Source organism: Corticium candelabrum, chromosome 3 (genome assembly GCF_963422355.1).
Source record: "Corticium candelabrum chromosome 3, ooCorCand1.1, whole genome shotgun sequence".
Classification (NCBI taxonomy): Eukaryota; Metazoa; Porifera; class Homoscleromorpha; order Homosclerophorida; family Plakinidae; genus Corticium; species Corticium candelabrum.
Window position 1 is genome coordinate 4,594,275 of NC_085087.1, and position 69,138 is coordinate 4,663,412.

At 41.4% G+C, this 69,138-nt stretch overlaps 11 protein-coding genes across 12 annotated transcripts; 6 read left to right on the forward strand and 5 right to left on the reverse strand.

Moving 5' to 3' along the window:
• Positions 1–1,570: 1,570 nt before the first annotated feature.
• On the reverse strand, positions 1,571–3,043 carry LOC134177641 (uncharacterized protein K02A2.6-like). Its single transcript, XM_062644417.1, has one exon. The coding sequence runs from the start codon at positions 3,041–3,043 to the stop codon at positions 1,571–1,573; it is 1,473 nt and encodes a 490-aa protein (XP_062500401.1).
• A 5,324-nt stretch (positions 3,044–8,367) lies between these two features.
• On the forward strand, positions 8,368–9,457 carry LOC134177642 (uncharacterized). Its single transcript, XM_062644418.1, has one exon. The coding sequence runs from the start codon at positions 8,368–8,370 to the stop codon at positions 9,391–9,393; it is 1,026 nt and encodes a 341-aa protein (XP_062500402.1). The 3' UTR covers positions 9,394–9,457.
• A 1,454-nt stretch (positions 9,458–10,911) lies between these two features.
• Positions 10,912–12,012, forward strand: LOC134176868 (uncharacterized). The gene has a single exon (XM_062643544.1). It carries the CDS (start codon positions 11,002–11,004, stop codon positions 11,959–11,961), a length of 960 nt encoding a protein of 319 aa, XP_062499528.1. The 5' UTR covers positions 10,912–11,001; the 3' UTR covers positions 11,962–12,012.
• A 1,807-nt stretch (positions 12,013–13,819) lies between these two features.
• Positions 13,820–14,935, forward strand: LOC134176867 (uncharacterized). The gene has a single exon (XM_062643543.1). The coding sequence runs from the start codon at positions 13,916–13,918 to the stop codon at positions 14,882–14,884; it is 969 nt and encodes a 322-aa protein (XP_062499527.1). The 5' UTR covers positions 13,820–13,915; the 3' UTR covers positions 14,885–14,935.
• Positions 14,936–16,783: 1,848 nt separating this feature from the next.
• LOC134177227 (uncharacterized) lies at positions 16,784–17,910 on the forward strand. The gene has a single exon (XM_062643997.1). It carries the CDS (start codon positions 16,861–16,863, stop codon positions 17,827–17,829), a length of 969 nt encoding a protein of 322 aa, XP_062499981.1. The 5' UTR covers positions 16,784–16,860; the 3' UTR covers positions 17,830–17,910.
• Positions 17,911–24,343: 6,433 nt separating this feature from the next.
• LOC134177241 (uncharacterized) lies at positions 24,344–25,181 on the forward strand. Its single transcript, XM_062644018.1, has 2 exons — positions 24,344–24,422; positions 24,486–25,181. Exon 2 carries the CDS (start codon positions 24,629–24,631, stop codon positions 24,998–25,000), a length of 372 nt encoding a protein of 123 aa, XP_062500002.1. The 5' UTR covers positions 24,344–24,422; positions 24,486–24,628; the 3' UTR covers positions 25,001–25,181.
• Positions 25,182–26,680: 1,499 nt separating this feature from the next.
• LOC134177405 (actin-like) lies at positions 26,681–31,169 on the forward strand. The gene is made up of 3 exons (XM_062644181.1): positions 26,681–27,076; positions 28,601–29,101; positions 30,646–31,169. Exons 1-3 carry the CDS (start codon positions 26,741–26,743, stop codon positions 31,051–31,053), a joined length of 1,245 nt encoding a protein of 414 aa, XP_062500165.1. The 5' UTR covers positions 26,681–26,740; the 3' UTR covers positions 31,054–31,169.
• Positions 31,170–33,578: 2,409 nt separating this feature from the next.
• LOC134177643 (uncharacterized) lies at positions 33,579–41,677 on the reverse strand. The gene is made up of 9 exons (XM_062644419.1): positions 41,537–41,677; positions 40,282–40,380; positions 40,029–40,127; positions 39,872–39,970; positions 38,979–39,077; positions 38,823–38,921; positions 38,673–38,765; positions 38,524–38,611; positions 33,579–36,270 (listed from the first exon to the last, which is right to left on the reverse strand). Exons 1-9 carry the CDS (start codon positions 41,675–41,677, stop codon positions 33,701–33,703), a joined length of 3,387 nt encoding a protein of 1,128 aa, XP_062500403.1. The 3' UTR covers positions 33,579–33,700.
• Positions 41,678–42,459: 782 nt separating this feature from the next.
• Positions 42,460–46,763, reverse strand: LOC134176794 (receptor-type tyrosine-protein phosphatase F-like). Its single transcript, XM_062643456.1, has 11 exons — positions 46,644–46,763; positions 46,281–46,586; positions 45,933–46,217; positions 45,573–45,863; positions 45,439–45,509; positions 45,156–45,378; positions 44,795–45,094; positions 44,185–44,742; positions 44,057–44,129; positions 42,883–43,993; positions 42,460–42,828 (listed from the first exon to the last, which is right to left on the reverse strand). Exons 1-11 carry the CDS (start codon positions 46,756–46,758, stop codon positions 42,676–42,678), a joined length of 3,486 nt encoding a protein of 1,161 aa, XP_062499440.1. The 5' UTR covers positions 46,759–46,763; the 3' UTR covers positions 42,460–42,675.
• A 9,888-nt stretch (positions 46,764–56,651) lies between these two features.
• LOC134177063 (ankyrin repeat and sterile alpha motif domain-containing protein 1B-like) lies at positions 56,652–60,931 on the reverse strand. 2 transcript variants are annotated; one of them, XM_062643767.1, is made up of 9 exons: positions 60,907–60,931; positions 60,636–60,733; positions 60,481–60,573; positions 58,455–58,955; positions 58,312–58,394; positions 57,927–57,961; positions 57,718–57,864; positions 57,337–57,403; positions 56,652–57,071 (listed from the first exon to the last, which is right to left on the reverse strand). In XM_062643767.1, exons 4-9 carry the CDS (start codon positions 58,616–58,618, stop codon positions 56,722–56,724), a joined length of 846 nt encoding a protein of 281 aa, XP_062499751.1. In that variant the 5' UTR covers positions 58,619–58,955; positions 60,481–60,573; positions 60,636–60,733; positions 60,907–60,931; the 3' UTR covers positions 56,652–56,721. The 2 variants fall into 2 exon arrangements, with proteins under 2 accessions (XP_062499751.1, XP_062499750.1); XM_062643766.1 differs by having other exon boundaries at positions 60,884–60,925.
• Positions 59,991–67,898, reverse strand: LOC134177644 (putative actin-24). The gene is made up of 8 exons (XM_062644420.1): positions 67,650–67,898; positions 66,308–66,796; positions 64,093–64,434; positions 63,768–63,793; positions 63,119–63,186; positions 60,636–60,733; positions 60,481–60,573; positions 59,991–60,035 (listed from the first exon to the last, which is right to left on the reverse strand). The coding sequence occupies exons 1-8, from the start codon at positions 67,866–67,868 to the stop codon at positions 59,991–59,993; spliced, it is 1,380 nt and encodes a 459-aa protein (XP_062500404.1). The 5' UTR covers positions 67,869–67,898.
• Positions 67,899–69,138: the final 1,240 nt, after the last annotated feature.

Below are 69,138 nucleotides of genomic sequence, written 5' to 3' on the forward strand. Positions count from 1 at the left end.
CTCCAGTTATATTCAACGTCAAGCACAGATTCTGTTGAAAGCTTATGCTGTGAGGTATAACGTACAGAGAAACGTCTCTGGTTCTAAAGGCAACTACTTTCATGCAACCAGCGGTTTCAAAGCTCTCATATTCAGCCTGATGATATGCAGACAAGTTGATCTGTTTGGATTTGGAATGCAGGGAGCAAAGACGTGGCATTATTATCCTCCTTATAGAAACTCTACACCTCCTCATCACGAGAGGTCACTCGGAATGAAAATAATACAAGACATTGCAAAGACAACTTATAACAGTAGTATCGCTAATTTCCTAGATGAAGGATCTAGCAAACTAACTGTTCATCATTAAATTTGAAGGTAACTTGTAATAGTAAAATATATAGAACCGTGTGATTGCAAATTGCAGAGCAGTGGGAACACTTGCAGTTGACGGTAGGAGATAACGAATTTCCTACTAGCTTGTCTGCCTGCCTGTCATATATATATTTTCATAAGTCATTACTATAACTCACACCAATGTTAGTCTGTCTGTCGTTCTGTCTGGCTGTCTGTAGATCAAACTTGACACAAATCTCTGCTGCTGCTTTTGTGGGTTCGTGGTGCTATTCAATGAGCACGATTCCTCAAAGATTTCCATCTAGAATAGATCTATGTGACAGCCTCAACCGTGCGAGTCCACCTCCTTTCTATCAGCATCTTTGCAAGGCAATAGCAAGCCTTCCTTCCACCTTAGGATCAGATGGAGAGACACTCATACCTCCGTCTTTGTCTGGGCTTATGGCAAATCCAGTAAAACTCCAAAATCGCCTGAGCTTGGATATTGCTGAAGGGAATGCAGCAACATGTATTATGCAAGCATCCTCTGTCACACATGCTGCAAGGATAAGGTCGTGTCAGGGACGTGGAGCAGGATCATGGCTTCAAGTTATTCCTTCAGCACCAAAATTTGTTCTAAAGTCCTCAGAATTTCGTGTGCCCGCATTTTTAAGACTTAGTATTCCTTTACTATATTCCCAGATTGTTACCAAGTGTGATTGTGGTAGAAGCCTTGATGAACATGGTTATCATCTATTGACCTGCAAGTTTGGTGGTGGCCCAGTATGGCAACACAATACAATCGTGTCAACTTGGGCTAAATGTTTAGACGACTTAAATATTCCTCATCAAGTTGAGCCAAGAAATAGGTATACTGTCTCTGAGGACAGGCCGGATATAACAACATATGATTCTACTGGACACTTGACAAAAGACCTGGACATTTCACTTGCTCATCCACATTCTTGTGACACCGTACAATCAGCTGCCAAAATATCAGGTTATGCAGCTGAGTTGAGAAAAAAACGCAAAATGACAAAATATGGTCAACAGCAGTCTATAGCAGGATCTGATACAACATGTATTTGTTGCGTCGTTACCGACTATATATTGTTCTATTGCAGCTCGCTTACAGTGTGTACGCAATCAATACCAGACTACCCAAGTACTATATAGTGTCATAGTCTATATAGATATATGTTAATGACTACTAGGGGTAGTCCCAGAGTCCCTTACTCTACTACACTCCCTTCCACTAAATCTCTCGATATCTCATGGGGGGTCTTCTATTGTTCCTTGTGGGATATCGTCGATTTTCTCTCTCTGTTGACTTCTCAATTGGTTTCTTTGTTGGCATGTTATCAGTCTGTTCCGACTGTGTCTCTGTTAACTCAGGGTGGCTAGGAGTAGTTGGTACTGAGTCTTCCCCGGTAGAGTCCGTTGATGAGATTGTCTTCTCAGCATTCACTTCGGAATAATTTCCAGCTTGTGGTGGAATCATAGTCGCTGTACTATCATGAGTATTGGAAGTTTGCTCCTGATGTACATCCTGTGGAAAACTTCTGATATCACGATGTAATATATGGTCTACATGAACATACCTAGCCTGACCATTCACATTTACAAGATAGTTGCTCGGTCCCAGTTTCTGGACTACTGTTCCGGAGAGCCACCGTCCCCGACTATCTTGTCTTGGGTTCCATACTGCCACTGATTCTCCAGGTAACATCTCACGATGTCTGGATGCAGCTTCTGTTTGGCTCTCCTGTCTGTCTTGAATCTCTCCTCCAACTGTAGGTTGAACAAGACTTAGTCTTGTTCGTAAGACTCTCTTCATTAGCAATTCGGATGGCGTTTTTCCTGTTGAGGTATTTGGAGTCGACCTATACTGCAGCAGTAATATAGATATTTGATGTCGAATAGTGCGTCCTCTAGGTCGTGCCTCCATAGATCTCTTGAAGATTTGAACTGCTCGTTCTGCTTGTCCATTGCTCGATGGGTGATACGGAGGGGTGAGTTGGTGTTTGACACCATTTCCTTTCATGAACTCCTGAAATTCTACTGACCTGAATTGTGGACCATTATCTGTCACCAATCGTCCTGGAATGCCATGAAAACTAAAAACTCGCCTCATCACCTCTATTGTCCTACTAGCCGTTGTACTAGTGCCCATTTCATGCACTTCCAACCATTTCGAAAAAGCGTCAATCATAATAAGATAATGTTGACCTTCAAACTCTGCGAAATCCGCGTGAACTCTCTCCCAAGGTGCTGTGGGATACATCCATGGATGAGGAATACCAGCAGGCGGTTTATTCCTCTGACTTTGGCAAATTTCACATTTCTTGCACAATTCTTCCAACGTCATGTCCAAACTCGGCCACCAGATATATGATCTAGCTAATGCTTTCATTCGATTTGAACCCAGGTGATTTTCATGAAGATCTGCTAGAACTCTTGACTGTAATTTTTGCGGTATTATCACACGTGTTCCCCAAAGTAAACAGTTCTCTTCAACGCTAAGTTCATCTGACCGTCGTGAGTAGGGTTGTAACCTTGGATCCATGTGACTTTTCCAGTTCCATCCAGACAATGTATACTGGTATGCCCGTCTCAAAATTGGATCTGCTTTAGTCTCTTGTGCTACTTCTGCTGCTGTTACAGGTAGATTTTCACAGCAATCCACATGGTACAATTCCTGGTTAGGGTCTATGACATTCACTTCCATTGGAAAAGTGAGACAGCATATCTGCTTCCTTATTCTCCTCTCCAGCCATATACTCCAGGTTGTACTCATATGGACTTAAAATTAGTGCCCACCTCTGCAGCCTTGCTGCTGCTAACGTTGGGATGCCCCGTTTAGGTCCCAGAATTTTGACCAAGGCTTGTGATCTGTCACTAGTGTAAATCTTCGACCAATGAGGAACTTGTGGAAATGACGAACGCCGAAAATGATTGCCAGTGCTTCCCGCTCTATTTGGGCGTAGCTCTTTTCTGCTGATGACAGTGTCCGTGAAGCAAATGCCACTGGTCTCTCCGATCCATCCTCAAACTCGTGACTCAAACAGGCTCCTATTCCATATGGGGATGCGTCACATTTGAGCTTGACTGGTCGAGACAAATCATAGTGCGTAAGAAAACCAGACTGTAAAAACTTGTTCTTTGCTACATTGAATGCGGCCCTGTGTTTCCTTGTCCATCTCCACTGTTTTCCTTTTTGAAGTAACTCATACAATGCTTGTAGAGTATTCGACAAATTCGGTAAGAAATGGCTGTAATAGTTCAACAGCCCCAGAAATGCCTTCAACTCAGTTAAATTTCTTGACTCAGGTGCTTCACTGATAGCCTTGACCTTGTCTTCCGTAGGCTTCAGACCTTCGTGATCTACCCTGTGACCTAAGTATGTCACCTCAGATTGACCAAATTCACATTTGTCCTTCTTTAGCCGGACTCCTCTTTGCTTTAGACGTTGTAATACTTGCCTCACTCTTGCATCGTGCTCAGCATCAGTTGAACCGACAATCAGTATGTCATCGAAAAAACAACAAACTCCTGGTATTCCAGACAATATCATATCCATCGTTTTCTGGAAAATACTCGGTGCTGTTCGTATACCAAAAGGCATTCTGGTATAAGTAAACAAACCCTTCCTAGTATTTATGGTTAAATACTCTTGGCTCCCGGTATCCACTTCCATTTGTTGGTAAGCTTGCTTTAGATCAAGCCTGGTAAATCGTCGACCACTCGCTAAAGTAGCAAATAAATCCTGAGCATTTGGTGTGGGATACTCAATATTTCCCAATTATTCATTGATGGTTACTTTGTAGTCACCACACAATCTGATACTGCCGTCAGATTTCCTCACCACTATTATCGGTGAAGCCCACTCGCTCTGATCTACAGGTGTCAGTACTCCTTCTCTGACTAAGCGATCGATTTCAGTATCCACTTTAGCTTGTAACGCAAATGGTACTGGTCTTACCTTATGAAAGACTGGCCTTGCATTGGCACTCAAAGTAATTTTCGCTTGCACTCCTTGCAGCTTTCCCATTCCTTCCTTGAATAACTCAGGAAACTCGTGTACGGGATCCAGGGCATTCAAGCTAAATAAAGATGCCCAGTCCAACTTCAGTTGTGACAACCAATTCCTGCCAAGCACTGCTGGCTTATTTGCAGCATTGACGACAACTACTCTACCTCGTATTTTTTTCTTGATCTCCGTAGCGTACTGGTACTACCGCTTCTCTGCGTACAGACAATGTCTGTCCACAATATGACTGTAATTTCACGTTGCTGCTCTGGAGTTTGACATGAGATAGTTGTTTCTCATAGGTCTCACTGGGAATCACGGTAATAGTTGCACCCGTGTCAACAATCAGCTCTAATTCTCGTCCAGCTACAGTCATATTGACTTTGATGGCATCCTGACTTCCCAGACCATAAAGTGAACATACTTCCTCTTCTTCCACTTGTAACGTGGCTTGTTTCTGGTACTTTGTATTCTTGGTACCCGTTGCTCCGCTCCTGCTCTTAAAATCGCCTTGCTTCTTACTCCGGCAGGCTTTTGCGATATGTCCCTTCTTGTGACATAAATAGCACTCTCTTGATTTCATCTGACACTTATCAGGAACGTGCCCCTTGCCATTGCATCTGTAGCATACTTTCACATCAGACTGTGTTGTCTTTGACCTCCCACTGCTACTACTTTGCATGCTAAATGCCGTCTCGTGGTCTGTTGTTGATCCGTGTCTGCGCGTGTCTCCTCGCAAAGCTATCGTTTCTTGTCTTGCCGATTCAAAAGCTTGCGCTATTCGTACCGCTTTCTCGAGTGTTAAGTCAGTTTCCGCTAGAATTTTCTGCTGTAGGGCTTCTACTCGTAATCCACACACGAATTGGTCCCTCAACGCAACTGACAACTTGTCTCCGAACTCAGTGTTTAGCTAGACGACGCAATTCTGACAAGAACACCGTAAAAGTCTCACCTTCTTTCTGTTGTCTCTTGTAATAACGGAATCGCTCGGCTATGACAATCTTCTTTGGCTCGTAGCGATTTCTCAGTTGCTAAATGATATCATCAAGCTCCAAATCTTGCGGCGAGGTCGTACCAAGGTCCGCAACAAACTGTAGGTCGATGCACCCACAGACGTTAGAAAGATTGCCTTCCTACGAGCTACGTGCTCGTCTCCTATCGGTACTGCGTTTGCCAGGCAGTAAAGCTCGAACCTTTCCTTGTATTCGTCGATGCTTTCTACTCCTGCTCGGAATTCGCCCAACAACCTGTGTTTCAAATTCGCGGCTGCACTCGCCATCCTCGTCGCCACTGTTGCGTCGTTACCGACTATATATTGTTCTATTGTAGCTCGCTTACAGTGTGTACGCAATCAATACCAGACTACCCAAGTACTATATAGTGTCATAGTCTATATAGATATATGTTAATGACTACTAGGGGTAGTCCCATAGTCCCTTACTCTACTACAGTATTCCACTGGTTTTTGAACACTTTGGCTTTTGGGGCCCTATGGCTGAAGACTATCTCGATGAGATCTCCAAAATTTCAAAAGATGCAAATGGAAAGCAGCGAAACAGACTTTAGAGATAGATGGAGAAAGCAACTGTCTGTAGTTGTAGTCTTGCAACTCTCGTGTGATTTTTAAAAAGTTGTCGAAGTTGTCTAAGTGCAATTTTGATGACTTTCTATATGATAAAGACATTCAGCATTTTGTTCATTGACTATTGTTGTTATGCATACGTAAAGTTAGCGATTGTTATTAGTAGAGTAAGAGTTCAAATATAATAATCTGTCTGTCTGTCTGTCTGTGTGTGAGTGTCAAATGTGTTTCACTATTGATAAAGAACTTTAACTTTACATAAAAGTGAAGCTAAATCAACTATGCTAGTATCCCACATGGGACAGTCTGATACAAAAGTATATTGTAGGAAAGAACAACAACTAATGAATAGAGTTCTGAATGTCTAGTTCAGTGTCATCCCAGTCTGTGTGTCTGTCTGTCTTTCTGTCTGTCAATACATATATTTGCATCTTGCACTGCTAGTACAGGCTAAATAATGTCCAGCGACCTAAGTCTGTCTGTCTGTCTGTCTGTCTATCTGTTTGTCTGTCTGTCTGTCTGTCTGCCGGTCAGTCTGCTGGTTCGTCAATATTTGAACATTATTTAGAAAGATAGCGCTTTCGGTTAGTACACTCATGTCTAGTTCATAGTGGCATGGACTAGCTGCTTTGCATTAATTCTTGATAGAATACTGTTCTGATGAACTGCGAGAGAAGTTTGATCTGAATCCTCGAGATATAGGTGGCTATTATACTAAACTCTACCGCAGCACCGATGATGGAAGGCGGGGCGTGAGGGTGGTCTCTGGGCGGAGCGACTATGAGCCCCGACTGGGAACGAGGAGATGACGCCTAACAAGACCGAGTTGCTGGCCACGTTTCCTAGAGCGATAGAACTTATCGTTAGCCTCACATTTAATAGTGATACCGAGTGATAATTGTTATATTACTCGAATGCCGTTGAACAAAGATTTAGTTGCACGTCCTGATGGGCAACAGTCTGCTAGAAAGTTTATATGATTACAGTTTTGTCTGATGTTGCAGAATTTTCGTATACTTGCACTCGTGTCTGTATGTTTATACCTACAAAATATTTGATCGTTGTTCTAAAATCAGGGACGTATGTCATGAAGTCTGTCGTTTTCATATTTGCATCAAGACGCCACACAGAGACTGCCGGCGATAGGCTGTTTGTCTAGCTGTGAAAATGTTTCTTCTTGGCTATTGCATGTGCATGTTCTCATTTCCTTACGTATATCCTTGGCTTCCATAACTGTGGCTTCTTCTGTAGTGCCGTCTAACTGCGCATGCTCCTACGGTAAGGCAAACACTTGCATACACCTTTCCTTTCCTTTCACGCTTATTTCAGTCGGACTCTAGACTAGCAAGTGTATGCCAGTGTTCTAGTATGCGTCGTTAGATAGTTCTGAACGTCACACTTGCTTTTGTGCATTTTACCTAGAATTGAAAAAAAACTAGAATCTCTGGTAGCTAACGTTGGTGGCTCCAATGTCATTTTGACGCATACATTATAGGTATAAAGACAGCTTTCATGTAAGTTTTCTGCTTTGAACTGGTGAGCAAAAGTCAGCTACAGATTTCCACTTCTCCCATACATGTCACCATACTATACTCATATCTAAATATTTACTGTCGCGTAGCCTCGTTCAGTGGCTGCTTGGACTTGGACGGTCCGTGCCCAATTTGTCCATCTCATTTTAAATTCCGAGCAACAATTAAATATTAAATTCGAAAATGAAAATTGCCTAAAGTTGCTTGCAATTTCAACCCTCCATTCTATTAAAATGACAAATTGACTGATGTATGTAGATTATAATTTGCAAGTTAAATGAAACCAATCTTTAACCTATTTTCATTTTCAATGTAATGGAATATTCAAATTGCAAGCAACGTTAGTTCAATTTTCAATGTTAAATTCAATACTAAATTTGATTTACGTTTTTGTCTCCTCATTGCGCTATACTGTTCAACTCGCTCCACAAGATGGACTAAAGCGAATCTCTGATACGGGTGTCCGTTCACAAGCCGCATGCAAATATGAACGTAATCAAGACAGGCGACACGAGCGGAATGCGATCAAGTGCATGATGCCTCAGTAGGCTTCAGACCTCCTTCTATCTTTTACCTAAGAAGGTCTTTAGCTTTTACGAATCTTGGGGAGTGCAGAACCAGAATTATCTACTGCTAGTCCGCATTTCACCAGACCCTAGGCCCTTCTCGCCGAAAGTCTAGAGGCAGGAAGGGGTACCGGTCTGTCTACATTGTGAAAATATAGCACACAAAGAGCAACATGCAGCTACAGAACTCAAAAAAGGATTGTTTCACCGTATACTATTGGCTATATAGAGGACTCCACGTACTGTATGTACACTACTGTATGTACACTGTACTGTATACATAAGCATTAATTAAGTTAATATCAATCTATTTGAAACGTTTCTCAGTAACGACTCGTAATCATGCTGCTCTTAAAACGCTCCCGAAATGACGTAGAAATCGAGATTGAGACGTCGCGTTGGATGAAAGGCAGTCCTCATCACAGGAAGGCCTTGTTCCTGTTCTGTGTTTTCACTGTTCTGGCGACTACTTGCTATCTCATCAAATACATTGGCATATCAAAGAGCTCTCTAGCAGAATTGGCTGTAAAACACTCACAAGGCGAGGAAAAGAGGGCGTTTCCACTAGCACGTGACCAAGGACGCTGTACAACTCTATGGAAACGCTCTGGTTGTGGTTCCAGACGTCCGATACTTCGCTGCAAGCCATATCCAAGCACAGAAGAGGATCGTCACTATGATGCGGTTGTGAAGACGTTTGATTCTCTGTTGTATCTCAATGGTTGTCGACATGAGACTTGTTCACTCGTTGGCTCTTCGGGAAATTTGAAAAATCGTGCTCGTGGAAAAATGATCGACAGAAGCAAAATCGTTATTCGACTCAATAATCAACCAATCACGGGATACGAGAAATATGTTGGGACACGTCCGGCTGATATTATGATATTCAATTACCAGACAGATTGCTTCACTAACACCAGCCATCCTACTCTGTATATCCGTTCTGCAGACAAGCCATTGAGAGAGGATGCAGTCATTATTAAAAAATGTCAAGCAAATCGGTTTGCGCCTTTGTACTCTCTGTCCACTTATGTTCAACATCAAGCACAGATTCTGTTGAAGACTTATGCTGTGAGGTATAACGTACAGAGAGAAGTCTATAGTTCTAAAGGCAACTACTTTCATGCAACCAGCGGTTTCAAAGCTCTCATTTTTAGTATGATGATATGCAGGCAAGTTCATCTGTTTGGATTTGGAATGCAAGAAGCGAAGACGTGGCATTATTATCCTCCTTATAGAAAGTACACACCTCCTCACCACGAGATGTTTCTAGAAATGAAAATAATACAAGACATTGCAAAGCGAACTCTTAACAGTAGTATTGCTAATTTTCTAGATAAAGAATTTAGCAATCTAATTGTTTATTAATAAATTTATAGGTAACTTGTATAATAGTAGAATACAAAATTGTGTTAATGCAAATGTCATCTCAGTTGACGGTAGAATAAATCTATATACTATTTCCTACTACATGCAGCTTGTGTTGTCTGTCTGTCTGTCTGTCTGTCAATACATATATTTTTCATCAATGAACTAGAGCACCATAGCAATGGCCTAGCTACGTATCCACTAGTAGTTACACATACCACAGACATGAAAACTGGTAAAACTAGAATTCACGCACTAAATACACGCATGCTCATTATGCACTAGACCTATGGTCCCAGTCTCTAGCCTCTGTATATCTAAAAGTTACAAGTTAGTCCTACATGATTTGGTGTGACATTTAATGCTACTGCGGCCGGCTAACGGAATTGCTTTGTCAATACGCATGTTATGTATACTAAAAACTAATTAGCTGTCGCAGTCTAAAGAAAACTTTTCTCTAACATCAAAGGCTACACAGAAAATGACCTCTGGGCCATGACGTGTGCCTTCTAGCCAAATCGGTAAGTAATGCCTAGAAAATAGTGGACGTGTGCTTCTAGCTAGTGTTCTACACAGTCTACATACTGTTCCGCACAGTCTCTAGTAGCGTGTGGTTCCTAGGTAGCATGTAGTCTCGACACTACTCTCTGTTCGCGTTGACTTTGCGCTTTGAAAATCTGTAATAACTTCTAGTCTCGCGCAGCCAGCCCCTCCCCCAACGGAAGTCAAAAAGGGGGAGGGGCTGGCTGCGTGAGACTAAATAACTTCTGCGCAATAGGGGAGACAGTGACGATCTCGGTATCGTTCGAAATCACAAGTTCCGGATTTTCTATTGTTAGGGTAACGACGACGTATGTATTACACAGCCGGTTTGATAAGACTTTTGCATATCAAGAGTCGATAGGGTTCGTAACCTAGAAGAAGGTTTGGTCTTACACCAAGAATGCTGCTAATAGAGGAAGTAGCCAATTAACAAGGTCACTAGACGGCCCGCTGCCTTGACATCAACTCATGGTTGCTCTTGTTTCGCAAGTAGTTGCTTGACTCCTCTTCTCGTTCTGCTTTGTCCTAACATCTTCGTATTGTAATATGACCTCTAGAATGTACAGTTAATGAATGGAATATCACTTCACAACAGATTCTGAGTGTGGTAAACAAATACAGCTGCATCATTAACTAGTGACCGCAAAGTCAACGCGAACAGAGAGTAGCCTTCTAGGTAGTCCTTCCGCGCGAGGATTACAACGGAGCGGTGTCAAGTGATATATGCGAGGGTGGAATAGACCCCATAGGCGGAATCGTAACTACTAGTATGCATGTAGGTCGAAACTTTGCATTACGGATGGCATGCACGATGACGGTCCATCCGCAACTCGCTCGCCCGCTCGCCGCTCATTCTCCGCGAATCCGAAATAGGTTTTCGACATGAGCGCTTTTATGCCACTCTCTAGATATAACCAACCAACTTCACTAGTGTACAAGGTTAATATCAAGTACCCATTATGGAACTCTCCAACAAATCGCGATCGTGCTGTTTTTTATGCTAAGGGACAGCGAACTGCTCCACAATCGACCTCTAGAAACCGAGATTGAAACGTCACATCGCGGATGGAAGGCAGCCATCGTCAAACGAAGGTCCTGTTCCTGTTCACAGTTGGAGTGACTATTTGCTTTCTGATTGCATACCTTGGCGTATCAAAGAGTTCCTACAGAATCAAATCTGCTAGAAAGTACTCAGAACGCAACAAGGGGGCCTTGTCAGTGGAGTGTGATCAACGACGTTGTGTGACTCTGGGGGAACGCTTTGGTTGTGGTTCACAGTTTCCGATACTTCGCTGCAAGCCATTTCCAAGCAAAGAAAAGGATCGTCACTATGACGCTGTTGTGAAGACGTTTAATTCTCTGGTGCATCTCAATGGTTGTCGACATGAGACTTGTTCGTTGGTTGGATCGTCAGGAATTTTGAAAAATCATGCTCGTGGAAAAGTGATTGACAAAAGTAAAATCGTCATTCGTGTCAACAATCAACCAATCACGGGATTCGAGAAATATGTTGGGACACGTCCGGCTGATATTATGATATTCAATTACCAGACAGATTGCTTCACTAACACCAGCCATCCTACTCTGTATATCCGTTCTACAAACAAGCCATTGAGAGAGGATGCAGTCATTATTAAAAAATGTCAAGCAAATCGGTTTGCGCTTTTGTATTCTCTGTCCACTTATGTTCAACATCAAGCACAGATTCTGTTGGAGACTTATGCTGTGAGGTATAAGGTACAGAGAAACGTCTCTGGTTCTAAAGGCAACTACTTTCATGCAACCAGCGGTTTCAAAGCTCTCATATTCAGCCTGATGATATGCAGACAAGTTCATCTGTTTGGATTTGGAATGGAGGGAGCAAAGACGTGGCATTATTATCCTCCTTATAGAAACTATACACCTGCTCATCACGAGATGTCACTCGAAATGAAAATAATACAAGACATTGCAAAGACAACTTATAACAGTAGTATCGCTAATTTCCTAGATGGAGGATCTAGCAAACTAACTGTTCATCATTAAATTTGAAGGTAACTTGTAATAGTAAAATGTATAGAACCGTGTGATTGCAAATTGCAGAGCAGTGGGAACACTTGCAGTTGACGGTAGAAGATAACGAATTTCCTACTAGCTTGTCTGCCTGCCTGTCATTACTACAACTCACACTAATGTTAGTCTGTCTGTTGTTCTGTCTGTCTGTCTGTCTGTCTGTCTGTCTGTCTGTCTGTCAGACGTGTTTCACTATTGATAAAGAAGTTTAACTTTACATAAAGTGAAGCTAAAACAACTATGCTAGTTAGTATCCCACATGGGACAGTCTGATACAAAAGCATATTGTAGGAAACAACAACTAATGAATAGAGTTCTGAATGTCTAGTTCAGTGTCATCCCAGTCTGTGTGTGTGTCTGTCTGTCTGTCTGTCTTTCTGTCTGTCAATACATATATTTTGCACATTGCACTGCTAGTACAGGCTAAATATTGTCCAGTGACCTATGTCTATCTGTCTGTGTGTGTGTGTGTGTGTGTGTCTGTGTGTCTGTCTGTCTCTCTGTCAGTCAGTCTGTTGGTCCGTCAATATTTGAACATCATTTACGATGACTGTAAATTCCGCTAAAACTACTGTCTCTTCAGTTTGAAACTATTTACGACCACTAGGGCTGTCTCTACAGTGCTAACTTATCTAGTATACAACTGACTTCTGTATAAATCGCCTAATGAGTCTGTCGATCGTGTTATCCTGTCTAATTTCTTTTGATAATACTGGCATTGCATCTCTGCAATGTCACTGCCATTGGTTGCTGCCAGTAAGTTTGAAATCTATGCCATTGATTTTTCCATTGTTTTCTCTTGGTCTTTGGGATATCTGATGCAGGACTGCTGTCCATACCATATTTCCCCAATGTCTAAAGTAATCAAACACAAGGAGAGAGAGCCATGCACATGGATGGATGGGTCAAGCAGAATACGTGAAAGTCTTACTATATCTTGTATGTATACTGTTGGTGACTGCTCTAATTAATTTGCAGGTAGGAAGTGTGAACATCAGTCGCTGTCAGAATCGTAATAAGTAAGGTTTATTACCAGTTGGAGACGTCTGACTTTAGTTACCGTTACGTTTTGACTGCCTTGTTAGTTAGAAGACAAATACGCATGTGGGCGTTCCTTTAACGCACGCTAGCTTTCTACATCCCAGAGGTGTGGGCGTTACTCACAGAAAATGGCAGGATAACGTAGGATAACTTACAATACAGCATTCTATAGCGACTCTTCTTGTCTCACACAGACAATGAAGAATAAAGGTCCTACAACGACGGAAAGACGGAACACTGTAAACTACTGACAGTGTAACCATGTGAAGTCCACATGTAAACATAAATTCACAAAAGAAGCTCTTATAAGTCATCATTTAGAGTACATCCAGACATACAGCAGCATAGAAACAAAGCAAACAACGTCTAAAGAAGGCAAACTTCGCCAATAGGCGTGCCTTTAACGCACGCTAGCTTTCTACATTCTCTGGTCTCTAGGTATACAGCATGTGAATTTTGCGTTGTTTGTTTTGTGTTACCGTAATTACGCACAAATAATTGTCGGAAATTCATACCTACGGTGTAAAGTAATATGCGGAGGTGGAACAGACCCCTAGGTAAAAACAAATAAAAATAATTTATGCATGTAGAGTCGACGGAACTCTGCATGCATGGATGTATGATGGTTTATCCGCAACGCGCTCGCCCGCGTATTTGCCGCAAATGCGAAACAGATTTTCGACATGGGCGCGGGTGTGGTTTTTAGGCCACTCCCTAAAACAAAACCAAATTCACTAATTTGGAGCAGATGTATGTGTGTACTTGGTTAATATCAAGTACCCATAGAACTCCCCCATGGCCAACAAATCGCGATCGTGCTGTTTTTAAGGAAGGTGAACAGCTCCGCAATCAACATAGTAATCGAGATCGAAACGTCACATCGCGGATGAAAGGCAGCCATTGTCAAACGAAGGTGCTGTTCACGTCGCTTATTTTCACAGTCGGAGTGACTACTTGTTGCCTTATTGCATACCTTGGCGTATCAAAGAGTTCCTACAGAATCGAATCTGCTAGAAAGTACTCAGAACGCAACAAGGGGGCGTTCTCAGTGGGGACTGATCAACGACGTTGTACAACTCTGTGGGAACGCTTTGGTTGTGGTTCACAGTATCCGATACTTCGCTGCAAGCCATTTCCAAGCACAGAAAAGGATCGTCACTATGACGCTGTTGTGAAGACGTTTAATTCTCTGGTGCATCTCAATGGTTGTCGACATGAGACTTGTTCGTTGGTTGGATCGTCAGGAATTTTGAAAAATCATGCTCGTGGAAAAGTGATTGACAAAAGTAAAATCGTCATTCGTGTCAACAATCAACCAATCACGGGATTCGAGAAATATGTTGGGACACGTCCGGCTGATATTATGATATTCAATTACCAGACAGATTGCTTCACTAACACCAGCCATCCTACTCTGTATATCCGTTCTACAAACAAGCCATTGAGAGAGGATGCAGTCATTATTAAAAAATGTCAAGCAAATCGGTTTGCGCTTTTGTATTCTCTGTCCACTTATGTTCAACATCAAGCACAGATTCTGTTGGAGACTTATGCTGTGAGGTATAAGGTACAGAGAAACGTCTCTGGTTCTAAAGGCAACTACTTTCATGCAACCAGCGGTTTCAAAGCTCTCATATTCAGCCTGATGATATGCAGACAAGTTCATCTGTTTGGATTTGGAATGGAGGGAGCAAAGACGTGGCATTATTATCCTCCTTATAGAAACTATACACCTGCTCATCACGAGATGTCACTCGAAATGAAAATAATACAAGACATTGCAAAGACAACTTATAACAGTAGTATCGCTAATTTCCTAGATGGAGGATCTAGCAAACTAACTGTTCATCATTAAATTTGAAGGTAACTTGTAATAGTAAAATGTATAGAACCGTGTGATTGCAAATTGCAGAGCAGTGGGAACACTTGCAGTTGACGGTAGAAGATAACGAATTTCCTACTAGCTTGTCTGCCTGCCTGTCATTACTACAACTCACACTAATGTTAGTCTGTCTGTTGTTCTGTCTGTCTGTCTGTCTGTCTGTCTGTCTGTCTGTCTGTCAGACGTGTTTCACTATTGATAAAGAAGTTTAACTTTACATAAAGTGAAGCTAAAACAACTATGCTAGTTAGTATCCCACATGGGACAGTCTGATACAAAAGCATATTGTAGGAAACAACAACTAATGAATAGAGTTCTGAATGTCTAGTTCAGTGTCATCCCAGTCTGTGTGTGTGTCTGTCTGTCTGTCTGTCTTTCTGTCTGTCAATACATATATTTTGCACATTGCACTGCTAGTACAGGCTAAATATTGTCCAGTGACCTATGTCTATCTGTCTGTGTGTGTGTGTGTGTGTGTCTGTGTGTCTGTCTGTCTCTCTGTCAGTCAGTCTGTTGGTCCGTCAATATTTGAACATCATTTACGATGACTGTAAATTCCGCTAAAACTACTGTCTCTTCAGTTTGAAACTATTTACGACCACTAGGGCTGTCTCTACAGTGCTAACTTATCTAGTATACAACTGACTTCTGTATAAATCGCCTAATGAGTCTGTCGATCGTGTTATCCTGTCTAATTTCTTTTGATAATACTGGCATTGCATCTCTGCAATGTCACTGCCATTGGTTGCTGCCAGTAAGTTTGAAATCTATGCCATTGATTTTTCCATTGTTTTCTCTTGGTCTTTGGGATATCTGATGCAGGACTGCTGTCCATACCATATTTCCCCAATGTCTAAAGTAATCAAACACAAGGAGAGAGAGCCATGCACATGGATGGATGGGTCAAGCAGAATACGTGAAAGTCTTACTATATCTTGTATGTATACTGTTGGTGACTGCTCTAATTAATTTGCAGGTAGGAAGTGTGAACATCAGTCGCTGTCAGAATCGTAATAAGTAAGGTTTATTACCAGTTGGAGACGTCTGACTTTAGTTACCGTTACGTTTTGACTGCCTTGTTAGTTAGAAGACAAATACGCATGTGGGCGTTCCTTTAACGCACGCTAGCTTTCTACATCCCAGAGGTGTGGGCGTTACTCACAGAAAATGGCAGGATAACGTAGGATAACTTACAATACAGCATTCTATAGCGACTCTTCTTGTCTCACACAGACAATGAAGAATAAAGGTCCTACAACGACGGAAAGACGGAACACTGTAAACTACTGACAGTGTAACCATGTGAAGTCCACATGTAAACATAAATTCACAAAAGAAGCTCTTATAAGTCATCATTTAGAGTACATCCAGACATACAGCAGCATAGAAACAAAGCAAACAACGTCTAAAGAAGGCAAACTTCGCCAATAGGCGTGCCTTTAACGCACGCTAGCTTTCTACATTCTCTGGTCTCTAGGTATACAGCATGTGAATTTTGCGTTGTTTGTTTTGTGTTACCGTAATTACGCACAAATAATTGTCGGAAATTCATACCTACGGTGTAAAGTAATATGCGGAGGTGGAACAGACCCCTAGTTAAAACGAAATAAAAATAATTTATGCATGTAGAGTCGACGGAACTCTGCATGCATGGATGTATGATGGTTTATTCGCAACGCGCTCGCCCGCTCGCCCGCTCGCCCGCTCGTCCGCGTATTTGCCGCAAATCCAAAACAGATTTTCGACATGGGCGCGGGTGTGGTTTTTAGGCCACTCCCTAAAACAAAACCAAATTCACTAATTTGGAGCAGATGTATGTGTGTACTTGGTTAATATCAAGTACCCATAGAACTCCCCCATGGCCAACAAATCGCGATCGTGCTGTTTTTAAGGAAGGTGAACAGCTCCGCAATCAACATAGTAATCGAGACTGAAACGTCACATCGCGGATGAAAGGCAGCCATCGTCAAAGGAAGGTGCTGTTCACGTCGCTTATTTTCACAGTCGGAGTGACTACTTGTTGCCTTATTGCATACCTTGGCGTATCAAAGAGTTCCTACAGAATCGAATCTGCTAGAAAGTACTCAGAACGCAACAAGGGGGCGTTGTCAGTGGGGAGTGATCAACGACGTTGTACAACTCTGGGGGAACGCTTTGGTTGTGGTTCACAGTATCCGATACTTCGCTGCAAGCCATTTCCAAGCACAGAAAAGGATCGTCACTATGACGCTGTTGTGAAGACGTTTAATTCTCTGGTGCATCTCAATGGTTGTCAACATGAGACTTGTTCGTTGGTTGGATCGTCAGGAATTTTGAAAAATCATGCTCGTGGAAAAGTGATTGACAAAAGTAAAATCGTCATTCGTGTCAACAATCAACCAATCACGGGATTCGAGAAATATGTTGGGACACGTCCGGCTGATATTATGATATTAAATGATCATATAGATTGTTTCACTAACACCAGTCATCCTACTCTGTATATCCGTGCTACAGACAGTCCTTTGAGGGAAGATGCAGTCATTATTAAAAGATGTCAAGCTAACCGGATTGTGCCTTTGTATTCCCTCTCCCGTTATATTCAATATCAAGCACAGATTCTGTTGAAAGCTTATGCTGTGAGGTATAAGGTACAGAGAAACGTCTCTGGTTCTAAAGGCAACTACTTTCGTGCAACCAGCGGTTTCAAAGCTTTCATATTCAGCCTGATGATATGCAGACAAGTTCATCTGTTTGGATTTGGAATGCAAGGAGCAAAGACGTGGCATTATTATCCTCCTCATAGAAACTATGCACCTGCTCATCACGAGATGTCACTGGAAACGAGAATAATACAAGACATTGCAAAGACAACTTATAACAGTAGTATCGCTAATTTCCTAGATGGAGGATCTAGCAAACTAACTGTTCATCACTAAACGTGAAGGTAACTTGTCTTAGAATACATAGAACCATGTCATAGCAAATTGCAGCGCAGTTGATGAAAGGAGATAAAACGAATTTCCTACTAGCTTGTCTGCCTGCCTGTCTGTCTGTCAATATATATGTATATATATTTTTATAAATCATTATTGCAACTCACACCAACTCTAGTCTGTCTGTCTGTCTGTCTGCCTGTCTCTCTGTCAAACGTGTTTCACTATTGATAAAGAACTTTAACTCTACATAAAAGTGAAGCTAAAACAACTATGCTAGTATCCCACATGGGACAATCTGATACAAAAGCATATAGTAGGAAGAACAACAATTAATGAATAGAGTTCTGAATGTCTAGTTCAGTGTCATCCCAGTCTGTCTGTTTGTCTGTCTGCCTGCCTGTCTGTCTGTCTGTGGGTCAAGAACGTATATTTGAAACATCAATGCTATTACAATGTAAATTCCGCTAAAACCACTGTCTCTTCAGTTTGAAACTGTTTATGACCACTGGGCCGTTTCTATCATGCTAACTTGTCTAGTGTACAATTAACTTCTGTATCAATCGCCTAGTGAGTCTGTCAAGCATGTTATCCTGTCTAATTTCTTTTTGATAATACTGGCATTGCATCACTGCAATGTCACTGCCAGTTGCCATCGCCAGTTAGTTCTGAAATTTATGCGGTTGATTTTTCCATTGTCGTCTCTTGATCTTTGATATATCTGATGCAGACTGCTGTCCATCTTTCACCCTGTGATATAGTATACTAATTAGATTAGCTGCGTGTATGTTATGAGACGGTACAGCCTGTGTTCCGCGTTCAGTTATAATAGTTCAGTGTGCCTATAGCAATAGCGCGTCAGTCTTCCGTGGTTTATAATCAGTATGTGCGTATAAGTACAAGAATACCACAATTGGAGACGAGGATATGGCAACGTGTCGACACGGGAAGATTAGCGATTTCCGCCCAGGAATCGACAGTGTTGAAGACTACAAAGAGAGGTTTCTACTCTACTGTGTAGCAAGTGACATTTCGACGGACCGAGACAAGGGCAAGGCGGTTTTTCTTACACGTATCGGAGCTACAACGTACAATTTGTTGAAGAATCAAGTCCGTCCGCAAAAGCCGCAAGACCTGAGTCTGGACGAGTTGCTCGAAGCACTACAGAACCACTATCAACCACGCATAGTCGTGATCGCAGAGCGCTATCGGTTTTACAAGCGACAACAAAGGGAAGAGAGTCGATTGCAGTGTACCAGTCAGAATTGCGCAGGTTAGCAAAGGATTGTCAGTTTGGTGATTCTTTGAGTACAGCTCTCCGCGATCAGCTCGTCTGCGGTCTGTAGAGATGGCTCAAGCCTTAGAGACAGCGACTCAGGAGACGCGTTTGTTACGTAGCGGTCCTGCTGTTCAGCCCCCAAGGAGGCCAATTATGCAGCAATCAGAGACCACACCTGCCGTGAGAAAGGAAGCGACAGATGGTTCTCTTCAGAGGAAGTGGTCATCATCCAGCGAACTGCAGGTTCAAAACTCAATCCTGCCATCATTGCAAAGGAGTAGGTCACATTGCCAGAATGTGCCGCAAGAAAAGGAGAGACGAGAGCACAAAGGCAGCAGCCGCGCCTTCAGCCACGCCTTCTAAGCAGAAGGGAAAACCCCGCAGTACTCATCAGCTCGATCAAGAGGAAGTGGGTGTATTGTTTTCGCTCACAAGCAAAGGCGGAGTGAACGTAACAATGAACGTAGCGGGAAGTGACGTTGATGTGGAGGTGGAAACGGGAGCGACGGTAACAGTGATTCCAACAGGAGTCTTCCAGAGCGCACTAAGTCATGTGCAGTTATCAGGGAGTGCTGTGCGTCTGCAAACGTACAGTGGCGAGCTGTTAGAAGTACCAGGAGAAGCAGATGTTCCAGTGAGGTATGGCAATCGATTCGCTGTGCCAAAAATAGTTGTTGTTGATGTTAGCAACAAGCCTGCAATTCTTGGAAGGAGCTGGTTGCAGGTGATTCACATGGATTGGAGCTCCTTGTTTCAAGTCCAGGGAGAGAATAAGGAAGCTGATTTGCTATCCAGATTACCCATTCCAGTAGAAGTCATTGACCCAAATGAGCAGATGTTTAATAATGTGGATTAATGTGCATTACCAGTCACTGCAGCAGAGATTGCAAAAGAAACACAGAGAGATCGAATTCTGAGGAGAGTTTATCAATATATGTGGTTGGGGACCAAATGGTGAACCAGTCATAGAACAATACAGGAGACGAGCGAGTGAGCTTTTTTTGATTGAGAACGGTTGGTTACTATGGGCGAACCGTGTCATCATTTCAAGCAAGTTGAGATCATTGATTCTGTCGAAGTTACACAAAGGACACTTGGGAATGAGTCGAATGAAATCATTGGCCCACAGCTATGTATGGTGGCCAAGCCTTGACAAAGAGATCAAGGAAGTAGTGAAACAGCGTGAAGCTTGTCAAGTCTGCGAAACAAACCGGCTCGGGTTGATCCTCCACACCCTTAGATTTATCTTCAGAAGCCATGGGAGAGAGTACACGCCGACTTTTGTGAAGTCGCAGGGAAACAGTACCTGCTTATGGTGGATTCATTCAGTAAATGGCCTGAAGTACATGAGCTAGGTACTCATGCAACCACAGCACAAGCGATGGATGCCATGACACGTACTTTTAGTTACAATGGACTACCCATAAGAGTGGTGATGGACAATGGTCCACAATTTACTTCATACGAATTCAAGAACTTTATGTCAGCGAATGGAATAAAGTACCAATTAACTCCTCCAGATCACCCAGCCTCAAACAGACAGGTTGAGAGAATGGTGCAAGAGTTTAAGAAGTCTCTAAAAACAAAGCCAACTGGTGGGTCCGTGAGTCACCAGGTATTAATCTTTTTATTGCACTACAGGACACCATCAAACAGCACAACTGGCAAGACACCAGCCTAATTGATGTTAAAAGAAGTCTCTAAAAACAAAGCCAACTGGTGGGTCCGTGAGTCACCAGGTATCAATCTTTTTATTACACTACAGGACAACACCAAACAGCACAACTGGCAAGACACCAACCGAATTGATGTTGAAGCGAAGTCCGAGAACAAGACTATCATTATTACGTCCTGAAGCTGACAGTGAGTCGAGAGAGGCTCAGAGTCAACAATATGACACTGCATCTGGCCGGGTTCTACAGCTAGAGCCGGGGATGACAGTCAGTGTTGCAAATCCAAGACAAAATAGCAGAGGGAAATGGCTATGTGGGGTCGTTATCCAACGTTTAGGTCCTGCAACCTATCTTGTAAGTGTTGAAGGAGGGACAAGGTATGTCCATATTGACCAATTGAGAGAGCGTGATGGAAGAAGTTTTCCAGAGTACACATGGGAACCTACCAGGGAGATCTCTCTACCCACAGGGAACAAAGACAATGACAACAACAAGCAAAAAGGACAAGATCAATCGACAAGTGCACGAGAAAACATCACTGAGACACCAATGGCTCAGCAGTCACACCAGACACCACTGTCGACAACAGTACCAGAAGAGAGAGATACCTCTCCCGGGGGGGGGGGGGGAGAGGAAACCACCCAAACGGTATAGACAGTTCTAAAGGGGGAGGAGTGTGATATAGTATACTAATTAGATTAGCTGCGTGTATGTTAGGAGACAGTACATCTTAGTGAGTCTGTTCCTCGTTCAGTTATAGTGCAGTGTGTCTATAGCAATAGAGGGTCAGTCTTTCGTGGTGTATAATCAGTGTGTGCGTATAAGTACAAGAATACCACGCACCCCATGTCTACAGTAATCAAACACAAGGAGAGAAAGCCATGCACATGGATGGGTGTCTGTCTGTTTGTCTGTCTCTTTGTATGTCTGTCCCTTCTCCGTCCGTCTGTCTATGTAGTTATAATTATACAAGTAATGCTAAGTGAAAAGTGAAAAGCCAGAGTGCGATGAATATCACAATTACAACTACATTTTCAGACAAACAAACATTAGCATATAGAGTTTTCTATAAATCTATCAATTCACCAAACTATAATTTTTACAACGTTTAGCTCTAGACTGGTTCATAATTAGGATACTTAGTGCATGCTTGCAATTACAACAGTTACTTACTGATACACACAGAATTAGGCACCGATTGATGGCCACATTGAGACGGCCGGGACCCCATCAATGTCCGTAGTTCGCTGTTGGCTCCTCAATTCAGGAAACTGACGTGACAAGTTGAGGGGTCGAAGTTCGGGTCCAAGGCGGTCCAAGACCCTCCCGCTAGCACGGAAGTGACAGCAATTTGGTGCATGCGCAGCTCCGCCCCACCCTTGTCAATCAGTTACGTATACTAATTAGACCAGACCAGACCAGACCTTCGTGAAAGCAGGTTTGAACAGTTTGCAGCTTCGGATGGAGGTAAGCATAGACCAGCTGAATAAAGTTTTGGCGAAGGTATGGAGTCAACAGTATTGTTAGCCTCGCATACCAAACTGTCTTGCGCGACAACCACGACAAAGTTTCCACACAACAAAATTTGTAATTTTCGACATTTCATATTCTATTTTGCTCCTTCTAGGAACAGAGAGAAGAGGTAAAGGTATAGGCGTAAAGATGTCACTAAATAGTCTTACTGCTGTTGATTAGTATTACAAGAATCAATTCCATGGTAGGAATATAACAGCCTCGTACATACCAGACCCTCTCGCGCCATCGTGCCTGTCCATGTCCCGCAACTATCCGGGGGAGGGGGGGGGGGGAAGTAGCACTAAAAGGCTTGGCACATACGAAAGCAACCCTTGGATGATAATCTAGGCATGGTTGTGAAGCCTTCTCTATCCAAATATTTGTGTGTTGTACTTTTCTAGCATCTAGCTCTCTAGAGAGGTCATGCAATTTGTCATTCGACTATTCCGTGAATGACACAAGAGATCTAAAAGTGCAATGAACACGAACATGCAACGTATCAGTTACTGGCATTTAATTAATTAATTAACCAATAAAATTTTAGTCGTCCAGGGCAGGCGGGCAAGTGTCAATTTCTAGAGCCCTGCGATAACATAATTACTTTCAACAGAAACTGCATGTATTTGACTTAGGAATGAAGTGAACCTTTACGCACCGAGCGGAAGGCACCCAGCCTCCCCAGCATACGGGTCTGTAATTGATATACAGTGCTTCACCCCACAATCATACGTATTACACACAAGACGTACTTCGCATATTTGCATAATTGGAAACAATGGCTAGCAAACGAGTTGTTCTGTTTCTGCTTCTTGCAAGCTGTCTCTTGTTGGAAGAGACCCTTTCGAAGCCAGGTAGAGTTTCATAGCCATTACAATAAATAAGGAGCGTGCTTGTAGTCTGCGCGGTCACATGCAGACGAGAGATGAGGTTTGAAAATTAGATATCTACTCTTGGAATTAAATTTCCCACGTTTCTCAGAGTCTCATCATTGCAACTTGCCTTTGTCCAAAACGTTTAGGGTTAAGAGCACTAGAGGCATGGTTTACGTCAGTGCATTTCCACTCAAATCTACCTTGCTTGTTCTAATAGACTTTTGCTCTCTACACAGTCGTCTGCACAGAGGCACAGTTCGATTTACCATGTTCTTAGCTAATCAATCACTATTCTCTTACTTCACCGTTTGTCATATTTTCTTGTCTTGTATTTAGGAAAGAAGAAAAAACCGCATAAGGATGACAGAAAGTAAGATTGGCGATATGTATGAAAAGTAAATGTTATTTCGTAATAAGGAGGATGTCCCATAAAATGTATACACACTTTGAATGATTATGTCTGGATCGGTGTCTGCATGGATCAGAACTGTCATCAGTTCGAACACCTGCTTGCGATCACTCAAAAAGCTCTACACTTCTTCTCTATGTTAGTTTGGATTGCAAAATCTAAAATATAAATCTTAATAAACATTGCATTTATAATCATACAAAATGTGTATATAAACATTTTGGGAAAAACCCTAGATTGCATTTTCAAAGGTTTCAATATTTTGCAGCAATTGGCTTTCAGTTGCAGTTGCTGCATTACAACGTACTGCTATGCATAAATTCCTCTTGTGTACTGTAGCAGTTATAGCTAGATTCGACCCTCGCTCAGCCCTCGTCATTTTTGGATTCTCTGATTAGGAATGATGAATGACATTGGCGGAGCGTGACTGCATGTGCAGAGTTTGTCACAGCTACTAGAGTAATTAATTGCCTAGCACATAGTTTACCTGTGCTCATGCAAGCAATAATGAGCATGCTGTGTGGACTACACAGAAACATGTACCCTGCTGGGCTCATTGCCGGGTTGGCGGTCACCCAGATGGGGGGTAAAGACCCCACTTGCCCATCATGGAGGGGCATAGTGACACATACTCAAGGGCGTTTATAGCTATCACTACTGTCCAGTAGTAACGACTATAGAACCGGATATTTAAAAAGGCAGGCTTATAAATCTAGGCAACTCGCTAACTGATTGATAACCAAAGTCACATTTAACTAATTAATTTAAAGTAATATAAAACTCGTTTTTACGCATATTTTACAGATGCAAAGGAAAGCATTGTCCGGAAAAAAATGATTGCCCTGTTGGTTAGAACTCCTCATCTTCAATTCTTGCAAAATCAGTACGAACTGTTTGTATTAATATTCTAGAATACTCTTTTGATCAAGTTCGAGAGAAGTTAAATTTGCGTCGTCGACATGATGGGAATGGCTACTTTGTCGAAGTCTACCGCAGCACCGAAAACGTAACCACAGAGAAAGGTGAACGAGACGCTGCAAGCCACATTTACTTCATGGTAGACACAAGTTCTCCTGCTCATCTCTACCGCCTTCTGCGATCGGACGAATTATATCATTTCTACATGGGAGATCCGGTAATCATTGCTGAGCTCGATGAGAGCGCTTCTGGTCAAGTTGTTGAGACTGTGTTAGGAGACGATATCTTCTCTGGTCAAAACATTACTCACGTTGTGACGCGAAACACGTGGTTTGCTGTGTACTTGAAGGAAGGCGGGCCGTGCGGGTGGTCTCTGGGCGGAGTGACTATGAGCCCTGCTTGGGATTTAGAGGATCAGCCAGATACTAACAGGACCGAGTTGCTGGCCATGTTTCCTCAAGCAAGACAAAGCATTATCAGTCTCACACTAAACAGCGATCCCGAGTAACAACAATTTGTATTGCACCGTGATACCGTAATACAGTTGGACAAAGACTTTGCTTCGATATATCACAGTAGTCTGACTGGAAAGAATCAGTTTTGTTTCGATTTTGCACAGACTTGTACTTGTGCCTATGTTCATCAAATATATGTAAAAGTTGTGTTCAAATACATTTTCAATAATTAAGTATCTGTTAACTATACTTTGCCAAACCAAATAATTTAATTGCATTTCTTGCTATATACAAGTATATATATATTTTCTACTTATATTTATTTCTTTATAACGGCCTTCTTTATACCAAGACCACGAAGACGAGTTGAAAGTACACAAGAACATGAAAGCTGACAGTTTGATAGCACACAAGAAAGTCACCGCCATTCCAGGAATGGTAGATAATGCAGACTGTTGTAATGCCTGCAATCAATAAGTAATCAGTCAGGTGAAATGAAGTCAACAGACTAAAACCACCGCTGTACCAAAAGAGGTAGTAGAAAGTGCAGACTGCTCTGATACCTGTGATCTCCTGAAGATAGAAGTAGTAGATTTTGTTGGAAAGAGAGACAGGTGAAGAATCCACAATGATTCAGATGACAAGTTAAGGATCAGAAAAATGAAAAGAAAACCACAGACAACAAAACCACCGCCGTACCAGGAATGGTAGGAACTGCAGACTGCTCTGATGCCTGTGATCCCAGGTAAGCAATACACAATGATTGAGAAAGGGAGATCAGGTAGAAGAATGCAATCAGAAAACTGAAGAGAGGACAACAGACAACAAAACCACCGTCGAGTATATATATTAGTATATTGACTACTTTATACGTCTTTTACTCGTTCTATTAAATATTCGCCAACTTGCCGTAGATAAACGATACACGCTGATTGAAAGTAGTTCCAGAGTTAGGGCTAGATACAATGATTGCTATTGTTGATACTAAAATGCATGCAGAGACAAATTGCATGCATTACATTAGATATATCTAGAATATCATAATACAGTGTATGCAGATGTAAATTAGATTTTGAAGCTCATCAGTAGATGATTCCATGCAGTACTTCAATGTGTGCAAGTTTGTCTGAGTGTCTGCGTGGTCGTCATACTCGTACACGTGTAATTGTGCCAGCATGCACGTGCGTACGTGTGTGTGTACGTGTGTGTGTGTGTGTGTGTGTGTGTGTGTGTGTGTGTGTGTGTGTGTGTGTGTGTGTGTGTGTGTGTGTGTGTGTGTGTGAATTAATATCAATTAAGTTATCACCAAATATTATAACAGACCAACATTATGCTAAATCAGTCAATGAAGCACGTTCTTTATATCTATGTAATTATCTATTTATTTACTCATTTATTATTTTTTACTTATTTACTTATTTGTTTTTATGTAAAGATAAGTACGCTGCCTCGTACAAGTAGGCAGTTTCCCAAGCATATAGATTCCACTAACATTACAATCAACTGGACGTTCATACAATTCACTGATCTAGTTCTCAAAACCTAAAAAAACTGTAACATGTTCTGATTATCTCACAAATACCCGCGCATTTATTTCAGAATCTACAATAGAGATGTAGAAAGCCTAGCAAGCAAGCATGCTGATGGGAACGTCTATGCATGCACAAGATCGAGTTAGCACCAAACGTGTCAGACGTCAAATGACTGCCAACAAGTGTGTTAAAGCATTCGCGTCTTTGAGCATGTAGCAAAAACGTCAGAAGATTCCATACGGCTTATTGAATCTTGTGTTGATGGCAACGTTTATGGAAGACTTCTCCACTTCTCCTCCATCTTCTAGTTCTTCTTCATCTCCTTCTTCTCCATCTCCTACACCTTCTCCGTCACCCACATCTGCACACACAACTTCTGCAACACCTCTGACGATTGTTGTCGATACAGGTTCTTGGAACGTTAGAGCTGGACTTAGTGGGCCTGGTAAGATGCCTCGAGTGGTACGGGCCGATTCTGATGATTTCAGATGGGAGATTGTGACTGAAGGCAAATGGCGATTGCCCATCATGTTAGCGTGCGGACCAGACGCTGCGAAGCATGGGCTCAAAAGCGGTCCAGACCGAAACCTCGAAATGGTATGTTTACTTGGTACTGTCTGTTCTGGATGTTACTACGTGTACGTGTAACATTTTCCTGTTGACGTGACTTCATCAAAGCGCCAAGACTTAGTTGTCTATTAATTATATAAATAATGTAAACGTTGGTACAAAAATTTATGCGTTAATTTTTGGATACCCAAATACCCCAACAACTGTTAAAATGTCCAAGACCAAAAATTGAAATATTTCTTACAATTACTAAATGTTTCTAGTACAGTTAGATTAAATTATTTTGAAAATTTGAATTTAAATTGTTCTTGTTTGAAATTGTTTTGTCATTAAATAGTTTTATTTTCGATTGACTTCAGTTACGTAAGATATGAATGCAAAAGTGCTGTTTAGATGCAATGCAACATTGGGGAGCTATTACATGAATGTAGGATTTAGAAAATGCAAATGTAATGTTTTCCAAATTGATTACATACCATTATGTAGAGTAGTGTAATTTAATAAAGCAATTGCCTTTAAAACAATGTTTAAAACGTTAATTAATACACATAAAATTAAATGTTGTTGTTGTCATCGTCTAGTGGTGGTGGTGGTGGTGGTGGTTGTGTGTGTGTGTGTGTGTGTGTGTGTGTGTGTGTGTGTGTGTGTGTGTGTGTGTGTGTGTGTGTGTGTGTGTGTGTGTGTGTGTGTGTGTGGTGTGTGTGTGTGTGTGTGTGTGTGTGTGTGTGTGTGTGTGTGTGTGTGTGTGTGTGTGTGTGTGTGTGTGTGTGTGTGTGTGTGTGTGGTGTGTGTGTGTGTGTGTGTGTGTGTGTGTGTGTGTGTGTGTGTGTGTGTGGTGTGTGTGTGTGTGTGTGTGTGTGTGTGTGTGTGTGTGTGTGTGTGTGGTGTGTGTGTGTGTGTGTGTGTGTGTGTGTGTGTGTGTGTGTGTGTGGTGTGTGTGTGTGGTGTGTGTGGTGTGTGTGTGTGTGTGTGTGTGTGTGTGTGTGTGTGTGTGTGTGTGTGTGTGTGTGTGTGTGGTGTGTGTGTGTGTGGTGTGTGTGTGTGTGTGTGTGTGTGTGTGTGTGTGTGTGTGTGTGTGTGTGTGTGTGTGTGTGTGTGTGTGTGTGTGTGTGTGTGTGTGTGTGTGTGTGTGTGTGTGTGTGTGTGTGTGTGTGTGTGTACTCTTAGATTCATGCATTTGTACAAGTCAACACAAGCTGTAAATTGTTTATTCGACTAAGTTGTGCAAAAATTGGTAAACAGTATTATATTACAACTTCAAGTCTCTTGATGGTACACGACAACCAAATAAGATTTGATAAATAAATGGCTGTTATCACAGGCGTATGAAACTTTCAGGTTTGTGGGGTCAAACAGTACGATCTTGTACAACATAATTGCATTTCTGAGAAAAGCAATGACATAAAAATTATTGTGGAAACGGCCCCCTATGCCCCTTGGCCCCCCTATGCCCCTTGGCCCCCCTATGCCCCTTGGCCCCCCTTGTTCCTACGCCTATGACTGCATGTCATCATTGTCAACAATAGATTCTACCCTACTTGTTGTCTACAGATTTGGAAATGCATAATTCTCAACGTCCTGAAAGCGTCACCAGACCAACATCCCGTTCTTCTCGTCGAAGATCCAACGACAACAGCAGAAGAACGCAAGCGGTCGATCGAAATAATGTTCGAGAAGTTGCTCGTTCCTGGGCTATTCATCGCTACCAGTCCCGCACTGTCAATGCACTGGACCGGCCAGAGCACGGGCGTCGTCGTCGACTGCGGTCACAACAGCACCAACATTGTACCGTTTTACCACTTACAGACTCTCCAATCGCAAGCCAAAAAGCTCAACTACGGAGGTGAGGACGTGACAAAGTATATCAAATATCAACTGGCCAGACGACGCAAGAGACGGTTCACTCTCAGAGACAACAGCCCGTCGGCAATAGAAGCGGCTAGAGTGATAAAACACGCGCTGCTCTATCGACCTAGAGGTGCTCACAGCGATCGCGGTCCGGTAGAAATTACGCCTGAAGATGACGCAGTCTGGTCACTGAACGAAGAAAAGGTAATTCTCAAACTCAAAAAATGTAAAAATATTAAGACCACAAGAATTTTTTTTTATTTTTTATTTTATTTTATTTTTTTTTTTTTTTTTTTTTTTTTACACCGTATTTTTATTAAACGCCTCTCTCAAATAAACGCCGCCCTTGTTTGATTAAACGCTGCATTTGCAAAAAACCATATTAATAAATGCAAATACCTTCCCGTTAATTGACGCCGCACTCTATTTACCGCACATCCACTATTATGGAACACAATGGCTAGAGAACTGTCCAACCATGCAGGCCTTGAACATTGATCATGTCGCTTTCTTTGTGCACTAAATAACCTTCATTATTTGGTTGAATTATACTTGCAGATTTTTCTGAATGACGATAATTAACTGTCTAGTACACTGACTCACAGTATGGCGACTCAAATGCCTACTAATAAATAGACGCCACCCTCGTTTAAACGCCGCAGTTGCAAGTATAACAAAATAAACGCCGCGGCGTTTATTCTAAGACATGTTCAGAAATTGTGTTTGCGTGTGTGCGTTTCATTTCTATTACATGTATTATTATTTAAATTTTATATATTTTGTATTTACTATTCCTATTTTTATTATTTTGTTACTAATTTAAATTTTAATGCACAAACATGTACCCACGCGTGCGTGCGCGCGCTTCATTTCTATTTTTATTATTATAGTTATATATTATTTATATATTAATTTATATTTAGTATTTTGTTATCTTATTGATAATTTAAATTTCAATGTACAAAATGGCCCCATGCGTGCGTGCGTGCACTTCATTTCTAGTTTTATTATTTATATTTTTATATATTGTTAACATATTAATTAATATTTTATTTTATTTTATAACTAATTCAATTTTAAATTCACAAAAATGTACTCATGCGTGCTTGCGCGAGCTTCATTTCTATTTTTTTTAAATTTATACTTATATATATATGTATTAATTTATGTATTTGTATTTTATTATGTTATTACATTATAAAAACAGAAAAAATGAAGTGAACGCACGAATGGGGCCATTTTTGTACATTAAAATTCAAATTAGTAATATATATATATATATATATATATACATTATGTATTAATTGACATTTCTGTATTTTATTATCTTATTACAAATTTAAATTTTAATGTACAAAATGGACCCATGGATGCGTGCGTGCGTGCGTTTTATTTCATTTCTATTATTTCTATTTATTATTTTTATATATTCATATTTAGTATTTTTATTTTTTATAATACACATTTTATTTGGAATACATTATTTTACACTAACTCAAATTTTAATGCCCAAAATGGACCCATTTAATAATATGCCTTAACAATACAACCATGCATTCCTCTGTTGTACGCCAACCAACTTGATATACAGTCCCAATAAACTATTACAACAAAACTTCAAATTCCTAAATGTAAACCTTTTAGTTATTTTTAAAAAAACATGCCCACCATTAAAAATTGATGGGCGGGTTCCTGTAAAAAACCAATTTTATTCTTGTGACCTAACTGTCTATTGTGTATACATGCAGTTGCTCAGATTTAGTCCCGAATTTTTTACCTGTACGGAGAGTCTGTTTCGTCCGTTTCTATTTGGCAAGTTTGTGGACGGATTGCACCAGGAGGTGCGCAACGTAATCGAATCGTGTCCGGAAGAAATGTGGATGGATCTGTACAAGAACGTGTTGCTGTGTGGCAGTGGCTCCATGTTCCAGTCTTTACGAGATCGATTTCTGATTCACATATCGAGGATTGAGACGAGTTGTGCAGAAGTAAACGTCGCCACTCCAGATAATCGTGAACATAGTGCTTGGCTTGGGGGCAGCAAACTGGCGTCTTCAGCCGTGTTTCACGACGAGCTGCTGGCTAGTAGACTGGATTATCATGAGTGTGGTGACTCTGTCTTTCAGAGAAGTCCGAGAAGTTCGATGTTTGAATGATCGAGTGCGTTGGCATGATTAATGCTTACTTTCCTTGTACATCAATAAACAAATAAATTAATTAATTGAGTGCACATGTTTCTTATATAATGGTAACACTATAAATATTTAAAAAATTGAGGTTGTTTGCATGGCCAGTATAACGTGTGACAAGTGACATCTACTAGCCAACATCTACAGTGAATTCAATTTACTGACGGATATTGTCATTTATTTTCGATCTCAGAAGACATTTTAAGACACGTCTCAAGTTTTTGTGTACTCAGACATGCCTGTGTGTGTGTGTGTGTGTGTGTGTGTGTGTGTGTGTGTGTGTGTGTGTGTGTGTGCGTGAGTGTGTGTGTAGAATTGCACAAGCAGGAAAGTGCTTTGGAGCACTAACAGCTGTCTTTCAGTCTCCCCGTGTAACATCTGAAACAAAAAAAGTGCTGTTCCAGTCAACTGTCTTATCAGTTCTACTGTATGGGTCATCTTCTTGGGCCGTGATTAGAAGAGATATCACAAGGCTTGTCACATTTACAAAGCAATGTCAACGTTTCATGCTGAGAATAGACAAGTTCAAACAACAATTGGAACGAATCACATCAAATGACATCAGGCACAAGCTTGGCAATCTTGAAACTGCAGAAGACTCTTTGATGGCTCAGCGGCTTAGATGGCTTGGTCATCTAGAACGTATAGAAGATCATCGTCTGCCCGAGCAGCTGCTTCATGCGTGGCTACCATCAGCTCGTCCAGCGCATAGGGTCAGACTAAGGTGGAAAGACAGGATTCTAAAAGACCTCAAAATGGTTGGCCTAACAAGCACCTGGTCCCAGCTTACGCAGGACAGGCAGAAGGCAGAAGTGGAAGAACGTCTGTGCTAGCAAAATTAACTCAATCATCACTTCAAGAGTAGAATTAGAAAATGCCCAAAGTAGTCAGAAGGCTTGTGACAGAGCCGATCCCAGCAGATGTCAAGACCAACAGCCTCTGCTGTGCACTGTACCTGCAAGTGACTGTTTAAGTCACAAACAGGGAAAAAAGTCACAATTGCAACAATGGACAAAATTGCCTAGATCCCGGGAACGAGCAAAGGCTGGAATCAAGTGCGACAGATGTGGTCGTTTATTCACACGAGAGAGTGACAAGAAAAGACATAAATGTCATCAACGTGCATAGATTTGTGACCTATTTACCAGATAGTGATTTCCTTTTCCTTACGCTTTTTACGTTTCGCCATCATCCATGTGGATGGGCAGTTGAAGGTTGAAGGTGTGTGTGTGTGTGTGTGTGTGTGTGTGTGTGTGTGTGTGTGTGTGTGTGTGTGTGTGTGTGTGTGTGTGTGTGTGTGTGTGTTGTGTGTGTTGTGTGTTTGTTTGTTTGTGTGTGTGTGTTGTGTGTTTGTTTGTTTGTTTGTTTGTGTGTGTGTGTGTGTGTGTGTGTGTGTGTGTGTGTGTGTGTGTGTGTGTGTGTGTGTGTGTGTGTGTGTGTGTGTGTGTGTGTGTGTGTGTGTGGTGCGATAGCTCAGTTGGTTAGAGAGACATTTGCTTTTCTCGCCTCAGGAGTATGAATGAGTACCTGGTCATTGAATGGGGTCCTCAGAGGCCATCGACTGTGATGTGATATCAGCCACTGCCATGGGGTCCTGGTGAGGCTTCGGGTGCTCACACCACAGTTGGCTTCGCAGGTTGGTGCTCCCGTAAGTGCCTGGCCCGGCTCCAGGAGTTTGCTAGCGCAGGCCCAGAGTTCCCCGAGTAGCGCACAGGACCCAGCTTAACAGCTGGAAGCGTGACCTCTGAGAGGCAGCTCCTGACATTTAGGATTTAAGATTTAGGTGTGTGTGTGTGTGTGTGTGTGTGTGTGTGTGTGTGTGTGTGTGTGTGTGTTTGTGTGTGTGTGTGTGTGTGTGTGTGTGTGTGTGTGTGTGTTTGTGTGTGTGTGTGTGTGTGTGTGTGTGTGTGTGTGTGTGTGTGCGCGCGCGTGTGTGTACAAGTATACGTGGTCATTTATTATAAACTAAACCGACTGTGACTACCTTTAAATGTAAAATAGTAAAATTTCTGTATATCTCATTAGTATCCTGTTTTAGCAATCCCAGCAGCAAACCATGTAACACACTTTCTGCGATGCAGCTACAATATACATTCTGGGCATTGTAGAAATAGCTAATGAACCAAGTATCAGTACAGGTAGCTCTATGTTGGATATATGCTGCTCTAGAACTAACTGATTTAACAAAGATTGACAACATAAATTTCACTGAAGGATATCTTTACAACAAACATTATTTACTTTAATCTTGAACACAATATTCTTAAATCTAAAGACACTCGAACCTTGACAGTCACTTGCAGAGTTTGCTCAAACGTAGGTTATTTCTAAACGTTCTTCCACGAGTCATGCAAGTCGTCCACCTAGCTATCACACTATGCAAGTGTAGCATATATGTTGTCGTACAAATAGACTTAGCTAATATGTACAAAGTAACATGCATGAATACAGCTCAGTATCAAACAAGAGCTCCACGATCTGGACAAGACGAATTGTCAACTGTTTGCATGTTCATTCTATTAATTTTTCTAGCAATGTTTTACAATATATTGAAGTCTTTACCTTTACATCATATCATGATAACTAAACTCATCCAATTTACCAGGCCAATTTTCTACTGTATCTTTCTACGTTTCATGCTACCAAACACTTTTTCTGCTCTCCGTCTACACTTTGCTTGAATCAAAGCCTTATAAAGCCGTCCGACGGTCGCCATTTCGCCATGCTCATCGATCCAGGTCTCCAGCATGGCTTGCGCTTGCTCGCTAAGTCTCATTGAGTGCTGACATTCTATCTCTTCTATCTGCGCCCGACGAAATTTCAGTTGCCTTGCAACTTTTTTCCACTTGAGACCTATGTTGCAAGCTACATTGGCAACTTCTTCATCCGTGGGCATTCGCTTCCAGTCTGCTAAAACATAAGCACTTTGCTCAACGAACGAAGTGTCACAGTCAACAGAGAATGCTGATGTACCGGCACATGCTGAGACATTTCTTTCTCTCCTTTTGATCGGCGATTTTCCATACCACATATTGATTTTGTCACAGAGCATTCTAGAGCTAAGACGACTGGAACCGGATATTAGTAGAGGACGTTGAACGTTGTAGTTACAAAGGGAAATAATCAGATTGGGATTTATGGTAGCCACTGGTCTATATCCACTTGATCGTTCTTCTTGTGGTAATAGGCAACATAGCTCAAGCTGTAGTCCCGCCATTCCCATTTTTTTCGAATTTTCCAAGTGACGAGAAAGGAATTCTCTTATATCACTGCAATGTTGCACGTAAACTTTTTCCTTGATTTCTAAATTGTCTACCGTATTTACTGTTGCAATTATGTAGCGTTGCTGGTAGTAGACCAGCTCCAGGTTGAGGTCGTCTGGCAAGCAGAAAACTGCACGATCTCTTGTTAGAGACATAGTAGTCATGTAAGAGGCCGCACAGGCTACAAGTCGAAAATACAGAGTCTCGAGTAGAATGTCAACCCCAACTGAACGAAAGATCAAAGATGGTGGCCGAGATTGACAAAGAGTGTCTTCCTGCCAGAAGTAAACTCCTTTGTGATCTTCAGCAATCATGCACGGCACAAATAAATCTGAGCCTGGTTCAATCTTGTTCTTGTCACAAGATGGAAATGCAACGTCAAACAGTTGAAAGAGCCCTAAGACTGATAGAACGTTTTCTTGTCTGATGCCAGCTTTATGCAGTTGATGTTCCGCCAGTGGCCAGGACATAAGACCTGTTTTGAGCAGGTTACTAGCGTCTTGTCTAAGAATTGGTGGCAAATGAACTGGATCGATAATGGTCACAAATGCTGACAAACCGTTAACAACCCACTGCGGATCAGTAAAAACGACATCTTGGATCTTGGGGACATCTGGGTAGTAGAGAAACAGGCCATAGCTAACGAGACAGTGCAGACCCAATTCGACTTCTTCGGTCGTCTCGATCTCACAGACGTGTTGGGCGAGTATTGTAATGCATTTCAGTTCGACCACTTTATACTGAGGCATCCGAGACAAACGACACACCATTTTCCAAAGAACCAGCCACCTCAGAGGAATCGGATCCTGAGACAAAGAATGAGCAACAGCCATTTGTTCGATCTTCATCTTAATCAGAAGAATGATTTCGTCAGGATGACCGCTGCCAGACTTCTTGTTGTCCACAGGAAAAAGCAACCGGCTACTACCAATCTCTGGAGGCACTACGTGAGCCTCAAATCCCTTGCTCTGGATGATATCCCGTAGAATAGCCTCGTGGCTTTCGACGTTGTTGGCTGCATTTTCTTCTCCAGCATGTGACGCTGCAAAAAAGACAGGAGGTGATGCTACACCCTCGGTCTTCCCAAGGTAGAGAGTGGGCAATGCGTTGCCGTGGGCTGCCTTGATTGCTGACAAACAGTAGCGGATGTAGTCTGAGTCACTGTGTATTCTGCCTGACACTCGTGGAAGGATTGTATCTACCGCGCTTGCACGGTACGTCGACGAGAATGGATGGTCAGGATCTCTAGCCAGATTGGACATGACAATGTACGCTGTGTTGTTGTATTTTGAAGAATTGGGCATCAATGCTGAATGTGTTGGAATAAAGACTTCCTGCCCACCCAAGTCTCTCATCGTGGCCACAACCATTCCGTCATACACATGGAAGAGATCTTCATCATAGCGGAGCTGTTCTATAAGCCACGCTTGCTGACACGTCAATTCCTTACACGAAGCGGCAAGATCGTGACCAATAGAACTCTTGGACATAATTTCGTTGTATTTGTTGTCTCTCTCAGTTTCGGAATCACTAGAAATAGGGCTTGATGTAACTCCATCGGGGATATTTTCTTGCTTCAAAATAGGCCGAGTACTAGTGTGTGATGACAGTTCTGTAGATGAGTGACCTAATGATGGAACTTGAGCTCCGTCAACAAATCCATAAGCCAAGAGATCGTCGATTACCGAACTGGATTCCTTCCAACCTTGTGTTGATCTAACTGCCATCCTGACAGCGGCTCCTTGTGTGCTCAGCTGGTTCTCCTCAAATGGTAAGTCCAAGAGTGAATCAGTAAAGCTGGTCTTCCCAGCGCCATCTTTGCCAGTAACTATGAGAAGTAGAAAGGCAACTTTAACGCAGCCCCTTTCCAGAGCCTTCTCATACAGTGAGATCGCCCGTCGTCCTAAACGTGCAAGAGCACCTGCACAAGAACAATGAATTTGACTGTCAATCTGTATTCTTCAGCAATTGCATATTGAAATACGAGAATTAAGGGTACTGTATACAAATAGGCAGAAAAAGATCTAGCAGTCAAATAACGACAAAAATCTCAAAAGTTTGAAAAAGTGTGGTGACAAGAAATCCAAACCTGCTAAAATGGCGGAAAATGCAAAAAGAGAAAGTGCAGTGTGGACGCCAAACTAAAACTCGCTTTGATACACAGCAGGTGCAAAGCGTCCGCCCATTCACGAGCTGTATTGCTGTCAGATAGTTGTGGACCACCAAAACGTAAGTAAGGTTTACGCCATCAACACCCTAGATGGTCAACAAATGTGTGTTTCCCACATGTGCATGAGACAGGAGACCGACTCTATAAACAAACCACTTCCATTAATTGGTGACAACTACAGACATGGGCATAATTATGAAGCCACCCCCATATCAGCTGACGCATGGAAATGAACAATTACAGATTTATGACTATACCTGCTGACGCGCTGATTCTACATCAAATCATGCTATTTAGGTATTTATATTGTTCTGATTGGACGCTTTGACAACCCATAGTAACAAACAATTAGAGAATGACCAGACTAACCACCGCCACCATACATTACCATGTCCAAACCGTTCATGTTGTGACGTCACAAGAGCAGACTCACAATATGCAAGTAAACTAAAACGTATAGTCTCCTCTGACATAACAAAGTCTTTTTATTGTTTAGAAGCTTTTTGAAAAACGATTTTCATTATTAACTTTCAAACTAATTGAACTGACAGCAAGAAGCAGTCATGTAGGTCACACATGATCACCTCCAATCTCAGGCATGTGAATGGCACAATCAGAGCCATTACCTCACAATTATGACTTGATTTAATTTACTAAAAAGTGTAGCTCGGAGTGGCTCCATAATTATGCCCATGTCTGTAACTCAAGACGCTGCATAATGAAGATTAAAATGGCACATGGCAGATAACTCTGTACTTTGATAGGTTTTTTCAAGATTGTTTAGCTGCTGCATTACCTCACACAGACGAGAATCCTTCTGTAAGTGAGGGTCAGCAGAAAGTGTGACCAAGACTTCTTGCAACTAACTAGTCTAAGCAGGCGTGTCTAAAAGCGAAGTAGTCATAGATGCCTCTATATAGACCTTAGCACATTAGTGCATCTGAAGTCAACATGGCATGGATAAATTTCTAGACTCTTCTCAAACAATTCGAAGACTTACAGGAAAACTCTAAAGTAAATTAGGAAGCTTCAGAGAAGAAAAGAAGCAAAAATTAGAAGACTGCATCCCTAAAAGCATCAGAAATGGCAGAATTGACTGCTATGAAGAGCTCTGCTCAGTAGTATAGGCCTAAACAGTGATCAGATCACCAGCATAGCATGGTCCTTATGTCTTAGGGAGCTGATCAATCAAACTGCAAAGCCACGCCCATTCTTATACTTCTTTACTTTCACAGTATGAAAGTCTATCGTTACCAGGACAGTGTGGTGGACAAAGATTCGTCTCACTATTTGGTAACCTGAGGAAAACATGGCGCTTTTGCTTGACACGCCTACAAAGATTGGGGAGGATATATCCCTCCTAGGCTCCCCAATGCTACACCAGTGATCAGATCAATCTACATGTGTAAAGTACCTGTAATAGGAGAATTGGTAAATAAGTGCTAGTGATTAGATATCTGATATAGCAGATGTTGTAGCATACTCGCTTGATTTTTACCCCACTCCCATGGTCTCAAGTATGGGATGCGGCTTTTCTCATAAATTTGACATCTAATGTGGTAACTTGGTGGAAGTGATTGATTCATTAGCTCAAACAGCATGTTGTTACACTAAAATCTTTGATATGTATATGAGTCATCAAACCTTCAACATGTGGTCAACAGACATGTGCAAGTTAAAAATATTATTTCTACAGTCGCAAATCTAGCAAACAGTCACTGTGCAAAGCGCTATTTAGCACTAATTAAATGACTTAAAGAGGCGTGAAATGCATAACGACTTGGCCAAAGTTGGGTGTGGCGGATTACTTGAGCCTTGGGGTAATAATCAAGCGAGTACGGTACTCAGTATGTAAGTTAAACATGGGCTATGATAACAAGCTATTCTCTCCCTCAAAAGGACATGCCTTTATACCTTGAGGTATAAGTGCAGTCTGCAGAGCCTCGCGCTATACCAGCATGCCTTTCTCAGTGAGGTACTATGGCAATACAGTCTAAGCTTCACCTCTGACTCCAGTACTCTCTTCTGATGCCTCATCATTCTCAGCCTCTGAGCAGCTATTGGATTTGCTTCCAGACATTGAAATATCGTCCTAACACAATCCAGACATTCATAGTATTTGAAAACTATCTGCAATAGTTTAGTACGTTTACCTCATGTTTTGACATATACGTGTTTGCAGCAAGGAAGTCAGCTGTTTCTTCGTGACCATTTTCTTCAGCAAGATCAAGAGCAGTCTTTCCTTGCTAAATGCAAAAAATATTACGTGTACAAAATCACACATTTAAGATAAGTAGACTGACCCCATTAACTGCCGATGCATTGCAGTGCTTTTCAATCAGCAGCTGTATGACTGCAATCTTACCCCATGCAGCCCCACACATCAAAGGTGTATCAAGCTCCTGCAAATACAAGAAAGTGATGAGCTAACAAGAGGTGGTGCAACAAAGAAATGTTACATCATTCTTGGCTTCTATGTCAGCACCATTGCACAAGAGACACTCAGCCACATTTGCATGGCCTTGTCTGCAAGCCAAGTGTAGCGGAGTTTGTTCAAACTAGAGCAATTAGAACAATTTATACTGATACATCAATTGTTGTATGTAGGTTTGCTTCTGCCTATGTATAGTACGTGTACATGTGTTTAGCCATATGCATTGGTTTTTGTTCATCTGGACACCGTTGTTGTAGTTGTTGTTATTGTTGTTGTTGTTGTTGTTGTTGTGTGTGTGTGTGTGTGTGTGTAAATTTGATCTTGTGTTTGCAAGTTGGTTGTAGTAGATCTACACACACACACACACACACACACACACACACACACACACACACACACACACACACACACACACGCACGCACGCACACACACACACACACACACATGGCAAATTGATAAGGAGCTACTATTGAACCCCCAGCCAGACGGCTGAGTCCCTGTGCACTAAGCAGGAACTATGTGCTGCGCTAAGCAATCTCCTAGAGCCTGGCCAGGTGCTTGCAGGAGCACCGACTGCGAAGCGACCTGTGGTGTGGGCACCCGAAGTCTCATCAGGACCCCAGTGTCTGATGGACTTTGTTGCAGTCTTTGCCTTTGCCATCCTAGTCAAAGACCAGGTAATCATTTATTCTCCTGAGTCGAGACAGGCAATCATGTGTAAGTTTCTAGCCCAAGGAAATTATGCCATAGCTCGCCATCACTGTGACTTGAACTTGCCACCCTGCAAGGTCCCGGATGTTTCCATTCTCCACGCATCCTCTAACCAATTGAGCTACAGCGACACACACACACACACACACACACACACACACACACACACACACACACACACACACACACTATATGGATGTACTTACAAATGTTCTTGAATCAGGATCTATCTGTTTACTCAAAAGAGCCTTCGCAACATTCTCGTGTCCATTAAAGCATGCACAGTGCAGAGGTGTCCATGCCCTCTAAAAACAATAAACAATAAATAAAAATTAAAAACTGAAATCATAGAAATACACTCACTCGTCCCTTTGCATCGGCCTTTGCTCCACTCTGTAAGAGCGTTTCTGCTACCTCAACATGTCCTCTCTTCGAGGCAACATGCAAAGCAGTACCTCCAATCTACAAATTTTTAAAAATAATTAAAATTATTAGTTCTATTACATTAATTACTAAGTTTGGTAAATATAAATTAATTAAAAAGAATACTAATTTAAATTTTATGTAACAATTAATACCTATATATATATATATATATAATAAGTCTTGCACTTACACTGTCGAGTCCATTGACTTCAGCTTGGTTGTTCAATAACAACAATACCATTTCTCTATCGCCCGCAAAGCTTGCATAATGTAGAAGTGGACACTCGATCTACAATTAAAACGGTAATTTTTATATAATCACGCAGTATCCAAAGCATAAATACAATTTCTTACCAAGCAAGAAGTTGCCTACGACCACTCTAGCTGGCGCATGCGTACAAATACGTCGATCCTCAACTACGTGATATACTTCAGTGCCTCAGGAAACACGCGTTTAAACATTACAAGGGTGTCGCTGGACCTCCAAAATTGGAGAGGTCAGCTGCTTGGGTTCTGGAAGCTTTCAGGAAGCTTGTGGTTGTACAAGTCACACCTACTGGGGCGAGGTTTGGCCTCCCATTGTGTACACTAATGTGCTGTATGAACGTTGTAATACATGTATAGTTTGCTTCTAAAATATTGACATTCAAAGTACTGGTAGACTACCTTCAACTCTCAACATGACATGTCACGTGCAGCAGGGGTGCGCTACTGGTGCCAAAATTGGCGACAGCACTGGGCCATTGGCGACAGCACTGGCACCACTCGTGCCCTGTCCTGGCGACACGAACTTGCTAAAATAGATTCTCACTCTGACCTTCTGGAGTCGGTATCTAGTCTAATGTAATTTCCCATTAATTGAATAAATCGCTGGACCAGATGCACTATCTGCATTGCCGTGACGACTGCAAGCACGTGTCGTAGGCTTGATGTCCACGGAGACAGCAGACGCCAAGCTCTCCGCATTGAACGATATGGCTCAAAAACCGCTTGAAGAGTTCTTTAGGCAGACCTGTGGCCGTCGAACTTCTTGTGAAGGTTCAGCCGTTGAAATCCAGGGCGCTCCTAGTAGTACGTCCGACTGTGACGTGCCAGTGGAGACAAACGAGAACGCTACCGCTTTGCTGTCCACCAGGCTTGATAAAACTTTCCCACCCCTGCATGCATATGCACGATGAAGAGGAAACGCCTCCGTAATAACAGTTGTGTTGAAATTTTTGCTACAAGGACTTTCAGTTTAGCAATAATCTGCACACCATATGACGATTGATGTAGAAAGCTAGAGCAACTATAGTCGACAAACCGTGAGACCGAAAGACGTTGTTTGCTATCTAGCGACCAATTAGCACGTTTGAATTCGAAGTAACCTGCCAGTATTTTGGCGCGTACGAGGTCTGTTGCTGTAGAGATCGATCAACGAGTGTACGTACTATTAGTACACCTACCTCTTCTGCCCACCATTCCGGCGTCTCTCGTACGGTCACGTTTGCAGAAATTCCTCTACGGATCAAGCTGGCGGCCGTATCCAACGACTTTCTCTTGACTGCTTGAACGAGCGGATAGTGATCCGTCAAGAACCTCTGCATCTCTACCAGACGCTGTCAGGAAGTCAAAAAAATTAATGGATCATGAACTGGTTGCTAGCCGCGCGTCCGAATGAAGAATGAGGTTTTTCCACACGTACTCGTGACGGGAAGTGTGAGCATTGCATCATGATCACGGTCATTAGATGGTAACATTATGGTAACATTTTATCAGCCACTGCATACCAAGTGTAACAACGCGACACGCCCATAGCTCAACTTACAACTTTAGATCCTTACAAGTCAAACGTCATGTACAGGACCACGCCTTCTGATGTAAACAGAGTTCTAATAGTGATTTATTTTGATGGGTAAGAAAGTAAATCTCTTTGTCTGTACTTGGACCATGAACAGTGGTCGCTACAAAAAGAAATCGAAGGTGTACAGTTGGAGTGACTCAAGTGTCCTCATGCTGTCCATACATTGATCATCACGAGCTGCCATTGAAGGAATCCAGTTGTTTCATATCAGGGCGGCGGATGCTCCTTTGAGAAAGGTTGCAGCCATTTTGATTTTAACTGAATATGGTTGGTTTGTCATTGATTAATCTGTGTAGCTAGAGCAGCATAGACACAAATGATCACGACGATGTGTATCAACCGAGTCAATGGCAACATCATTCAACATTATTTCTACTTGCAGGCAACTAAAGTATTTTCTTCGGGCATCAATTAACCAGGATTGGAAGGGTGATGCCCCTACTCCCGATATTGGAGGGCAGCTACCCTCCTTTCCCCCCGTTCTGCCACCCCTGCATATCCAATATGAGAGACCAATACAGTAAATGCATGTGAATCAACCACGTGTGTCAATATATTACATGTACATTACGGTGCTGTTACACATCTTCTACCAAATAGGAATCTAACACTAAGGCACTACAAAATATGATACTGAACAGGATATACGGCCAACTAAAACATTGTGTTTAGACTTGACTTAGTCTACCGACTTTCAAGAGACATGCGTATATTTCTGCAACTATGACTTGTTTACTGTGACTACTCAGCAGTGGGATCATTCCCATCATCCATTTGTTTTAATTCTTCAGTCTTACTTGTGGCTGGGTTTGTGATGCAGTTGGTGTGTTCCTCGGCTGACTCACTACTGCTAGATTTTGATTCTTCTGCAAACGCATCAGTATCTTGCATTACCTAGAAAACAAACTTTATGTACATTAATTATTCACATAATTCAAAATTTCATACTTGCTGTGTTGACTCCTCGGTCTTTGCGATACGGTCACGACGCTTTTGGTTCAAGTCAACCGCAGTATATGCACATGTGGGATACTTTCTAATTGCGTCTTGTTGATCACAGTAGTTACCACATGACAATGACTTGTCACCTTCCTCATCAGAGTGAGACATACCTTGATCGTTACTTTGTATTGCTTGTGTTTGCTGCATTGAGTCAGGATGTGTATACTGATAGCCTTCCTTATCTCGTAATTCCTGACTTTTTGATAGTTGCAGATCTTGATAAATCCTGCTATTAGTGTTTACATCTTCATACAAATGTGCTTGACTGCCACCATTGGCAGTACGTTGTCCAGTTGAAAACGAGCGCTCAGACTTCTCGCATGGGGGAAGCTCATCAATAGAATCCATTCGTGGTCTGCTAGGTAGAGTCATCCCTTTGCGATACCTACCACTTTCTAAACACTGTGTTTCACTCATTTCAGAATCTGACTTTGATCTGTTCTTTCCAAACAATCTGTTGACAAACGATAGCTTCTTAGCATGTTTATTTGAAACTAGCTGAGTTTGAGAATGTGGTCTAGACTTCTGAGGTAGGGCAACTTCTTCATAGTTACCATTCCCTGGCTCATCAGCAGATTTTTGAGAATCTCTAAAAGATCTAGAAATGTACGAATCTTGAGGTTCAGCGTAATTACTTTCAAACGGTTTCTTCTTCAAAGAAGGTGGGAAATTCTTAAATACAAGCGGGTCTGGCATCTGTTTGTTATCAACCCCTGGATCATGCTTTACTTTCCGTGATGTTTTCTTGCCACGTGGTACAGTGTTGGTTGGTTGTGAGTACACAAAGTCGTCTGTTGTGGTGCTGCTGCTTGAGTCAGGAGATGATGCTCGTTTTGCACTAGTTACTAATGCAGCTTCTATTTCAGTCTTTGATGGTTTCCTTTTGGGCATAGGCGGAACAGACTCAGATGCCACACTCTCATGAAACGACGTCTCTTCTTCTAGAACGCGTGTTGGCTCTATCTTTAAATCCCTCAATCCCCTATTTTCAATGACTAGTGGCCCTTTGCTTCTCAGTTCATCAGGGACATCAACCATAGGAAGCACAGGAGGACAGCTAAATACACAAACAGTAAATACAGGTACTAGTTTCAGAATAGTCGGTTATTGTTACAGCTACCTTGAGTATCTTCCCCGTTCATCACCTCCTATAGCACCTTTATTTTGTATGACAGAATCATTCAAAGTAATGCCTATGAGATTAAAACATGTAAACTAACAATCTGACAACATGTCTCTCTAGCTTACGCTTTTGCTTCCGTCGTTTTCCCATCAACCACAAGAGAAACAGCACAATTAGTAGAGCTAAACCTATTGCCCCACCAATTGCCCCACCAATTATTACATTATCTCCACCACTACTAGATAAGGGCACTGCTCTTGTTACATGAACTCCACGACTACTGGATGAGGGCATTGCTTGTGTTATAACCTCAGAGGGTCCACTACTATGAGAACTGGTCAAGGGTACATTCGTTGTTGCAGCATCTGTCGATGCCTGTGATGTGATCGACGTTACCATAACTCGAAGATTCCTTGATGGTTTACCCAATCCCTTGCCATTGACTGCATAAACAGTAAACGTGTAGTTTGTGCCAGAGCTGAGATTACCACGTATAGTAGTCTGCTGAATAACCTCGACAGAAACACTATTCACAAACATTGAGCTGTTCATAGTATCCCCTTCCTTCTGATACAATATCAGATATTTTGTAATGTGTCCATTTGGCAGTGTGGGTGCTTGCCACTGCAACGTAAACGCATCCGTATCTGCATATGCTTGTACCCAAGTTGGAGGCCCCGACTCTGCAATACCACAGTGAATCACGTCTATAAACAATTGAAATACAAAACCAACCTTCTTCATCGGTCAACAGAAAAATAGGAATGCTCCACGGACCATGACCTGGTTGAGTATAAGCAGCAACTTGAATCGAATAGTTTGTGAACGGTTCAAGTTCAATAATGTCGGCGGTTAGTTTCGTCTTATTTACCGTGTTGTTATAAACAATGACATCTCTCTCTACTTCTCGTACAATAGTAATGAATCCTTGAAGAATTCCATTAATAGACCAAAGTGGTGGAGCTTCAAATTGTATAACTGCCCACCGAGAAGTTTTTCTATTAACCCACAATCCAGTGGGTGGACTACTTGGCACTAAACAATACAAGAGATCAAGAACACACACAATTGAAATTCAAACAAGTCATTCAGTCACCAGCTTCACTGCTTCTCACACCAACTTCGTCTGAAAAGTTGCCTCGGCCTTTTGAATTGAAAGCACCGACCGAGAAATTGTAATACGTATACGGAGCAAGATCAGAAATAATGACCGAAAAATTGACAGCCGCTCTATTAGTTTGATTAATCCAAGAATATTGGGAATTGTATTGAACCACGAATCCTCTTGTGGGTGAATTCCAACTGGATTTTTGTATGTCCTAGTAACCAATAACATCGAAGTATATCAATTTGTGGGAATGTGAAAACATGCAGCTTACATGCCACTGAACGTGCACAGACGTGGAATTCAGAACAGAGACCGTCAAACCAGATGGCACTTCAGCAGGAACTATCACAAAGGTTGTTATACTGTTACTGTATGACACAATTTAACAAGATTAAGTCTCATTACCTGCTATGTCTGTCGTAAAGTTCACTGCTAAAGACTTCGCACTCTTACCATTACCATTCCTTGAGTAAATGCGAACGCTATAGCTCGAGTATGCCATTAGCCGATTCAATGCTACTGTGTTGTTTGTGTTAGAAGCTCGGATGACTCGTATTATTGATGACCGATGGTCGGTCAACTCAGCCATAGAATAGAGTATAGAAGACATTCCATCAAATCCCAACACAAATGTTAGCACAGAAGACGTAGATGTAATATTGACAATTGAGATATTTGTTGGAGGCTGCGGTATGTCTAACCAGCAAAATATATTGGCTCATTATACGTATTAACAATGTGGGCCATTGTTGTACACATGCATACCTGTAACACTGACTATAGTTTGTGCTCTATCTTTAAACAGCTTTCCTGTTGCCGCAACACATTCATATCGCCCTGCATCTTCATAATGAGCCGACTTTAGAACAAGTTGACTGCTCACGTTGCGACCACGCTCGGTGACGTTTCGACTTGAACGAGATGACCCATTGGGAAGTAACCAAACTATTGCTGGTACGGGAACTCCACTTGCAGCACATGACAGGGAAATACGAGAGCCGACTTTTACAGGCATTGGCAAGCGAGTAATCGACAAAATTTGGGGAGACTCTACACATAAACAGATACATCACTCAGACATATCACACAAAGTTCAGTTGTTGTATGATGTACCTTGAGGTGCTACAAAGCTAACTCTTGTCACGTTTCCCTGTGAGTTGCTGACAACGCACGTGTAATTGCCATAGTCTGCTGTTGAGTTAATGGCCACATCAAAGGTATTCTCTATAATTCTAATTTGTTTCCCTGCTACCGTACTGTTCTTGACCGTTGCAAACACCTTCGATCGTACAGTTTGTCCTTCTCGTTCAAATTCTATGTATGGATCCGGGTTTCCATATGCAGAACATCGCAGAGTTTTGTTCCCCTGCAATCCCGACTTCACGTATGGTTCGGGGCCATGTTCAATGATAGGAGGTACTAACAAGCATTACAATAAAATATATCACTTTGATTAACATAAATGTATAAACTTACTTAATACGACCAAAGTCAAGTCAACACCACGACCACTAAAGTCTGCACATCCATACACTGTGCCTGAATCACTCCAATACGTAACATCACTGATGGTATACTTAAGTGGCATCATAGATGACAGCTCGTTTGCACGTGTTCGCATTCCTTTGTACAGGAAATGTACAGCTGGATCAACACCATTCCCTCGACACTCCAGTGTTACATTAGAACCAGTTGGTACCGCAACTGCCTCTTTGAGATCCGTCCTCACATCCCTAACAATTGACGATGACTGCAAAGTGACACGCAGGTTTAAACTGCCCAATGTTCCTGACATACATAAAACCATACAATGATATACATAAAAACACATGATACACATAAAATAAATCATACACAATTGCAGGAAGTTACATCAACAGTAACCAACCAACTTGCTTACTCTGGGTGCATTATAACTAGTAATGTTCAGTGAGATGCTCATGGCACACAAGAGGCTTGTGATTGGCTACTGCTGATGCAACACATTGTATAAGTATTTGACCAATTAGAAGGAAACATGATTAATTAACCTCAAGTGATAACTAGAGCCATTTCGCTCTATTTGCCATATCCCTTCTAATTAGTCAATAATTAACTAAAACATCTTGATACACATAAAGTTTTACAAGTTGAATAACATAGGCGTAGCAACCGGGAGGGAGAGGGAGTTCATGGGGCACGTGTCCCATCTACTTTCTAGCCGAGCCGTCAAATGACCTGCTGACGTATAAGAATGACAGATGTAGAAACTGATAACACTAACATAAAATACAATATTAATATTAGTGCACTAACAGTATAGCATTAATAGTGTTTGAAAATGTGGTCGTCAAGTTGTCATATGACGACTACCATATTTCTGCAAATAATGCCCCATGCTCAAATTTTGCCCCCTGTGCCAATAATAGTACCCCACGGGGCAATATCCGTGGAAATGCGGTAATTGAGTTCATGTGATAGCCAACTATACCAGTGAGGTTGCCATCCTGACAACTAATTAAATCAAGTTATAACGGCCCAATAAAATTTTGTTTTTATGCCCTAGAGTATAACAGTGGAATTACTCAGGTCAGACTAAGGGTGACGCCTCTGAATCCTAAAATTTCATTTACTTACCAGAACAATCAGTATCATTATTTGATATTTATGATACATATGTAAAAGCCATGAACTCCTTGATGACTCAAAATTTTGTGAGGTTGCAAAGGTTACAACTACAAAATTTCAAACACTGGTTAATTAAGGTTGGTTCCTGTCTTTTCTGCTATGTAGCATGCATGATTAATTAATAATACATTTAGCCTTGTTGTGTTGAGCCACGCCCTCTTAGACAAATGGGTGCCTCTCAAGAAATTATATAAATTTTGTATTGTATAGTAACCTATTTTCATCTTTAATATATCAATCAATCTGTATAACAACACATCTTGATATACATAAAGTAACACAATGATAAACTATGGCTTAATGTATATCAATAATAAACATAGAAACATATACAACAATACACACAACACACAACACTGAATTGTCTTTAGTCTTCACCTGAAGAAAAGACATGATTTCTTCATACCACATAACACAATTCATATCTCCCCATACATTACCCTAAACGACCCCAAGGGAATTACGCTCCCTCATCCCCCACATTATAGGGAAGCAAGAGTCCCTAAATTCATTTCATCACAACAACACTTAACTAGTTAATTAACACTAAGCACACGTAGAAACAACAACATGCTAGATATGACAAACACTGTTTCCCACAATTTCTCAAGAAATCAACCAAGTAACCCTAGACCAACCCTTCAAAGAGACCACACCGCTACTGTACAATGCATGTCATAAAATCATACAATTAAATCATACAATATCATGATTTATTGTATGGGCGTGGTTGGGTACACAATATGAGCCAGTTACAGCGCTTGTACAGGTCAGGTGGAGGTAGAATGTACTGATAATCCACCCACTGTCATAGCAACAGAATATACCCTGGGTATATTTTAGAGTAAACATCAGGCACCAATACAATACACTAAATGCCATTTAGTCTATTAGCTTATTTCCCTTATACAAACTTTCAAAAGCCATTAGCTACCAAACATAACACAACACACTTAGTGCAGTCACATAACACCTATTACAATCTGCTAATTACCTCAGCAAGGTTACATAAAAGCACAAACAAGTTATTTATTGCTTATTGCCCATGTAGAATGTAACGCTGCAATTTGAAAAGTGGAAGGGGAGTACAGGTGTTGCTGCTTCACATGACCTGTCCCATTCAGCAGCATTGCTGGGGTGGTTCTCCTTGTCCTCACTAGTGGGTGTTATTGTACCTGACCATGCCCATACAATAAATTACATATTACATGGTAAGAGGTGTTTGTATAGGTTATCGCCCCATGTTCAAGACCAATATCATATTTATTGTCCCCCCCACCGTTTATTGCACAAGCTATAGGCGAGTGCCATAAACAGTGAGACCCCAAGAAATATGATATTGCTCTGGAAGAAGGGTGATAACCGACTTCATTACCGGCACGTGGCCCTACCCAATGAGCGTTCCAGTAGCTGACCATATAGTTAGCGTTCCTGGTTTGTCGGCAGTAAGATTTAGTGTAAGGTTTCAGTATCAGGGACAGTCCCATGGCAAGCATGCTATAATTATGCAATAACTACAGTATGTGTGCAATAACTAAACAATGCAGGCACTTGGCCGAATTCAGATATTATTGCACCATCTACGAGATCAAGCGCTCATTGGGTAGAGATCAAGCGCTCATTGGGTAGGGGCCACGTGCGGTAACTAAATGGCATTATGGACACCTTGATAATTGAACTTTGCCTCTGGCTCAGTCAATTATCTCGTTGATAATCCAGTGAGGCCTTGGGTCAATAAATGCCATAAACACCAGATACGCATGTAATAGCTAATACATACATAAAATCATACAATAAAATCATAAAATCATATAATATCATGATATACATAAAATCATACAATATCATGATATACATAAAATCATACGATATCATGATATAAATAAAATAATACAATGAAATCATAAAATCATACAATTTCATGATATACATAAAATCATACAATAAAATCATAAAATCATACAATATCATGCTATACATAAAATCATACAATAAAATCATAAAACCATACGATATCATGATTTACATAAAATTATAACATGAAATCATAAAATCATATAATATCATGTTATACATAAAATCATAAAATGAAATCATAAATCATACAATATCATGATATACATAAAATCATAAAATGAAATCATAAAATCATACAATATCATGATATACATAATATCCATACATAATATCCATACAACCATACAACAATATACACCACTGGACCGTCTTTCTTGAGAGGTAGAAACATAACTATGTGCATTTATATATCCTAATACAACATCACATCATGCATGAACACAAACAGACCCTAAACCAGCGCAAGGGGAATTACCCTACTCAGTCCCGTCCCTACAAGAGGGAGGACTGTCCCCAAAAATACATTCCCATACTCTGAACACAACAACACTTAGCACTCTAAACACACTTAGAAACGACAACAACGTCAACCAATGTGACATACACTGTTTCCGGCGATTTCTCAACGAATCAACCAAACAACCATAAACCAACCCTTCAAACGACCACACCACTACTATACAATGCATGTCATACAATCGACCTATCGCATTGCAGCCGGATAGCGCGCCGCACGTACAGCACAGTACACTCACACAACAAAGAGCACGTGCTAACAAGCCCAGTTCCCGACTTCCGCACCTCTCAACACTCCGCACTTCGCTCACGTCAAGCTCGCACATCGATCACACCAATCGAAAAGGCAAATCGCGTGAACACCAAACATATAACGAAACCACAGGTAAACGGCCACAAGAAATCGATCCCGCGACAAAGGGAACGCTGCGATCAAACCATCGCCTACAAAATTTCCATCGTCTGTTGCATTTTCTTACCGCTAATGGCAGCTGTCAATAACAGAAAACGTACAACTGCAGTAGGCATCATGGCGCGGTAGGAAGGCACTCGGATCCGTCTGCTTGAGCTGCGCAGTAGCGAGATGTCGGCCGTGCTGCGATGACTGAGATCGATTTGTTTGTCGATGAGGCACGCACGGCAGTCCGGACGACGCGCGACAATGAGAGGTCGAACGAGCACGTTGAACGCAGGCAAGTTCGTGCAAGCTTCAAACCGGTTTAATTAATTGGTTACTCCCACTCGCAGCATGATGTCATTTGAAGGCCCGTCGTTTGCATGTCAATTGTAGCTAATGAGTCACTGAACCAAGTGACCAATACGTACTGTACAAACCGCGAATTGAATTCGAAAATTTTTGGGAGGACGTTGAAGAGTGGTAGACAGGCAATGTTGTCTGCGGGCTCAGGAGGGTTAGAGTGATTGTATTATTGCACTATTACTATGCCACATCCCCCTTTCCTAAACAAACCATCTAACTCAAACTTGTGTAACTCTAACACTCAACACTCTATAGTCAAACTTTACACCATAAGTCTAGTTTCTGTGGTGGCTTCACAACTCGACCACTTCTTGTTGTTAGTCCTGGTTGGATTGATGGTGGATACTGCACTGGACTTTCTGTTGGTGTTGGTTCTTTTTGTTGATGATGATCTTTTACTATGTACCATTTGTTTCTACGAAATTCTCCTGATGGTGTTGCTACTGTATACGATCTCGGTTTTGTAGTAGACTGTTGTAGAATTGACCCTCTCTCTGATCATCAGGAAGCCAAACTTTTTCTCCTTGAGATAATGGTGGTAATTCTTTGGTTTGATGGTGTTTGTCAAATCTCTCCTTTATCTTTCTCTTTGAACTTGTTCTTTACTTGGATTTCTCAGTACGGGACTCGTTTAGGTAAAAGAGTAGCTGGTGTAGTTGGAACTAGATTTCTCAGTTGTCTATCCATTAGAAGATATGCCAGAGAGTATCCATTTGATAATGGGACTGAACGATAAGACAACAATCCCTGGTAAGGATCTTCACTCTTTGTTAGAAGTTTCTTCACAGTCAATACCTTTCGCTCGGCTTCTCCATTCGATTGAGGGTATCGCAGACTGCTTGTTGTATGCAAAAAATCATAGTTGTTTGCAAACTGTGCAAATATCTCTGAGGCGTACTGAGGACCATTATCTGATCTGACCTCCTCTGGTATGCCATATCGAGCAAACGTGGCTTTCATTTTGTCTATCACCTCTCTGGATGATGTGCTTGACAAGAAAACAACTTCACGATATCTGGAGTAGTAATCTACGACTAGTAGAAAAGACTTCCCTCTCCACTCGAACAAATCAGTGCCCAATGTTTGCCACGGTCGACTAGGTAAAACAGTTGGCAACAAAGGTTCGAACGGTATCGAGCGTTGTTTGCTGCATATAGAACATCGTTCAATCTTATCCTGTAATTGTGACGTAATTCCCGGCTACCAAACTGCTGATCATGCTCTCTCTCTACATTTAGTAATGCCAAGGTGTCCCAATAAAGCTTATGCACAATCTCTGCTTGCATTGAGGTACGGATAACCAGACGGCTACAACGTAGTAATAAGTCATCTTCCACAACCAATTCTGATGCAACTGCCCAGAATTTCTTGATATCTCCTTTCAGCTTGTGTCTAGGCAGCCATCTATCCTACAGAATTGCTTCAGCTGGTAGCACGTTTTGTCTACATCTTGTTGTTCTCTTAGTTTGGTCAAAGTTTTTGTTTGCACTAGTAGAGAATCAAGTATTTGATCGACATACTCGTTAGATGCTTTTGCTAAATCCTGGCTTTGCAAATTTGCTTGATTTTCACAGACTGGACTCCTGGATAAGGTATCTGGAATATGAAGCTTACGACCTGGTACCTGAGAGGTAGTAAATTTTAATACTGCATCAGTCGTAATTTGAATCATTGATTTCGTAAAGGTAGTTCTTCCAAACACTTGTTTGTACTCAACAATGATACTAACGGCTTATGATCCGTTTCCACATGAAATGACATTTCCAGTAAATATTTACGAAATCGATCGCATGTCCATGTGATAGAGAGCACCTCCTTCTCTATCTGTGCATACCTAGCTTCTGCACTGGTAAGTGACCCTGATGCGTATGCAATTGGTTTCCATTCTCCTTTGTCTTGCTTCTGTCGAATAACGGCTCCTAGACCATATGCTGATGCATCTGATGACACAGCTGTTGGTCTGGTTGGAGAATATAAAACTAAAACCGGTGGTTGAGACAGATCTTCTTTATTGTTTCAAAAGCACTCTGTTGACCGTCTCTCCACATCCGCTCCAACTTAGAGGTAATCAAGGCTCTCAATGGCTCTGTTTTCTCGGCTAATCTTGGGAGAAACTTTCCCAATTGGTTTACTATGCCTAGAAATCTCCTGACTTCTGTTGGAGTCGGCCGCTCTGGCATCTCCTTAATTGCATTAATTTTGTCGGGATCACTTCTAATCCCAGAAGTATCAACAACATGACCAAGGAATTTCACTGTATTACTTGAAAATATGCTCTTCTCTTGGTTAAGTGTAAGACCGGCTTGTAGTATCCTCTCTAGGACTTTCCGAAGACGTTGATCATGTTCTGCTTGTGTTTTCCAAAGACAAGAATATCATCATTCAAGCACAGAGTTCCTTGTAAACTGTTGCATTCTCTGACATTCTTTTCTGGAATAGCTCCGATGTCGATGTTATACCAAATGGCAATCTGTTGTAGCAAAATCTCCCAAATGGCGTTATAAACGTCGTGAGAAGGGAAAACTCCATTGACAGCAGTACCTGCCAAAACCACTATTCGCATCATGCCTACTGAAAACACTAGCTCCTTGCAACACCTCAATGTTCCACTGAAGGTAATACTAATCGCTCTCGTTTCACACTCTCGTTGAGTTTAGACAGATCAACACAAATTCTAACATGACCCTTCGACTTAGAAACTAGACCCATTCCTGAACACCAGTCAGTGGGTTGCATTTACAGCAGTTCGTCCTCCACTTTCTTCATCAAGAGGATAGGTCTTGGGGGGGGGGGGGTTACCAAAGCAAATGGCTGTTGCATCTGATTTCAGACAGATAGTGTACTCTTCACTCAGCTTTCCAACGCCTTTAAACAAATTAGGAAATTCAGCTTGAACATGGCCACCTCACTCAGATTATTTTCAGCTTTGTGTACTGGCTCACACCATTTGATTACTTGCAGAGCTTCTATGGCTGGTCTGCCAAGTAAACATCTTGTCATTCCTCTCACCACAAATATTTCTTGCTGTGGGCAACCCTTTGACTTGGAGGTTGGCAATAAACTTCCCACTCACATCTAATTAAAGCATGTCCTCCTGGACCACGTAGTGAATGTCTGGTGGCAGTTTGCAGTCTAGCGTTACTGAAGGTTGTTTTGTACACTCTCTCTGGTGTAACCCTAACGTCTGCACCAGTGTCAATCTTGAACCTCAAATTTCTCCCATTCACTTTCACTTTGGTCATCCAAGCAACTACCATAGATAACCTGAGAATCAACACTGTTATCAGAACGATCTCTATCTTTAGTTTGGTTTTACACTTACGCGTATAATGTCCTACTCGTTCACACCAACAGCATTTCGCCTTTGTTGCTGGGCACGCAGCTCTACTATACAACGGTGAAGGATTAGCCTTTCACGCCTTGCCACTCCTTTCAGGTGTTAGGGGCGGTTCCTCGGAGAGATGTCTGCGAACGGTAGTCTGTTGTATCTTCACCAACTCACTTCGTCGAGCTCTCGTGATGGCTTTATCGAGAGTGAGGTCTGCATCCATTTGGAGCGTCTCCGATGGCTTTGCATCGCGTGGTCCCACCACTCGGTCTCAGATTAGCTCCTCACGTAATGCTCCGAATTGACAATGCTCTGACAAGGTCTAGATGGCAGTTACGAAACTCTCTACTGACTCGTCGTCCCCTTGACGGCGGTAGTCGAACTTTGCACGTTCAAAAATTACATTCCTTCTCTTCACAAAGTGAGAATCAAACTTTAGCTTGACAGAGTCGTACGTCTTGCGCTCGTCTTCCGCTAACGTGAAGGAAGCTAAGATATCCTCTGCTTTCGAGCCCATTGAATATACTAATGCAGCTATCTGTGTGGATTCATACTTTCCTGAAAGACCAGAAGCCAATGGAAATCGTTCAAAACGCTTGATCCAGACGTGCCAACTATCCGGCTGAGAGAAATCGAACACGTCGAGCAGCGCTATCAGAAACGTTGCCCTAGATCCCACTATTCTGACACCATGTTGTCTGCGGGCTCAGTAGGTTTTATTATTGCACTACACTGATGATATTAGCTAAGTACACATAGATAACATAATACTACTAGCCTTGTCCCGAACTCGCGTGAGACTGGCAGTGTCCGGTTCCCGTATGAAACTTTCAGAATCAGTGGCAGCAGGAGCACATGGCAGATCCAGCCTGGAAAAGGGTGGTGTGTATATACTATATACAGCTTTGGTCCTCACACATATTTACAGTGCACAATTTTTATGACCACGCTGCTGATGGTTATTGTAGTTATCATTATTCAAAATATATGATAGACAGACAGACAGACAGACAGACTGACAAGCAGACAGACAGACAGATAATTTATTCTCATACAGATTCTACTTGTACAAATGCTAGGATTAATAAATACAAACCAGTCCTTGCAAACAACAAAGTCAGTAACTAATGGACTTGACTTTGAATGCCAAAATCAAATAATCTACCTAAATCACCATGATTAGGTGACAGTTTTGAAAGTTTTCTAAGGACAACTTTGGCATTGCATCTTTGCAGAATTATAGAAAATCTTTTTCTTCAATACGACATGAACATGGAAGCATTAAAATTGGCTTCTGGATTTGCTGACTGTTGTGACAAACGCTGCCAAAAATTCTCTGCCTTTGTGCCCCACCTCCCAAAATGTTCTATCACAAGAGGAACGCATCTTGATACATATCCTCCTGGAACAAGCTCTTTTGAATATTTTTTCATTTTCTTTTCTTCTCTTGTCGTGGCAGCATGACCATTTTCCTTGCTAGCCCTCCTAATAATGTCCTGACTCCTCGGATGAGCCAGGGACACATTAATATCCAAATTCTGTCCAGTATTTGGATCAAGCATTGTAATGTCTGGACTGTCTTCAGTATTGATGTCTTGGTTCTATTTGATGGGGAAGGTGAAGGTCAGACAGACAGACAGACAGACAGACAGACAAGCAGAGACAAAGACAACATAAACACTTGCAACAAACATATAGTCACCGTCTGTCAGACACTGGTATTTGCATGCTGTAAATACTAATGATATTTGTGATGCAGAGTCAGCCTTTGTGGTGAAGGGAGTTGACTCTGCAATACCAAACTCGTTCAATTAGGTGCTTTCCTAATGGCTAAGGTCCACACAGATAGTCATTAATGGCTCATTACTGGCCATAGCATCATCCTACTTGCTATTTTGTCTCGCTTTCATTTTTGTTGTGCATTAGGAGTCCTCCAAGAGACCCTATCATTATACGTCATGTGACCGACATGGAGACAAAGCCTAAGTGAAAGGAATTGTTGTACGTCTTAGTGACAAGTGAGAGGCAGTGTGGTACTAGCTGAAACTGTTGCAGTAATGTCATCAAACTAATGAGACGTGCAGACTCTTTTATGTTAGAAATATGTCACATGTTTTACACACAAACATACACATACCACCAAGATCCTTTCTCAATATCTGACGGCCACTCGGTTCATACAAGTTTTCAAGTCGAGAAAAGTTCTGGTCCATCATTGTAATAGACCATCATGTCTACTATTTCAACACACACACACACACACACACACACACACACACACACACACACACACACACACACACACTCACTCACCTAATGTATTGATATGTAAGTATTGACCAAGAGGATGATACAAACGCATTTGATGTCTTCACTTTTCTACACAATCACTAGACTGCTAAGTTCAGATTAAAAATGACAGCAAATCACAACTGAGGACATTTAACTACGACAACACTATTAATATGCAATACAAAACACCTTCCCAAATTACATTTTGTGTCCATCACTTCTTTTACTGCAGCAAATATTGGGTTTTGTATGTTCTTGCAAGCGTCCAGTAGTTTGTCTGCTGCTCGTTTCTCTCCTACTTTCTGTGCCATCGCATCAAAGAAAGCTTGAACTTTATCACAATCATCGACCAGAACAGTGAATTTGTGCAGCTGATCTCGTGTTTCTCCACAATCACGACCGAGTGCATACCATCTGGTTGAGCCAAATCCTTGAATTGCCTGCAGAACTCGACGAGAATACGAATCACGTCTATGATCATCCTCTAGTGTAAGATACAAACATCATTCCTTATAATGAAATACAAACTTGTGCAAGAAAGTGATCAGCAGACTAAACAGGAAAATGAAGCAAAACACAGAGGGACTGGAAGATCAAGACACTGAGAGACATGCAGCCGTAATCATGCAACACACACACACACACACACACACACACACACACACACACACACACACACACACACACACACAACAATGTACACACTTATCCAGTAATTCTAGTATGTGAAACTAAGAATCAGTACGTACCTGTTGACTGAGCAAACGCGCTAGCAGTAGACTGAATTCTGGCTGCTATCACATCATCTTCCACAACCTGAAAACACAAAGAGATCAAGGAGTAAAGGATTCTGTCTCATCTATACGACATAGTCAATCAGTCATCTAAAACATTCTATTGATCCCTAATAACAATTAACTAATAACTAATATAATATATTAAATTCATATAATAACAATTAATTAATTAATTATTATCACTTAGGTGAGTGGTGATATCAATAATGTTAATTCTAATTAATTATTTCTAAATTGACGTGCTACTGGGCGTGAACAGAATGCAGCAACTTTGACTGACATACAACCATCTGTACATTAATGATAATTGTCATTAACACAAATGCAACAAACCTCATCACTCTCAACATCAGCTACGTCTCTGATTCTTGCCAATCGTGCTTTCAAAGATGCCACCTCCCTGTTTTTCTCTGCCAATTCTTTGCTCATTGATTGTAATTGCAAGTCTTTCTCTGCCAACTGTCTTATCAGTAACATTACCTGCAACACGAAATAATGTAATACAGTAACATAACCTTCACTTGTTATTTATATTTCCTCACTGTAGCTACGCGCTCCTCTCTATTCGGAGTCTTTGCTGCGAAAATGACAAACACATTACAAACATACATATGTATGTATGGACACATCATTTAACATCTTCACATTAAAATGTGCGAGTTGTGAAAGGCTACACAGAAAGTTATATTTCTAAAGCCATACAACACTTTCATATCAGCTCCTTGCATGACATACAATTCATTTACAGTTAAATTCACAAACTCACTGTCATACAAATGAATAGATGGACAGACAGGCAGACAAACAGACAAAACAAAAATAGACAAACAAATGGATGCAAAAACAGAACATTAGAAAATAATTTAAACACGAAAAACAAAGTAGAGAAAAGTAAAGAAAAGTAAATTAATTGTTTCTTTCACGTACATCTTATGGCTTCTTCCATCATCTCAACAACATCACTGTGACCACGTCGCTTGGCAATCTGCAGTGGTGATCCTTTCCTCTCACTATCCCACAATGACATCACGTTAGTAATATTATTGACTGAAGGATATTGAATGCATTACCTCTCATGTTGGGGACTCACTCCATGTTTTAGGAGAACATCAACACAACACACATGACCATAATAGGCAGCACACCACAGTGGTGTACAACCATTGTTATCATTGATATCAACAGGAACAGAACAAGACACAAGTCTCTCTACAATGGTCATGTGATTATTCATTGCAGCCCAATGAATGGCTGTCCTTCCAACCTGAGTAAACAGGAAACTGATAAGCTAGTGAGAGAGTGTTTATGTTAATTAAAACATACTAAGCAACAGACATTCCATTCAACACACATAATGAGCACACAAACACGAACAATAGCAAAATCAATGCATTACATTCACAAATATGTTTAATACATGCACAACAGACACCACAATATCAACTGAACCTCTCAATACTCAAACGTACATAATGTCTCTTCATCACATTAATATTTTTGGATTTCAATAACACATCAATGATATTGTCCAACCCATTCCTTGCTGCTGTTATCAAAGGTGTCACTCCAAACTGCACACACAAGAATGTATTATTATAATCATTATTCCACCATCCCCTCCATGCTAAACCAAAAGTGACCAACCAAAACAATTAATTACTGCAAACCTATTTAGACAATTAGGGTATCACCACCTTCTTTGCTCGTCTGCAATTTTAAATTTGTGTATGTGAAACGTTATTCCTTGCAATTTTGTCACAAGATTTGTGAAAGCTGACTGCTCAAGATCAATTAGAAAGCAGTCGTACAAGTACAACGTCTAACATCTCAACTAAAATATAAAAATCCTTTTTCGTCATGTCAGAACTTGATGGCTCCGGTTATCGTCTTCCCACTGACACAAAACGTTGTCTTACCAAAACAGTTAAAGGGGAACTCTCACCAAAATCAACTATCTCTCAGATGAAAGCTGTCACTTCATGACACAACCCGCAGAAGTTTACCATAACGAAGAAATAAAGCATTGAAATTACCCGTGTAGGCGTGTTTAGTACCCGTATGTGGCATGAGCGTAACTCTGATTGTTGGTTAGCAAGGAAGACTAATATCTGTGCACATTTCAAGGTAAGGATTGTGAGACATATGGTGTCAAGTTGTGATTTATTGACTAAAGCAAACTGGGACTCCAAAGTTATCACGCAATTATCGACTGTTGCAATACAACCTCAGGAGACCCTTCTTAGATTAGTTCCTAGATCATTTCTCACTGAATTTTGGGTGCGTTAGTAGCACTTGGTATGGTTAAACCTAAAGTAGTTACTTCGAGAGAGTAAGACTTTGTGTACATACGGGGAATCGTCTGAACATCTCGTTGCCGATTCTCTGCTTCTGTGGCTGTCTGGACCGTAGGTTTCCTGCAGGAAGATACCAGGCCTTGTATCTTTCTTTCAACAAGCTTTAGTATTTGATGAGAGTTCTCCTTTAAATCATTGACACAAGATATTCATCTCTGTTAAGCCACAAATTTGATAACAATAAAAAGGACTGTCTGCACATACACTGTAACAAGTACCATCAAGCCAACCATTCATTCCAACCTCAAATTACTAAATCCCCACCTTCCTCTCTAGATACCACTTAAGGTCATCTCTCTATACAAGACAGCACAGCAACACAAACAAGATCATAAGCAGTAACCCAAAATCATCATCCGGAACAGATTTAATAAATTAATATCAACAGCCAGTTAGATAAAACTACTTTTGTTAAACGTCTGCATCACACTTGAGAGCTGTTTAGCTTTCACACTAAAACATGTTCATAGTTAGTAGATAACAGTGGGGCATGAAATCATGTTTAGATTGAAACTATGGTTAGACGATAGTGACGACAGTCAAGTTAAATGAAACATAAACCAACAAGATTATTAATCTCTGCATGCAATGGCTGATTCAGCCAGTCACAAGTCAATACTGCTGCCTCTTGACAAGCAAGAAGAAACGAAAACGTTGATTGTTGGATTAGATTGTTACATCTAGTTGATATCTATCATCTTATCAACAACACATCACACTGTCACACACTCAATCAACTCACCTTGCCAGTCCCTTTAACATCTGCTGATTTAGTGAGAAGCAACTCAACTATCTCCTTCTTATTATTCCTACACGCTTGTATCAGAAGAGTGTTCTAATTTGAGATCAACGACGTGGAGTTCATTCCAACATCCAATACACACATTATAAACTCACAACACATGGAGTCTTGATATCAACTCCCAACTCAAAGAAACGTGTTACTGACTGAAGATCGCCTCTCCTCACCGCTTCACTCAATTCCTTTTTCATTTCTACACAACAAACAATAACACTCCACCATACAAAACAACTCACAAACGAAACAAGAGGAACCGATAGCTAGCCACGTGCGCGTCAATCAATGGCGCCAACAAAAAAACGAAGCGCATCAGTTACGCAACAGTGCCGACATCACAGTCAACCTTTTCTATAGTCCATTACTCACCGCATACACACCAACTGACAATGACTGAGTCTACAACGAAGGGAACAGTCTCTGAGGCGTTCCCTAGATTCTACGCATGCTCATATATTAACTCACGTGACCGATTAATCTTTGATCACGTGCAATAGTCTACTAGACAAACAAACAGACGATGAAATCAAATGTTGTGTGATGTGTTTACAGGTATAGTAACGGATATTGTAGATTGGAGACGTACTTTGAGTATTTATTGTCCATCAATTAATTAAATCAGTCATATGAAACAGCCAGTCATCTAGACTAATACAAACTGAAAGTTGCTAGTATACTATAAACAGCTTTGGTCCTCACACATATTTACAGTCCACAATTTTTATGACCACGCCTACAAATGATGAGCTCTGTAGCCCGGTAATTTACATGTATAGCCCATGCCACACTGTATAATCTGTTTCGTAAATTAGATTCTAGGATACCATTATGAATGCTGTCTAAGTACAAGAGATAGAGATAGAGATAGACTGTTTTTTGTCTTACACTAAATTTGAAAGACATACTATCCCAACTAAAGCCCAATATGTTGCAAATTTCTAACCCTAGTCAGGGTTGCGGGTGGTCATCAATTTTGGAGCCAAATTTGGGCGTTGCTGCCAGTACCCGGAGCTCAGAGCCATCCCTTGGACACCCAGAGACTTTTGCTGCATGGGCATTACAGAGAGCTCTGGTCACAACTGACATACTTTATATACATGCTGCCATGGTGTACCCTCAGTCATCATTTTCTGTGTAGCCTTGCAAGACCCACAGTCCAGACTCTGACATGGCATTGACAGAGACTGGACTCCAGTACAAGGACACATTACATTATTAGTTTAACTGTTAATTAACGTGGAGCCTTCTGGAGCCAAAGGATCCGTGTCTATAGAGCCAAGTTTGGCTCCGTTGCCCTGGTAACAACACCCTTGCTAGTACTTAGTGAAACAATGAGGTAGTTAATTAATTAAAACAGCAAGCTAGCAGACAATTACACAAACTGACCAGCAAACAAACAACAGGACAGATCAACAGACAAGTCAGCAGACCAAAAGACTGACAGATAAGGCATTAGATGTATGATAACTCACTCTCCAAAAATAAGATATCTTATCACATTCATTGAACTCTGACCAAGAGCTTCTGTTAAAGATGCAGATTTGTGCAGACCCAAACCTCTTCTTATTCCCTTTTCCATGTTTGATTAGTCAGTCGTCTGGTATACTAGCTAGATGACCCAATTCGATACCCCACTACCATAATTAAGTTAAGAAAGAGAATATGATGCATTATTTCGGATCATACATTTGAATCCTTGATCACACCCTTTACTGATCTTAGAATTCAGTACGCGTCATTCTATAGAATTTTCTACTTCGATCAAGATTAGCTAATAATAATAATAATAATAATAATAATAATTGAATTGGCTAGTCATTGATCGCCGTATGGACTACACAGAAACATGTACCCCGCTGAGCTCACCTGCCAGGTTGGTGGGCGCTCAGATGGGGTAAAGACCCCACTTGCCCATTATGGAGGGGTATAGCGACACATTGTCGAACACTGATGGTTCCGGTGGTCTTGGAAGCTTTGGGCACAGTGCACGCAGGTATTGCACGGTGGACATTATTCCAGGTCATCACAACCTGCAGCACTTACAGAAAACAGTGCTTCTGGGATCTACTCGGATCCTTCGTAAAGTCATGTCTTCTTTCTAGACAGCTGTGATGGTCTAAGTACGTCTGAAGCAGGGTTTGCTTCCGGTACTTGTAATAGACTTTACAAACCAGACTGATCTGGTGAGCACGACACACATATATTTTGTTTCATACCACTACAGGTACAGTGCTGTAGGCCAGACAAGATTCATACACTAACAAGTAAAAATAGATAGTTATAGAAACTTGAATAAACTCAGACGACTAGACAAACATAAATTAAGGTGTAATCCAGCTCTTAAAGTCCATGTAGAACAACACCATGATTCTTGTCCTTGTCTCATTGTCCACTGCTCGCCACAGATTACCTTGAGTATTCAGGATGAACCCGCTCACTAATTCATTATTGAAATGAACTGCTCTCCATAACTATGAAAGAGAGCTGGCTAACATGCAATAGATCTGGAGCTTCCATGATAGGTTCTCCAAGAGTGTCCCGCAAGGATGTTCTTGTTGAGATCCCTAGCCCTCTATGATACCGTCTTCTCCACGCTTGATGTAGTAAACGTTTGGTACTTCCCATTCCCAAATCCCACAGTTTGCATCCCTAGATAATACACACATACTTATTATTACTAATTCAAAACTGTAAATGTAGATTTGACATGACTACTTACCTACAAGGGACGAAGACTTCAAACGACCACTCTGCTACACGATATACATACAAGCACAGCATGCACTATACTACTAGCCTCGAGTTTCCAGACTTCGTGCGCTGCTACTGCTCTCTAGGTCTAGTAGTATGTCAACAATTATTGTGGACAGTCAGTAGCGACGTGCAAACCAACATGCAGAGAATAGGTACAAGGAATGTTGTACAGTGCGAGAAGAAACTCATCAGAGACAGTGACAATTTCAATTATGTGATTTTAATGTTAATTTATTAAATAATTATTAAAAGCAAACAGTCGATCTAACTATTACTGCTTAACATAATTAATAAAGTTATTAGTACATTGAACTAATTTTCTAGTTATTGGTTTTTGCATATACGATAACTCTCCTTCGATGATAACATGCATGCAGCTATTCAGAAATGGTACGGATTTTATGGTCACGTGAAATGAGCGTCTCATTTTGTACGATTCTACAAGTAGCGCGCTTTAAATTTTCACGACACTATACCGTGGATCTTCAAACGGCTCACAGCTCTAGATGCAACAGTGCACCATTACACATGCACACTTTCAGCTGCGGTATCTAACTAATTGATAATCACAACAGTACTGTAAACGTTTACAGATTCAATATTATTTATCTATTTTCTACTTGCAACACAATGCAGTCCACGCACATGCACTAGCATATACCACAACTCAACACACACAACGAACTACTGCAGTCAAACAGCATTTTCTATCCATCCCCATCCGATTCACCACGATTCCATCGATTGTCGATTTTTCCAACGAGGTCTACCCATATCCATCGAGAAAAACAGAGACCTCACCCCATCTTCGCGATACCTTTCAATACCCAACACCTGCCGATCATAAAAGGCATCCCCACACGCAACCTCCTTCGCACCGTACCACGCACTAAATTCGCGTCCCGGTTTCGAAAAGACGTTGATGTCGTCGACGGATCTGAAGGGGCCGACAAGACTCTTCGTCATCGTTTCGTGGAACTCGGACGCCGCCGTGATGCCGCCGCATAAGAACACGCGGTTGTAGAGAATGAGGGGACTGACCGTCCGAGTCTCCGCGATCGTCGTGCTAATGACGTGTTGAATTCCGTATCTTTCGTCGAACAATTTCGATTTGTATGAGTGTCTGTCAAGATTACCGAAAAGCTAGGGTTTAAATATTCAATTAACAATTGATGTTATAGGTTATGGTACCAGAAATACTTTCGTTTCTCAGTATTACTGGCATCAATTTTGAGCATCGCTTAGAAATTTTTTGCGAACGATCATTAGCGTATACTTGTTTTAAACGCGTTCCCTGTCAACGAAACTCAATGCGAGAAAGGCTAGCTGATTCTTTCCGGGAAGCATGCAGCAGTAAAGGCAAGATCCAAGGTAACTTTTTACAGAGGGCGTTTCAGTCGGGACTGTCGTGTATAGAAGTATGAAATTATAGTGTGTACTGGTAGTTGATAGCATGTGTTGTGTATTTTGTGGTTGAGTATTTCGTGTTTGTGGATTCCATTCCCTTGAAGAAAGTACACATGAGTAATCCGGTGTGATGGATATATCTATACATCTATCTAGATACATACGTATATAAAGACAAGATCCTATTTGTTTGTTCGCCTACTACTTCTTCACACTTTACTCATTGTCACTTCAATTCTCCAGACATGCTGACCAAATAAAAATAAACGTAACAATGTCAGTTTTTGATTGGTGGGTCATCTTTGGTGGTCGACCCTCGAGCGATAAAGCTCTCCCGACATTGATCGGATTGCTAATCACGATATTCAAACTATAAAGAGCATTAGCGCGCAAGGAAATAAACGGTGTTTCGCTTTCGCATAGTCAAAACAGCAGAGATAGAGCGTCTAATAGAACGTTATAGGTGATGGCGCAGTAGGTGACGTCACAATTAAATGCAGGGTCTTAATACGTGACGCCACAATGGATTTCTTAATGGTTCTATTAGAGGTCAGGAGACGACGTACGTTTAATATAAGTGCATTTCGGTTCAATCTCATTTTTCTTGCAAGTTTTCTAGAATTAAAATTAAATTGACGTCAACTTGAGCCAGTTGTTACTATCTAAAGCTAACGAGAGGCATACGAAATCTAATTGCAAATGAAATACTCGCTGTGCTGACTACTTCGTACATCTAACTGTAACTAAGACTCTAGACAAGATACTTCCATGGTATAATTTCTCACAGCCGAATGCATGCACCCGGGCAAAGGCGGGCAATGTAGCTAGTAGCATATAAATGTGCAGTTACCGTTGCGGAATACACGTAGCTAACTAAATAACTGCTTACCCAGGCTAAATTCTTACAGCAACTCTTCTAACGGAATATCTGAAGACCGAGACGCTGTGCTGCTTCTGGCGGTACAAGCAGCCTCAATGCTAATTACAGACCGTGTCAGCCGCTGTCTGCGTTTCAGGACTAGACTAGTCAGGGACGAGGCCTACGTCCAGAGTTGTAGGTGGTCGTCAATTTTGGAGCCAAATTTGGGTGTAGCTGCGCTGTACCTGGAGCCCAGGACCGTTTCTGTATATACGACTCTGGTCTTCCGCAGACCACAGAGCATTGATAGCATAATTCGCGTACAGTACTGGCGGGACACAGAGTCCAGGCTCTGAAAATCGCATTGACTCCGGAAAATGAACACATCAAATTTTTATTTCTTAACTTGGAGCCTTCTGGAGCCAAATGATCGTGTCTGGAGCCAAGTTTGGCTCCGTTGCCCCGGTAACAACACCCTGGGCTTCGCTCTGCTTGGCCAGTAAGTTGGAATCAATTGTTCATCGATTTGACACACTGACAAGACTCATTGACGTTACCGCACCTACTGTGCATGCCCAAATCTAGTAGTATCTCGCCACTGCTCTGACGCTGCAAAACGGTAGCCCCAAAACTAATACAAAAATAAAGCAAAATTTTACGCGACTCGCTAATATCGAAATTGTTACGACCAAGAAACGAAAACATTTCTACTACAGTAACATACTAAGTAATAGTAACTATGTTACTTACCACGCGGTAAATCATTGTTGCGTCTGCCATTTTATAGTCTTTTCCACCAACACGTCGCTCTTCCCTCTCAAAATTGGAGGCCACAAAGAACATATTCATTTTCATGTGCTCGAGTGTGTGGAACGCCACTTTCGTCAGAGGACGGAACTGATTGTGTGATCCTTGCATAAAGTCTTGCATAATTTGGTGCGTCGTGTTGAAGCCACCGTAAGCCATGACCCTGTCTGCACAACGTCGATAGTTGTCGAAGGTCACAATGGACGATATCTCGTGACCGCAGTCGACGACCACGCCAGTATTGTATCCGTACCAGGAGAGCGAGAAAGCTGCCTCGTGAGCCATGTACAGTGCGGGTACGTGCCATTTTTCGAATAGGATCTCGGCCATTTCTTCGCGACGAGATTTCGAACTCGTTTCGTTTTCGACGATTACGATGGGAAAGCGATACGCGTCGACGTCTAGGTTGAGCCGAATTGACTGCATCAAGAACTAGACAATGTAACACTCTTGTCAATAGTGACATCTAAAGCGATCTAATTAACGCATATAGAGTTTGATGCAATAAGTATATTGTCAACTTCCTATAAGAAACTCCAAGACAATTACCTATCTTGTGTTGTAATATTAACATTCTTCACAGAATCAGCAAACAAGGTGCATGATAATTGTAAACAAACAGTCAGGCTCGAGAACTTTGTTTTCAAACTGCTAACTATTATATAATAATGAATTACTTTAGTCATTCCTCCCGGCCACAAATTTTAACCTTACCTGTGGAATTGAAGAAGCGCCCTCGAGTAGATTTGATGATGTCTAAAATCTTTAATTTTAAATAGATAAATTTCAGTTTTTGTACAAACGGTAAATACAACATCACATGTTATCTACGGATTGCCACAAGAAAACTTAACTATAGATCATCAACCTCAGCATTTTCTCTGCAGTGCACCGTGCAACGGATGCATGTATACTATAATCTCTAGATAATAAAACAGTCCGTTAGTTACTCTTCTCGTCTTGCCATGGTTTGCTTACAACTCCGCAAACGAGCTTTACATCAATCATCAATGACTATAATTCGCCGGAAACCGATCAGAAACACAGTCACAAAACGGTGACAAGCACAAGCGCAAACTGTTCACTTGTTGTTGCATTCTTTGTAAAAAGGCGTGTTAGTTTGAGCTTATACCGGTAATATTAATTAAATAGATCACAAATGTTTGCGGTGTTGTAATCAGAACCATAAAATTATTGCGGTAGTTGTTAGAGAATTAAATTTTAATATAATACACAAATCGACGAACGTACGGTCGACAAAGTCAAATTATATACCCCAACTCACCTCAACTTCTTCATCAGCATTTCTCTGGTAAATTTTCATTCCAAGAGAGGTAAGTGGTGTCGCCTTTAGAACATCATAATGAGACGGACCAAGGTAGTTAGGACTCCACCAATTCAGTGAGGTCTTTCGCTTAACTTTGATAGGACTCTTGTCCGAAGAACTGAATCCCATCTTCACGTATCCAGTTCCACTGTCGACGATTATTGAACACTTTTCCATGACGTACGCAACGTGACAAATGCCGGTCTTCCAAATGACTGACACTTATCTGGTGATCTATGAGCATGCGCAATAATAGATCGACTGCATTCTGTTGGTGATATTATAGTAGCTCGTTTATAGACTAGAGAAATACAAAATATGTAAAGATATATTTTGATTAATATCTATTAATTTAAACTGCATGTCTACGAGATGTTCAATTCCGAAGACGTTCTTTCTAACTATTAATTTATTTATTTAGAATTGTGTAGCTAAAATCCGTTTTAATATGCAAAAATTGTTAGTTAATAATGATTAATTAATTAATATCTTTTTTGGCAATATAGTCTAAAATTCCAGGCTACGTCCATTCTACGTTTGAAACTACTTCACTAGTATCTACACAATGTGACATGCAAATAGTTAAGAAAGATCTGTTGCGGCAGTACTCCATTACTAGGGCATATGCACAAGTTCCGTCGCCCCATCCTTTTCTATTGTAGCTAGGGACTGTGTGTATTTGACAACCAAGAAACGCCTTCAGAGTTGAATGCCACCTACAGTCAACTATTCACACGTCCGATACTACAATCAGTCCTTTACTACCCTGTTCTGCATCTAACACTGCTGATAGTCAATGTTTGCTGATATCAATTTCTATGTCACTAGATACCATACCACTGTCGCTACAACGGAACTGAGTGTATACCTAGACTGTACATTTCAATTGTCTTGATCACGATCGCAAACGACGACTACAAATACCAGGCCTTTAGACGTAATCTAAACTACTAGGAAGTTTGCATGTTTACTTCCATGACAGCTAGGGTTTCAACTACTACGTATTGTCCAGCTAGGACTCGACGTTTCAGTAGACGATCTGAAAACTCCATTGTACGTGTTACTCACTAACGCGAGGCGCTTACGGATACCGCACAACTAGATATTTACTATAGTACTGCCTCAGGAAAACTCAGCAAGTATTTTGCTCCGCATTCGTTGCTTCATCATCCTTCTAGTAGCCAAGACGTACAAGCTCGAACTAGTGCTTTCTTACTATGGTGAGTGGCATGTCACCCGAAGTAAACTACCTTGTAACACCAATAGGTAACAAGTCAGCGTGACAGCGGCAGCCAGTGGCGTAGCCAGAGAGGATGCTCAGGGTGCTCGAGCACCTATCTGTCTCCTGTCTTCAGGTATACAACAAGCTTTCAGAGAGATTTTTCAGTGGCTAAAGTGAATCAAGACGGACTTGAGATCAACTATGAGAAACCAAACGCTTGTGGGA

Excerpts from the sequence above, each read along its gene's own strand:
- LOC134177642 (XM_062644418.1), top strand. The coding sequence starts at position 8,368 with ATGCTGCTCTTAAAACGCTCCCGAAATGACGTAGAAATCGAGATTGAG.
- LOC134177405 (XM_062644181.1), top strand. The coding sequence starts at position 26,741 with ATGGCAACGTTTATGGAAGACTTCTCCACTTCTCCTCCATCTTCTAGT. Across the intron at positions 27,077-28,600 it reads CAGACCGAAACCTCGAAATG|ATTTGGAAATGCATAATTCT; the intron begins GTATGTTTACTT and ends TGTTGTCTACAG. Across the intron at positions 29,102-30,645 it reads GGTCACTGAACGAAGAAAAG|TTGCTCAGATTTAGTCCCGA; the intron begins GTAATTCTCAAA and ends GTATACATGCAG.
- LOC134177241 (XM_062644018.1), top strand. The coding sequence starts at position 24,629 with ATGGTAGACACAAGTTCTCCTGCTCATCTCTACCGCCTTCTGCGATCG.
- LOC134177063 (XM_062643767.1), bottom strand. The coding sequence starts at position 58,618 with ATGAATAATCACATGACCATTGTAGAGAGACTTGTGTCTTGTTCTGTT. Across the intron at positions 58,395-58,454 it reads GTGAGTCCCCAACATGAGAG|TGAGAGGAAAGGATCACCAC; the intron begins GTAATGCATTCA and ends ATTGTGGGATAG. Across the intron at positions 57,865-57,926 it reads GAGAGGAGCGCGTAGCTACA|GTAATGTTACTGATAAGACA; the intron begins GTGAGGAAATAT and ends TTCGTGTTGCAG.
- LOC134177644 (XM_062644420.1), bottom strand. The coding sequence starts at position 67,868 with ATGGAAAAGTGTTCAATAATCGTCGACAGTGGAACTGGATACGTGAAG. Across the intron at positions 60,734-63,118 it reads CATCAAGCGTGGAGAAGACG|AAATGAAAAAGGAATTGAGT; the intron begins GTATCATAGAGG and ends TTTGTTGTGTAG. Across the intron at positions 60,036-60,480 it reads ATGTTAAAGGGACTGGCAAG|AGAGATGACCTTAAGTGGTA; the intron begins GTGAGTTGATTG and ends TGTCTTGTATAG.
- LOC134177641 (XM_062644417.1), bottom strand. The coding sequence starts at position 3,043 with ATGGAAGTGAATGTCATAGACCCTAACCAGGAATTGTACCATGTGGAT.
- LOC134177227 (XM_062643997.1), top strand. The coding sequence starts at position 16,861 with ATGAAAGGCAGCCATCGTCAAAGGAAGGTGCTGTTCACGTCGCTTATT.
- LOC134176868 (XM_062643544.1), top strand. The coding sequence starts at position 11,002 with ATGGAAGGCAGCCATCGTCAAACGAAGGTCCTGTTCCTGTTCACAGTT.
- LOC134176794 (XM_062643456.1), bottom strand. The coding sequence starts at position 46,758 with ATGATGCCACTTAAGTATACCATCAGTGATGTTACGTATTGGAGTGAT. Across the intron at positions 44,743-44,794 it reads TCTGTTGACCGATGAAGAAG|AGTCGGGGCCTCCAACTTGG; the intron begins GTTGGTTTTGTA and ends GTGGTATTGCAG. Across the intron at positions 43,994-44,056 it reads GAACGGGGAAGATACTCAAG|CTGTCCTCCTGTGCTTCCTA; the intron begins GTAGCTGTAACA and ends TTGTGTATTTAG.
- LOC134176867 (XM_062643543.1), top strand. The coding sequence starts at position 13,916 with ATGAAAGGCAGCCATTGTCAAACGAAGGTGCTGTTCACGTCGCTTATT.
- LOC134177643 (XM_062644419.1), bottom strand. The coding sequence starts at position 41,677 with ATGCAGAGGTTCTTGACGGATCACTATCCGCTCGTTCAAGCAGTCAAG. Across the intron at positions 39,971-40,028 it reads AGGCCGATGCAAAGGGACGA|AGGGCATGGACACCTCTGCA; the intron begins GTGAGTGTATTT and ends TATTGTTTTTAG. Across the intron at positions 36,271-38,523 it reads AGAGAGTACTGGAGTCAGAG|GTGCTCTTGCACGTTTAGGA; the intron begins GTGAAGCTTAGA and ends GTTCTTGTGCAG.